This window comes from Podarcis filfolensis (assembly GCF_964270895.1).
Source record: "Podarcis filfolensis genome assembly, chromosome: 11".
Classification (NCBI taxonomy): Eukaryota; Metazoa; Chordata; class Lepidosauria; order Squamata; family Lacertidae; genus Podarcis; species Podarcis filfolensis.
Window position 1 is genome coordinate 35,139,287 of NC_139613.1, and position 72,089 is coordinate 35,211,375.

Here is a 72,089-nt window from a genome sequence, read left to right on the forward strand (position 1 = left end):
ACTGTTATTGTTAGCCGTTACTTTTTCCTGAGTATTTCCTTTATTTTATTTGGCATGCAGAAATTTCAGGATATTAAAGCTCTTCATAAGGAAACAAAAGACCTTATATTGACACTTTTTGTAATCCCCTTAACACCCACCGTGTCTCTTGGAATTCTGGTTAACACACACACCCTCCCACAAAATGACAGTGCTGCTTTTTATTTAAAAAAAACCCCTCTGTTTTAGTATTTACAACTACATTAATATAAAAACTACAAAAGCAAGACCAGCTCTGCAATGAGGCAGAGTAAGGCAGCTGCCTTAGGCAGCAGATGCTGAGGTGCAGGGAGGGGCCAGAGCTGTGAGTGACATGTGGTTTGCCCTGTACCCTCTACACTAGCCTGCTGCCTTCAAGCACAGTGGTAGATACTGTACTTTCACCAATATTGGACTAAGATTCAGCTACCAGTCCAGCTGGCTTCTGTATGTGCCTTGGGGGAGGGTGCCATCTTGTCCTTTGCCTCAGGCAGCAAAATGTCTTGAGCCTGCCCTGTACAAAAGGACTTAAAAATCTTCCAGTTCCATTAAAGCAATTAGAAGACATATAAATAGACATATAACCTTGCTGTGATTTGCATTGGATAAATCACTGCCAGATTAAAGTTGAATCAATACTGAGCAGTATCTCTCCCCAAATAGCCTTATGATATTTGGACAAGGTTATTCTCTGCGTACCACTGTCTCTGATGCGCATTATGTGGTGATGTGAGAAAAGACCTTTACTGTAGCGGCTCCCCATCTGTTAAATGCTCTCCCCTTGGAAGCTCACTTGGTACAAACATTGTGAAATACAGACTTACCTACCTGCCTAATGAGAGTTTTAGTGTAGCACCAACTGTGGAAGACAGCCTGCTGTTATTTTACCTGCCCTTGTTGTGAACTCGGGCATTTAATGTCACCAGTCTCATTGCCGTGGAAAATTCTTCCAACAGAGATTGGAGGAATCTCGCTTCTGACTCTTAGGCATCCGTAGAATAATTTTTCATGCCAACGGGCCTATGTAATCATTTAAACGAATAGCCAGTCATTTTAATTATGGTTGTGTATTGCTTTAAATGGTTTTTATATTACTGTACACTCCTGGTTTTTAATGACCAGGGGGAATATATAAATATTTTGATAAAAATACTCCAGCTTTATGGCTATTTTTATGTTAATTTGTGGGATCTGTATCTTGTACTCCAACCTGGGTTCTGAGAATGAAGGGTGGGGGTTATAAGTATTCTTAATACACAAGCAAATAAAGTATAAATCAAGGCCATTTCTCTCCAGCAGACTTTCTTTGCTTCTTTTATTTTGTCTCCTCAGTCAGTTTTGATCTGTGTTTTCCCGTACATCTGCTGTCTAGTCCAAGAATGCTCCAGGTCCTCCCACCCGTCTTCTGCAGAAGCAGTTCTGCAGAATGTGGCAGGCTGTAGAGGCAAAACGCTCTGCAATGTGAAGTGAAACAGCTGCCTGTAATCACTTGCACAAGCGAAGACTTCGGGGCTTTGGTTTCAGTCCTCATCTGCCTGGAATCTTGCATTTCCTGTGTCCAGATCAAGTGTCAGAGACAATGCAGATGCCGTATTCCTGGTTTCATTGCGCTGGGCCTTCTCTTTCATAAGTGCTCTGCACACTTTTTAAGTTGATAGTGTTTTTGGGAGCCTTTGCTCAAAGTCAAGTTAAGTGTCATCCCTTCAGAAAGAGGTATGTGTATGCACAATGCATGCTTTGGCGCCATTTCTCCAGCCAAAGGGAGGGGGTGATTAATGGAGAAGTTACATTGCTCACCAATAGGGAGGAACAAGCCCCTCGGAATGTCAAGTACATACAGCTGCTTGCAGCAAAGAGAATTTCATTCACCTCATTTCCTTAATGCACCTTGACCGTCACCTAATGAGAACATCCGTCTCTCACAATTCTATTGTATACTTCACTTAGCTGGGCTTGCTTTATTGAACTGTCACTGAACTGAACAGTCAGTCCTTTGCCGGCACAGACACCTTGGCACATAAGACTGCAAGGGGAGACAACAAACACGGGATGTTATGTCCCCAGGCAGTTCTCTCTGAGGACAAGGATTAGCTACATAGATGACAAGAAATCCTCGCTTCCTTTCAAGTCCCATAACAAAAACATGCATGGTTTGGAACATAATGATTTTATACTCCAGAAGTAGGTGAGACAACAGGAGAATGAACATAAACCAAAGATCAGGAATCTACTTTGTCCCATAGTGCGTGGTTTGGGTCACTTGCTTGAGCCACCTGAAGTTGTGTGTGGTGCTGCACAGTTATAGATTGCATAATTTATTTATTTCCTGTATCTCTTAACACGTTGGCGCAGATGGCAATGTTTCTTTTTGGAGCCAAACAGGATGTTTAATCCAAGGTACCCACCTCAGAGAGGGACGCGGGTGGCACTGTGGGTTAAACCACAGAGCCTAGGGCTTGCCGATCAGAAGGTTCGAATCCCTGCGACGGGGTGAGCTCCCATTGCTCGGTCCCTGCTCCTGCCAACCTAGCAGTTCGAAAGCATGTCAAAGTGCAAGTAGATAAATAGGTACCGCTCCGGCAGGAAGGTAAACGGTGTTTCCGTGCGCTACTCTGGTTCACCAGAAGCGGCTTAGTCATGCTGGCCACATGACCCGGAAGCTGTACGCCGGCTCCCTCGGCCAATAAAGCGAGATGAGCGCCGCAACTCCAGAGTCAGCCATGACTGGACCTAATGGTCAAGAGTCCCTTTACCTTTACCCACCTCAGACAGCAGGTGGAGAAAGCAAATTAAAGTGAACTTGCACCTCTTAGCAGGGCTCCCACAAGGGCAGAAGAAGGGAAGTGGCACAGTGGGATGAGAAAACTCTAGGCCATACCATTTAACTGCCACAGGGTACAATTTGAGGCACCTGTGGCTGGTTATAGAGCACCTGGCATGGAGCCTAGTGACAAAGGGTGGAGACCTAGCAGCCACTGGGCCAGCCTGGAGTCAATGATCTCACCTCAGCTAGTGTCAGGAGCCACAGGAGTAGGTCAGTACTAAAAAAACCCCACCAGTGTCAGTGAAGCTAACTGTACAGCCTGTCCATGACAGCAGGGGCATGGGAAGGAGGGGCAGTGGGGGCGGTCCGTCCAGGGTGTCATCCCAGAGGGGGGGTGACAGAATCCCCCTGGGCGGATCGCTGACGCACCAATCGCACCCCGGGTGGATCGCCGCCACGATGATCACCAGGTGCACAGCATGTGTACCACTCCAGGTGCCTGAGCGGCTAGCTCCGCTGCTGCATGACAGCAATGCTGGCTGGACAGAGCGGAGCTGGAAACAGCAGAACTGGAATAACAACAGTGAGTGACCAGCATGAGCCAGGTAGCCTACATGACTACACTTTTGCTACAGCTGAGGTGTGCCAAATGAGGCAGTCAGGCTCCTCCACCTTTGATTCTTGGGTGTAGCTCCATAGCCAGGTCTGTGTACTTCTGCCCAGTATGCAAGCATGCACCAAACAGGCCCAACTTGGGAAGGGAGAGAGGGAGGGTGCTGGGAGCAAACTGGTCAAGTGTTGGGAGTGCTGCCTATCGCCACTCTTCTCCAGCAGCTAAGGTTTCACATGCTCTCAAGGTGACTTCAGAACAGTCTGCTGGATCAAGCCAGTGGCCTTTCTAGTCCAGCATCTTGTTTTCACCATGGCCAACCAGAGGCCTCTGGGAAGCACACAAGCAGGATGTGAGCGCAAGAGCACCCTCCCCTTCTGTGGTTTATAGCAACTAGTATTTGGTTGTCTTCCCCCAATGAGTTGGCATCCCTAGCTTCACACAATAATGGTTACCAACCTTTTGAGGGCTGTGGGCAGGTTTGCATTGGAGATACTGTTGAGGCACCACATGCACACACAACTACCAAGAACAAGCCGCAACATATTCTACAGGCTACAACAAAATGCTTCCTTCAATAATAATTTCAGTGGGGGGGCGGAGGGGACCCTGTGGCCACAGGGAAGGCTTCAGCAGGCACATGTGGACCTGTGGGTGCCATCTTGGTGAGTCCTGCAATGACCTAGAGCAGGGCTTCCCAAACTTAGGTCTCCACCTGTTGTTGGACTACAACTCCCATCATTCCTAGCTAACAGGACCAGTGCTAAGGCATGATGGGAACTGTAGTCCAAAGACAGCTAGAGACACAATTGGGAGTACCCTGGCCTAAAGAAATTAGCTTCCTGATGTGCATCTCACATAGAGTGAGATCAGCCCATCAGGAGCTGTCAGATGGATTCACTTGTCTCAAACAAATGTGTTTATAAGTGCAATGCATCAGTCTTAAGGCACAATCCAACTGAAGTTCAGCATTTTTCAGCCCCATTGTCAATGGTGAAGGTAAGCATATCTCTTCCACTTCAATGAATGAACTTTGGCTAGACAATGTCCCCTTGATATGTATTATACTGGCAGACACTGAATATATAACATATGTACATTCTGAACTATGGATTATATGAACAACACCTGCTAAAAATATTTGGGCATTTGGAGTCCCTGGTCTCACTATAGAAACTGAATTAGATGGGTACAGATTTCTACAAGTCTTATATTGTTACGGTTTCATAAGCGAATTTGCAAATCTTGCTGTAGTGATGATTAATTAGTGGAGGGGAAACCCCAAAATATTCTAGTAACTCCCCTTTTTATCAAACTGGACCTTCAAGATAGCTTACAGAAATATAAAATGTATAACAGTAATTAAAATTAGGAAATGCCTCTAGTTCTGCAGGCTTCATAGGTCCCCAGTGGGGAAAAAAGTATTAAACCTGATTCAGTCTGCAATCCTCAGCATACTTATTAGGAAATAAGTTCCCAATGAACTCAGTGGGACTTGCAACTAAATATACTTCGGATCAGGCTGCCACTCAGCAAGAGAGCATCTCTCAGTATTCAAAGCATCCTTGGGGATCCTATGATAAATGACAGTACAAATGCTTCAAGGATGTGATGTTACTCCTTCGATCCATAGGGATAGCGCTGCAGTTACTGGGTGTAACTTCACTGGAGAATATGCAGCATACGAATGACCCTGGAGAGAAACAGGTGCCACAGAAGGAGTGACAGTAATCTTATGTAGCAATTATTAAGAAGAAGGAGGAAAGATGGGAATGCATAGGAATTTTAAAATCTTCCCTTGTTCAATTGTACATTTCCATACAGACTTAATGAAATTTGCTTCATCTAGCAAATCAACAATTAAATGTGCAGACCAATTCTGTGCATCAGAAGTAAGTTCAATGAGACTTGCTCCCAGGTAAGTGTGCAGTGGATTGCAGCCTAAATGTTTAAAACAAACAGGAAGCCTCTCGCTCTTTTTTCCAAAAAAGTAAGAGCATATAAAATAAAATATACTATTGAATTGTTTTCATGTGATTTTTTGCGCAGTCTGGAAATCATTTGATTTATGAATCATTCTGCATTAACTCGTCTACAACATCTTTACAAACAACTTTCTGATCAATGGAGCTTTGAAATATGTGTAGTATGATAATACTAAATGTTCATTGCTTTCAAATCCAGCTCTCTGTTTACTAAGCGTAAAGACAAGTGCTGACTAAAGTACTTTCGCTGTACACCTCTCCTGTTCCAGTGCAGGGACAATTATCTCCTTCAATTTTTAATGGTCTAATCCTAAACAGACAGTGCTACAAGTGTAGGCAGCGGTCCCATTAATGTGCTGTTAATTTTCGAGCTTACCAGCTAAAATGGACTATAGAGTTACTGAAAATGAGCAGAAGCACATTTCCCCAAGGTAAAATTCACTCTGCAGTTTCTGTATAATGGGATTAAATCTTTTCCCCACAGTTCTGTTTAATGGGTTAAATCAGTTCACTCCTCCATGTTCATCTGGTAAATATATCTTCTCTATGTGCCATGGAAGGCTTAGAGGACTCAACAGTCAGGAAGCTAGCTAGACGAGAACTTTATTGCATGTTCAGACCCAGAAACCTCCCCCCCTAAATAAATTCACACTTGACTCAAATTTTGGTTTGGTTTTTGGCAGAATTTAGGCCACAACTTTATTGATTACAGCAAGTGACTGGTTGCATAGGCTCTGGTTCGACTAGCTCCCTGCCATGCAGGTAGCGCTGACCCAGGGCACCAGCATAGGTCAGCCAAGGGTGAACACCTGAATAAGCGGAAAGCTGGGCACAGGCTAACTCTGCCACCCAAATGTCCCCCTGGACTCAGGCATGGGCACAACCCCCTCTCAGGGGTTGACCAAACCATCAAGTCCCTGGATTCCTTTAACAGAATACCCTTCACATAGGGATGGCGAGAGCGTTCTCCCATCCCTATCACCTGAACCAGAGTCTATCCACAACCTTACAAGTTGTGACAATTTGCTATGCGGCAAATCAGCCAAGTGGAGGAAATTCCTGCCGTGCCCCTGTCCCAACAAAGCAATGCAAGGTCAAGCACAACAAGCCCTAAAAGTAGGGAGAGGTGGGCAGGTGTTCCGAATGCATGCGCCGAAAGAGGAAGCTCTGGGTCACGTGCATGGGCATAAATAGGTCCCTCGAACCATTTAGACTGTGTCCCATTGGCCAGATTGTACCCAGCTTCGAGGAACCTACCAATCAGGTGTTGTGGCTAACCAATTGTACCCACCCACAACACAGGGTGTTGGCTGTCCAGTTCTCACCGCAATACGTGCCCTCTTTAAGGGAGGACCTGATTTGTTGCTCTTAAACAAGGCAGAACAGCAACAGGAAACTCTTGGTGTTACCCAGATACATGTCCAGTGCCACCTAGTGACTGAACTATATAATGACACTATCCACTCAGTGATCGTACAATATGACACTTACTGAGACAAAGTTTAGCCTTACTGAATGAAATTAGGTGTGGTTTCTCTCAAGTTTACACATGTTTTCTCTCTTTTTCAGTTGACATCTGAAACAACAGCACTTCCCAAGAGACTGCCTTCTGTTATAAAAACAGGGGTTATTATTATCTTTACATTTTTGTATTAGAGAATATCTTAATGCAAATATATTATAAGCACTAGAATGAAAGAACACTCACAAAAACCATCAGCTAGATTTTATTTTTTTAAAAGGCAACCACTAAAAGTGTGTACCCCATCCATGATAAAGTTGTTTAATTTTTCTCTCTGGGTTGATAATTATCAAATGCAATTTCTTTTTGCAATGATTAATGGGAAATGGTCAAAACAAAATGCAGAATAATTTTTTTGGAACAGCACAACTCTGTGCCGTATTTTGAATTACACTTGCAAAGGAAGGAAAGCCTTGACTTTTAGTACTAGTCTCCCTAGATTTCCTGTAAAATATTTCCTCCTAACTATGTGACGTAATATTGAGGCTGCACATATTCAGCAAAATTATGGTCTGTTACCATGTCAAATTGCTGCTGGCTTTCTAACGCCACATCCCCAAGTGGAAAGCTCCTTGTAAGTAGAAAACTAGATCATGGGAAAAGTTTCTGACCTAGCTCTTTTCCATTATGCCTTAGGTTTTTTATGTGCAGAGATATGAATTTACTTGGAAAGCATTCAAAAATACAATCTTCCACTTTTTAAAGTCTAAAATCAATGAGGATTAATATTCATTTCTGCCTCCTGCATTTGATACGTGTTGCAAAGCAAAAGCTCTGAATGCTCATCCTCATCTCATCCAGTTCAAAACCTTGAATGTGACCTTTTAAGGACAGCTTTCCCACATGTTCTTATTTTTCCACTTCTGTTTTTAACCCAACTTAATGATGAGATTGGCTGTAATCCAGTACATGCAATTTGCATTGAGCGGCATCCATTAACTCCAAGTTTTACAAAAGAAAGCCAAATTGTTTACTTCAGCTGATTTTATGACAGAAAATATTGTATTATCTACTACAACTGAAATTACCAAGGGTATTAGATCTGAAGTCTCTGGGAAGACTTTCACTGCAGCTCATGAAGCCAAAATTCAATGCTTTGTCTGTGCCTCCCATATATCCCAAGAAGATAACACAGGGATAAAACCCATTTTCACATTAAAATGCAAAGCTTGGCTGCAAATCTGATTATTTAAAGCCTTATTCTATACAAGCTATTAAAGTATATGTTCCACATTGCCAGAGTTTTAAGGTTGCTCCGTGTTCTTCATTAGTCTCTCTAAGTTACACTGTAGATCTTGGACGGCTAATTAAATATTAAAGGTAATATTAATGGAAAAGAACAAAGCATAATGAATATTCCTCAGTTTATTAGAGAAAGTAATGAAGATTGATGTGTCTATTGCAAAGTATTTTGATAAGGGATAAAAAGTTAGACTATATTAAATGACTCTCTTTTGTTTTGCATCATAGGGTCAATAGGATACTGTACTGATTTCTGCTTCTCCTTCCCCCCCACTTTCCTCATTAAGCTCTTTAAGATAAGTGTGGAGAATAGAAGTACCAAAAAAGCAGGGAGAAAATTGGCTGAAGAAAGGAGTTTCCATGTTGTAAGAACAGTGAGATGTGAATCTGACACCTACAACTGGTAGAACTCTTCAAAGCTGCTCCTTTATTTGTGAACATGGCCTTTATGTCTGACCATTGTGGCATTAGTTATAATAACATCCTCCACTCTCCAGTCATCAGCAGATGTCGAACTTGGCCCCGATGTTGTTAATATAATGAAAATATTTTAAAAGTTCTAAAATAACAATTTATGAGGCAACCAAGCCAATTTCTTAAAAATTAGAAACATATCTGATACAGATACAAATCCTTGAAGACCCCTCTCTTAATGAACCCTGTGGCACCAGTTCTATACAGATTATTGTAGTTAGTTTCTAAGTAAGATCTAAGGCTGTTTTCAGATGACCTGTTTACTGAGCATTCATCCTGACTTGTTTGTACAATGTTTATGGGAAGGTTAGAGGACACTAGCAATTTATTAAGCATTTCTTCATATTTCCTTGTGGGGAGGTCAGATTATATTGCCTCAAACAATTGTTATCCCACACTTTACGGTGCATTTTCTCATCACTTTCCTTACCACAAGAAGCCTGGGTTTTTTTGTGTGCAACCTGCATTTATGGGTATGTTACTTAATCCCGAACCAAAATAACAGCACCTTGAAAGCACCCTTTGAAACAAGGTGTAATGTAGAGAACCAGCACAGTCTATTGGTTAGAAAACTAGACTTGGGTTTAGGGGACCTTGGGGATGCCTTAAAATAAGGATACTCTTCATGTCCTTGACTACTCTTTGACAACTTTCATCTATTTCTTATTGCTCAAAGGGAAATACACTCCAGCACTGATGAAGTAGCAACATTGGTAGTGCACTGAGACATTTTGTTTTACTAATTTCCCTACAGGCAAAATAAATAATACATATTAATTTTAATGTAAATAATACATATGAATTGGGGGGTTTTGTCAAAACAAAGAAACAAACAAACCACTTTCCAAAATATATCATTTTTTTATGTTATTTTCACTAATATATTTCACTTTTATGCAGTTTTACAAAATATATGCAATTTTTTAAACTGGTTGGTTAGAGAACTGCATCACAAAATTTGGATAAGTGCAAATTTCAAAGGCTGGCTGTGTTTCAGTTTTCATATTGTTTCAGAAAGTATTAACTGTATTTTGGTAAATTCCACTTTAAATGTAAGCTGAATAGAATTTCTACTCTATCCCTAATTAGGACTAATTGCATTGTCAGCCTTGACTTAAGAGTCTTGATTTGAGACTAACTTGTGTCATTAGTTATTCCATTCATTTCGATGGCACTTAGTCAAGGTTAATCATAGCTGGATCAGCACCTGCGGCTTTAACTGCACTACTGTTTTCAACTCACCTGACCTGCATTGACAGTTAACTTTGTCAATGGGCCTCCTTATCACTGAAGAGGTAAGCCTGAGACTGGGACACACCACTTCACAGTGCAGGTGGATTCTCATATCTACACAAACACAGACACAAACAAACATCCTATACATATGGATCTAGATATCAACAAGCAGAATTGGACCATTGCCTTCTCCGTGAAGGGAGCATAGCCACATACTGAAAAGATCTGTGACATGGGCTGATAGCCATACCCACTCCATGAAAATGATTAGATATGTCACCATTTTGCAGAAGGATTCAAGGGGAGGAGCCCCACAAAGCACATAAAGTTTGGGTTTTTGTTAAGCCTCTGTTTTAAAATTAGATTAAAAGGTATATATTTGGATTACTTTGATAGCATGGCAATTTTATAAATGCAGGAATACATTGGGGCAGCATGCAATCATGGGAGCCCCTACGCCAGGATTCCTCGCTCTCGGCCCTTCAGATGTTTTGAGACTACAGTTCCCATCATCCCTGACCACTGGTCCTGCTAGCTAGGGATCATGGGAGTTGTAGGCAAAAAACATCTGGAGGCCCAAGGTTGAGGAAGCCTGCCCTACGCTTACCTATAGAGGGTCTAGTGGTACAGTCCATTCATAGGTTTAAGATATTTGTGAGAATCAGGCCCTCGTGTCAGGTTTATATGAACGAAAGCCTCAAAAGCACAGTCTGCTAATTGTTATGAGCAGAGACCTAGCACCAGAATGGCATGTGATGCTGCAGACAGACTGAAAACCCATTGTCTGAGGAAGGTTGCATAATTCTCCCCTACCTGTATTTGATTAGACTAAATGCTTTTATTCCAAATTCCATTCACGAAAAGGTCAAGAGGAAACTTTCTCATACATTTCAATAGTCCTGATCTCTGCAGATAATTGATTATCAGTGATAATATTATAGTAGTAAATAGTGTATGATGGGGGGAGGGTGGAAATCCCAGACCTTGGATCTTTGTGAATTGGGTAAAAATATTGATTTTCATTTTGTTCAAAGAGCTTCAGTGAGTGATTTAAGAGCTTAACATCTATATGAGTTTGGCCGTGTCCCCAAAATAATTCATTACATGGTGGTTATTATTCTGCATTTGCAATTAATCAGGTTGGTAAAGTGCTTCATTTGGTGGGTATGTATTGTTAAAATAAATCTGGAAACACTAACCTTGTCACGTTCAGGGGTCGAGTGTGGGAATGAATCTTTAGAACACAGAGGGTAAAATACTTAAAGGCGTAGCCACAAGAGATTTCGGCTGGACAATCAGAATTTATTTTCTAAGCGGATGGTGTACCCAGCCAGCGCCATGGCATGTTTTAAGGTCTCCTTAACCTGTCTGAGCAAATTGTATAAATCACGGCAATAAAATCTTCCCCATTCAAAATGCTAGCGCTGAAGAGCACTGACCAGCTTTTGACCTCCTATTCTGGGCCCCAACTGACCCTAACTTAGAAGTTCAAATGGTCAATAGCAGGTCACTGAGGGCAGTTACAGAGCCATTTTAATTTCAATTTGATTGTAAGGTTAAATCTATGCAATACAGGTACGCTTTCCGGCTTTCTCTAGTCTTTCTGCTCACTGGAGAACATGTGGATCTCATGAAGCAAGCAACAGCTACAGCCTATGTTATGTTTTTCTCCCTCCCTCCACCTTTCCCCTTAAAATAAATGTAAAGGGGAGGGGAAAATCAAACAGGTTGCTTTCCTTCTGGCATAAACCAAGTTGGTCGTTTATCAGTATAATGGATCTATGGACAGCCTTAAACAATTGTCAAACATTCTTTTAAAAGCCATTAATTTTTTCAACTAATATATATCTGTTTTGTGCATTTGTTGAACCCTTCACTTGTCATTGCAAAGGGCCTGTAAAACTAAGCAGAGGCCTGATCAGTTTTCAGTGAGCTCTGAGCCTCAGAGTTCGCCTGGGTCACCCACAAGATTTATGAGACTTAGTACCAATGTCTGATTGGAACTGTTAGGCCTAGAGAAAGCTGACTCTCCCTCCCCTGCACACCGAGTCCAGTAACTCCACTCATACATTCCCAGTGGCTGTCAGAGAGGCAGCAAAATTGATGGCCTGTACAGATACCAAAGTGGACATCAATAAAAGGAGATGGATGTGAACCAGTCGAATGACATACCTCACTGCTGGGGTGGCTGGGGAGAGGGGGGAACAGGTTAAAAAAACACCGGAAAGTTATTTATTTAAGCTTCAAGGACAAGGAGTTTGTCACTACTTGCTTAAGGATTTAATCTTCAAATGCCCTATATGCTGGATTCCATCATTCTCTAGTTAGCATACGTGCACAAAGTCAAATTATTGCAGTGGCTAAGTGTCTTAGCACTTGGCTCAAGCATAGGAAATAATATGTAAAGAAAGAAAAACGGTATCATAGAGTACTACAGAACTCATTAAACACTGACAAAATTGAGGATACCACTGAAATAAAGCTATACAAGCCATTTTGATGAAAGAGGAAATGAGTATCCTTTTTTATAAACAGCCACCAAATTGGATCTAAGGGAACATCACCACTGCAATCTGTAATGAAACCTTACAAATGCAATCCTTTCAATAAATGTGCAGGCTTTATTTGGAGCAGTTTGCCACCTTAAATTAATTTGCTTTGCTCTTCATGTGTCTTTATTTCGTTTATTTTCATGTTATGTCCATGAAGATAAAGGTGAAAGGAAAAACCAAATAAACTCAAGGCAACGTCTTTCTAAAAAGCACCCCCCTATCAAATGCTGTCTTGTACCATATGACACATGGTCAAACAATATAAATTAGTATGTGTGCCACCAAAACTGCTTCGTCTCACAGCATTTGTAAGAATAATAATTGCAATAACAATAATAATTTTAAAGTTTTTAAATTATTTTTATTGAAATCCACACCCTACCAATTGGTAGCATAGGCATGATACACAAAAATAGTTTAAAGTCCTGTTAAGATGGTACTTAACTCCCACAATGTTAAACGAACATGTAAATTAATAAGTGGCCTATATTATAAGGACTGTAGCGAAAAGGGAACCTTTATGCAAGATGGTGGAGCTGCGCAAGTTTAAGGGTTTACAGCTGCATGTGTGCAGAACCTATTTCACATGTTCTCCCAAACACAAGAATTATAGAGTGGTGAACATGGAGTTTCAGGAGGGGCCAGCACACACAGCACAGTGGACTTCTACACAGGATTAGGGTTTTCCTGGGGAAGGTGGAGAAAATGAGGCACTTTTGTGCATATCTGATGAAAATTCTCCTGCAATGCTATTTTAGAAAGGATCATAAAAGTAGATGCCTCTTTTATGCATATCAGATCTTAGGTGATAAAAAATGGAATTAGCATTCCTTTTATCTGCAGTTAAGGAACTGATTGCCAGGATATGGAAATCAGAGTTGCCTCCATCTTTGTGCTCTGCTGCAACCCAACCTCGGGCATTAGATGTCAGTCCTGTTATAGCCAATCAAGTTCTAGCTTTCCAATGAACACATGTCACTCAGGCTGACTTACAAAAGTTTTAATCACAAATTAAAACCACAGTAATAAAGAAAATACAATGGAGGCAGGCAGAACAGATAATAAATAAATAAATTTTAAATAAAAACAGCATCTTCCCAGCAAGGCAAAAGCCTGCTAGAACAAAAAGTCTTTATTAGCCAGTAAAGGGGGGGGGGATAAAGAGGGCACCATCCAAACCTCATAGTGCTTAAAGTTCCATCGTTTGGGTCTAGCCCCAGAAAAAGCCCTGACACGTGTCACAGCCAACCCTGTTTCCACGATAGATAGAGTACAGCAAAGGGCCTCTCAACCAGATCTTAAACAACAGAAGAATGATACCAAGGGGACAGGTTGTTATGTACTGAGTTGAATAGGATCCAAACTGCAGCAGTCTGATTGGTCCTAGAACAATAGGATCCAAAATGCAGCAGTCTGATTGGTCCTAGAACAATAGGATTCAGAATGCAGCAGTCTGATTGGTCCTAGAACAATGCAGCAGTATGATTGGTTGGCAGGAACCACCCAATCATGCTCCAGATAGAAGTGAATCCACAACCTGATTGGCTTACAGTAGAATTCCGGAATTAGCCAATCATGTGCAGCCCATTGTGTAAATAATGTATATAAAGCAGATACTGTGAGGGGACTTTCATTCATTCCTCCTCACCACTATGAGCTGAATAAAGAGCATGAAATCACTTTGCGACTCTGAGTATATTTCACAGGTGGAGAACCCTTCAATTATCCTTGACACAAGAGCTTTAAACATATTTACTAACAACTAAGAAGAAACCTGTGGGATCAGACCAAAGGCCCATCTAGTCCAACACTCTATACTCACAGTAGCTAACCAGATGGCCATGGAAAGCCCACAAGCAGATATTGAGTACCACAGCACTCTTCTAACCTGCAGTTTCTAGCACCTGGTATTCAGAGGCATACAGAGACAGTGGAAGTAGAACACAGCCATCATAGCTAATTGACATTGATAAGCTTATTCTCCATGTCTTTGCCTAACCTTCTTTTGAAGCCATCAAAGTAGGTGGCCATTACTACCTGTTGTGTATTGAGTCAAAGGATTTTATATCTGTATTATTATTGTCTGTATTTGCATTAGGGTAAAGTAACTGCCTTTTGGTTCCAGAGGGTACAGCTACTATTGGTTCATTTAAGCTGCTGTATTTGGATCCTCTGTCTTATTGGTTTCCTCCAAAAGGCAGGACTGTGATTGCCTGATATTGTTCCCTCCAAAATGTATCCTTTCTAGCTAGTTCCCTGTCCCTATAAATGTAGCTCTCCCCTCCTCAGTTCTCAGTCTTGTTTGCTTTAATAAAGAAGTGTTACTACAGAACTGTCTCCAGCGTATTATGTCAAGAGAGCTGAAATCACAAACCCCACGTCACAACAACTGGCGACGAAGGTGGGATCCGGAATGCTGAGGAGTGGTTAAACGCAGCCCTGCCTCAGAGTCCGGATTGTAGCTAAGAACAAGACTCACTGGCTGGCTGAGAAGACGACCCTGGCCACAGGACAATGGAGAGTCCAAGGGTATTGGAGCCCTTCCAGCCATCAGAGCCCCACACGTGGGAAGACTATGTCGAACGCTTCGAGTTCTTCGCAGTGGCTCAAGGGATCACCGATGCCAGCAAAAGAAGGGCCACATTCCTGAGCTACTGTGGGCCTGAGACCTTCAAGCTGGCCAAGGCATTGCTTGCTCCAGCGAAGCTAAGTGAGACACCTCTCAAAGATATTCTTGCCTGCCTGACAAGCCATTTGGCGCCTACTGAGACCAAGATGGCCCGGCGGTTGGAGTTTCATAAGAGGCAGCAGCGTGCTGGGGAGTCTGTATCTGCATTCCTGGATGAACTGCGGAAGCTCGCTCAGCACTGCGACTTCAGAGATCTGGAAAAGACTCTCCTGGATCAGTTTATCGGTGGTCTGAGCAGCAAGAAAGCCAGAAGACGCATCGTGGCTAAAGAAGAGGTTACCCTTGCTTCAGCCTTGAAGGAGGCCACCGCCACAGAGAATTATGAAAGAGAGGAGCTTGAGGCCAGTCGCAAGGCCCCTAAGCCACAGATAGAAGTTGCGCATGCCATGGACGAGCTAGAGGCTACTCTGAGCCAAAGCCCAGTCCGTGGGGTCGAGTCAGTGCGTCAGGCCTGCACAGTGCACAAAGATCACCGAGGCAGGTGCCCTGGTTGTGGCGGCAACCATGAGCGGAAGAGTTGTCGTTTCCGGGATGCTATGTGCCGGACGTGCGGGAAGACAGGTCACATCGCCAGGGTCTGTAGATCGGCGGCGTTGGGAGCGACAGGAGCAACTAGACTGGAGCATCGCAGACCGTCCACGGCAAACCATGTTCTAAAGAACTGCCACTACGTAACGGAGATCAACGGGAGGGTCGTGCAGTTTCCAGCGAAAGGCAAGGCACACGTCAAGGTGAAGATTGAGGGTCAGCTGTGCGACATGGAGGTGGACTCCGGATCTGGATTCACTATCGTGTCGGACCAGACCGCGAGGACATTCTTTCCCAGGGGTAAGTTGCCCCCTCTGGAGCCCTTCCCAGCAACCTTGCAGTCATACTCAGCGGGCCGCATCCATGTCATGGGAATGTGTGCCGTGAGAGTACAGTTCCGGGACAAACAGGCGGTACTCAAACTGGTGATTGCGAAGGGCAGTCGCCCCAGTCTCCTGGGCACTGACTGGTTCCCCGCCCCGGGACTGAGTATATCAGGGCTTAATTCAATCCAAACCTGCCCTGAGATGAGCGAGGCATTATGCAAAGAATTTGCTGGTCTCTTTAATGGAAAACTGGGTTGTTATAAAGGGCCCCCAGTTGACTTCAAATTGGACCCTGGGGTGGCCCCAATCCGACTCAAACCAAGGCGAGTGCCATTTGCACTGCAACCCAAGATCGAAGCAGAGCTAGATAAATTGGTCAAGCAGGGAGTTCTCTCACCCGTGGACTCTGCTAAGTGGGAGACTCCAATCGTCACGCCCCTTAAAGCAAATGGGGAAGTCAGGATCTGTGCAGATTACAAATTTACTATCAATAAGGCACTCAGGGGAAACTCATACCCCATTCCAGTCGTATCACATCTGTTGGCTAAACTGGCTGGGGGCAAGGTGTTCGCCAAAATTGACCTGGCACAAGCTTACCAACAGCTGCCAGTAACCCCACAATCAGCGGAAGCGCAGACTATTGTCACACATAAAGGGGCGTTCAGAGTTAACAGATTACAATTTGGAGTTTGTGTGGCCCCAGGGATTTTTCAAGGGCTCATGGAACACCTGTTAAGAGGTCTGCCGGGGGTCTTGCCATTTTTTGATGACGTTTTGATTGCTGGTAAAGACCCACAGGAACTGGTTGCGCGTGTCCGTGCAGTGTTGCTCAAGTTCAAGGAGGTGGGGTTGCAACTGAAAAAGGAAAAATGCAGTTTTGGGGTGCCAACTGTGGATTTCTTGGGGTTTAAAATTGATGCATCAGGCATCCACCCCACAGATGCTAAGATTAAGGCCATCATCGAGGCACCACGACCACAGAACAAGACGCAGTTGCAGTCATTCCTGGGACTTATTAACTTTTATCATTCGTTCTTACCCCAGAAAGCTTCGGTAGCTGAACCATTACATCGACTGTTGCAGAAAAAGAATGTGTGGCAATGGGGGCAGGGGCAGCAGAAGGCTTTTGACTCCTTGCGAGGAATGCTGAGTAGCAGGAGCGTCCTTGCTCATTATGATGGGGGACAGGGGGCGGGCTGGTGTGGAGGACTCCCTGGTCCTGAATAGAGTAACTGTGCCCCTGAAGGACCAGGTGCGCAGCCTGGGAGTCATTTTGGACTCACAGCTGTCCATGGAGGCGCAGGTCAATTCTGTGTCCAGGGCAGCTGTCTACCAACTCCACCTGGTACGCAGGCTGAGACCCTACCTGCCCGCGGACTGTCTCGCCAGAGTGGTGCATGCTCTGGTTATCTCCCGCTTGGACTACTGCAATGCGCTCTACGTGGGGCTACCTTTGAAGGTGACTCGGAAACTACAACTAATCCAGAATGCGGCAGCTAGACTGGTGACTGGGGGCGGCCGCCGAGACCACATAACACCGGTCTTGAAAGACCTACATTGGCTCCCAGTACGTTTCCGAGCACAATTCAAAGTGCTGGTGTTGACCTTTAAAGCCCTAAACGGCCTCGGCCCAGTATACCTGAAGGAGCGTCTCCACCCCCATCGTTCTGCCCGGATGCTGAGGTCCAGCGCCGAGGGCCTTCTGGCGGTTCCCTCATTGCGAGAAGCAAAGCTACAGGGAACCAGGCAGAGGGCCTTCTCGGTAGTGGCGCCTGCCCTGTGGAACGCCCTCCCATCGGATGTCAAAGCGATAAATAACTACCTGACATTCAGAAGACATCTTAAGGCAGCCCTGTTCAGGGAAGTTTTTAATCTGTGATATTTTAGTGTGTTTTTGGTTTTCTATGGAAGCCGCCCAGAGTGGCTGGGGAAACCCAGCCAGATGGGCGGGGTACAAATAATAAATTATTATTATTATTATTATTATTATTATGAGTCGAAGCCGCTGGTCCTGGCATGTGATGCCTCTCAATACGGCCTGGGGGCGGTGCTGAGTCATAGGGAACCGGATGGGTCGGAAAAGCCCATCTCTTTCTATTCCCGTACGTTGTCGCCCACGGAGCGCAACTATGCTCAAATTGACAAAGAGGCGCTTGCAATTGTGGCAGGAATCAAAAAGCTCCATGATTATGTGTATGGTCGCCATTTCTCCATTGAAATGGACCACAAACCACTGTTAGGGTTGTTCAACCCGAACAAACAAACGCCACAAATTCTCTCCCCCAGAATGTTGCGTTGGTCTATATTCCTGAACGGGTTCCAGTACACCCTGACCCATGTGCCGGGGAAACGGTTGTGCCACGCTGATGCGCTGAGTCGATTGCCTCTTCCTGGCGGGAGCAATGTGGATCCTGCCCCAGCGGAGCACATAATGATGCTGGAAACACTTCCAGGGGCTCCTGTAACGGCTACTGATATAGCTGAGAAAACGAGGAAAGATGCTGTTCTCTCCCGTGTACTCACTTGGGTGGGGAGGGGGTGGCCAGGTGGTCCGCATGAAGACAAATTCAGGCCTTATGCGACAAGGCAGCACGAGTTGTCCATGCAGAAGGGTTGTCTCCTGTGGGGAGATAGGGTGATCATCCCAGCACCACTGAGAAACAGGGTTCTTGAGACGCTTCACATGGGACACCCGGGAATGGTCAGGATGAAGTCGCTAGCCCGATGTTATGTGTGGTGGCCTGGAATGGACCAGAACATAGAACAATGGGTACGAACATGCAAGGCATGCCAAGAGGTGCGGCCAGAAGTGGCCAGAGCACCAGTTCACTGGTGGGAGCAGTCCAGATCTCCCTGGAGCCGGCTGCACTTAGATTTTGCTGGGCCATTCCAGGGGAAGGTCTTTTTGGTTATCGTCGATGCATATTCCAAATGGTTAGAAGTGGCGATGGTCCCTAGCATGGCATCAGCTGCCGTAATCAAGGTGTTGAGGCAGCTGTTTGCAACCCACGGGTTACCTGAGACCATTGTATCAGATAATGGGGCAGCTTTTGTATCCCAAGAATTCAGGGCATTCTTGGCTGATAACTTCATAAGAGGGGTCACATCCGCGCCCTTTCACCCATCCTCCAATGGGCAGGCTGAGCGCATGGTAAGAACAGCCAAAGAATCCATTGCGCGCTTAATGGAGGGTAACTGGTCAGCTCGCATCGCGCGAATGTTATTTTTGCAGCATGCGACGCCGTGTACTGCGACGGGCAAGTCGCCAGCTGAGCTGCTCTTGGGTAGAAGACTGGTAACGGTGCTGGATTATGTCCACCCCGATAAAATGCCAAACCGCAATTCAAGAGCAACCCCCCAGGCTGAGGCTGACACAACAAGGTATCTCGCCCCTGAAGATCTGGTCTGGGTGAGGAACTATTCACGAGGTTCGCGGTGGGTGGCTGGTGTGGTCACCCGGACTAGTGGACCAGTGTCCTACTATGTGACCTTGGAAAATGGGCAAGTTTGGAAGAGACATATAGATCAGCTGAGGCGCCGGGCGCTCAGCAGGGAGGGGTCAGATAATTCATCCCTGGCTAACGACGCAGAGCTGCAAGACCAGAGTGAAAATGGCCCAGAGGTGCAGTCACCAGGGGCTTCAGCAAATGAACCAGGGTCTGCTAGTCCTCAGGAGGACGAGGTACAGGTAGGGGACCCTGCGATGTCTGGGACTCCATCTGTTCCTGACGAAACCCCTATAGCACCCCCCCTACCACAGGTAACATCCAATCCAGAACCGGCAACACCTGTTGTCAGGAGATCAAGTAGAACTTGTAGGACCCCACAGTACCTGAGAGATTACGTCTGCGGTGCTCACTAGGGGGGGAGGGGTGTTGTGTATTGAGTCAAAGGATTTTATATCTGTATTATTATTGTCTGTATTTGCATTAGGGTAAAGTAACTGCCTTTTGGTTCCAGAGGGTACAGCTACTATTGGTTCATTTAAGCTGCTGTATTTGGATCCTCTGTCTTATTGGTTTCCTCCAAAAGGCAGGACTGTGATTGCCTGATATTGTTCCCTCCAAAATGTATCCTTTCTAGCTAGTTCCCTGTCCCTATAAATGTAGCTCTCCCCTCCTCAGTTCTCAGTCTTGTTTGCTTTAATAAAGAAGTGTTACTACAGAACTGTCTCCAGCGTATTATGTCAAGAGAGCTGAAATCACAAACCCCACGTCACAACACTACCTAATGTGGGAGTGACTTATGTCTGGAAACAAATACAGCCACGATTTGTTGCAAGATAGCTATAGTGTGATCCCATAGGTAAGTGCCCACTAATACCAACCACTGATATGCTGCATTCTGGACCAAGTGAAGCTTTGAAGACTCTTCACAAGTAATCCCAAATCAAATGTAATGGAATAGAATAGTCCAGCCTAGTTGTAATGGAGGCATATGTTACCATCTTCATGCAGCAATAGATTATACAGTAAAGAAGGTGCTAAAAGAACTAATTCATTAAAATTCACCTGTTGGAGAGATCCTTCAAGGCACTACTAAACCAGCAATTTTTGTATCTGTTCCAGCTTTCATGAAAGAAAAACAATAAAAAAAACACTTCAGAGTATGCTAGGGAAAGTGATATTGTTGTACAATTCCGATTACTATCTCTGGTTTTTCTTTTTTTAAAAAAAAAAAAAGCCAAAGAAACCAACAAAGGAATGATTTCCAAGACTTCTTCCATTTTTATGCTCAAAGTGTTTATTTGCCCTCTGGGACATTTCCTGCATTCTTATGTATTATGTAAATGAGATCTAAATCTAAAATGTGATCTGTGTACTTGGAAGCATTATGCATTCAACCATGTAAAAAGAAATGGCAGATTCTCCAGATCATGATGTTTACAAAGGACTTTTTTTTGTGTACTTACAGTACTCTGAATTGATAGAGCTTTTCCAGTGAAGAAACAAATGGTCTGAGGCGGTGCAAGTAACAAACATAGAGATAACAGAGTAGAAAATATACCCATGAAATATTAAATATATTCTGTTGATAGAGCTGAGCAATGAAAGCCAAACTACATAAGTACTAATTCACTGACCCAGCTTTGTTTAGGTATCACTCTCAGTAATGAATACACATCCATTTTATCGAGGTATGGTGAGCCAAATTCCATTGTTTGCCTCTGATCAGGGGGTGCCTTACCCACAATTCCTTGCTTTGAGGAAGGAATGTCCTCAAAGTATTTACCCTCTATTCGATATCTCTATTCAAAATTAGAGCTATGTGTGCCACAAGCTTGTCATTCACCCCCTAAATTACCCTCAGATACATCAGAGGACACCATCCCATTTCCAGATTCAGCTGCTAGTCCAGTCAGCTTCTGTACATTGAACAGAAGGGCTGGGGCACTTATTCTTCTTTCTGTCAGGCAGCAATATGTCTTGGGACAGCGCTGAGGCTGAAACAAGAGAGGTTGCAAAAAATCCTACTCATACCACTTCAAATACAGTGGTACCTCAGGTTACATATGCTTCAGGTTACATACACTTCAGGTTACAGACTCCGCTAACCCAGAAATATTACCTCGGGTTAAGAACTTTGCTTCAAGATGAGAACAGAAATCATGCTCCGGTGGTGTGGCGGCAGCAGGAGGCCCCATTAGCTAAAGTGGTGCTTCAGGTTAAGAACAGTTTCAGGTTAAGAACAGACCTCCAGAACAAATTAAGTACTTAACACGAGGTACCACTGTAGAGGCATCTCACTTTCCTAGAAATTATCTTTCAATATGACTTTAGGTTTCTTTTGGATAGCTTGCAGCAGAATCTTTTAATACAGTGGTACTTCGGTTTTCGAACATAATCCATTCTGGAAGACCATCCAAGTTCTGAAATGTTTGAAAACTGAAAACTCAGTACGGAAGCCTCAAAAGGGAAAACTCAATATGGAAGCCACGTTTCATGTTCGACTTCTGAGGCACATTCGAAAACCGAAGCATTTACTTCCAGCTTTATGGCATTCAAAAACCGAAATGTTCATCACCAGAGAGGCTCAAAAACTGAGGTGCCACTGTATACTGTCTCCTTCTCAAAAGTTAACATAGGCAGCCTCCATCCATCTGAGCCCTCTCCACACCCATTTGGCTCCTCCTCATGGTCTTTAATTACTTAGATATGCTTTCAGTTTCGCTTGTATCCTGGCTTTTCAGCAGCTGCAACATTTTCAAAAAGTCCAGATCTTACTGCACATGCCTTTTTATTATGCCCCTGATCTTGACCATCAAGTCACACTTTGTAGCTTCCGGGAAACCTCTTTCCTCACATAATGGAAATGGCCATGCCGTTTGCAACCTTTCTGCATCATAATGGTCCTTTTGGTGATGTCTGGGACACTGTAGAACTATTAAAGAAATCATTTTAATCTATCTTAAATATTTCAAATACATATTCATTTTTATTCATCAGTGCAATTAGACCAGGATAAAAGATTATTAAGCCTGATTTAAGATTAGCTCATCATAGTCATCATGACTTGGGAGCTATATCTATAAGAGAGGCAAAGATTCTCCTCCTTGCTTCTAGATAAAGGCACTATTACATCGATCAGCCAGGCCTGCGAAACACTGATCTCTTTCCAAATATGTGGGAAACCCAACTGTTAATCAGAAATCAGGTAAATGCTCTTCTTCAATAACATAATCAATAGCAAAGCGGGGTTTCGAAAACACCCAATATTTCATTCCCGAGAAAGGGTTTGTAGGAAATATTTGAGGAAAGCACACACAATATGCACATCCATACCCCTGATGAGTTTAAAAATGAGCATATCAAGAGGAGGCATATATCTGCTAATGTATAGCATACAACACAGATATATATTTTAATGCATGTGAAAATATTGCTTGAACAGGGGGCATGGTCATGAGGACCAGATAGAGAGTTCTGGGGGGTTGTACTTGCCCCAAGCCTGAAGTAAACCACCTAAATGTATGAAAGAGCCCCTATTGGGCTTCCATGTGACGGAGAGCCTCACCAGTCACACTGAACATCCTAAGCATATAGTGGTGCCCAGTGCTTTTTTCCTTTAAGAATGTTTGTTGTTGTTTAGTCGTGTCTGACTCTTCGTGACCCCATGGACCAGAGCACGCCAGGCACTCCTGTCTTCCACTGCCTCCCACAGTTTGGTCAAACTCATGCTGGTAGCTTCGAGAACACTATCCAACCATCTCGTCCTCTGTCGTCCCCTTCTCCTTGTGCCCTCCATCTTTCCCAACATCACAGTCTTTTCCAGGGAGTCTTCTCTTCTCCTGAGGTGGCCAAAGTATTGGAGTCTCAGCTTCAGGATCTGTCCTTCCAGTGAGCACTCAGGGCTGATTTCCTTCAGAATGGATAGGTTTGATCTTCTTGCAGTCCATGGGACTCTCAAGAGTCTCCTCCAGCACCATAATTCAAAAGCATCAATTCTTTGGCGATCAGCCTTCTTTATGGTCGAGCTCTCACTTCCATACATCACTACTGGGAAAACCATAGCTTTTACTATACGGACCTTTGTTACCCCTAAAAATGTTTAGGGATACTCTCATTTTTCTACTCATATTGAAATGCTGCCCCTCAGTGAGGCCAAACTTAGATACACAAACTGTTTAGGGGTATGCGTACCCCCAGGAAAAAAGCACTGGTGGTGCCTTATGTTCATACTTCTAGGTCATGGCCAGAGGGGTGCACTAAGATTGGGGGCAGTTCTGGATAGCACAGTTCTGCTCCTGTCCACATCTTCAGACAATGCCTGGAGGGGCTAATTCTGCAATGGTCAGTCACCACTAACATTTCATCAAAAGCAACGTAATGGGGCTTAAACTTTTGGTGAATCATTCCCTTTAGAGTTATGGCTGACCAGGCCTTTCAAAAAATAGTAAGAAATAGAAAGCTGATTAATGATCACCAGTAGAATTTAAATAGATAACAAGCTGGAGAATACCACAAACCATAGCTGTGATCCTAAGCAAACGACAGGGCATGTTTTATGGAAATCACTGAGACTTTCTGAATGAACTACGCTTAGATTTCTTGATTATCAATATTGCAAAGCCCAGTGCCAACGCAGGTTTCAGTGATTTACCTTGGCTACCCAATCTAGCATTTGCAGCTGATACATTAATTTCCAAACATGTGTTAAGGTACAAGTTGCCAAGGATGTGCATTCCATTTATCTTTGCTTTAGTGAGATTGACATGGTGAATTATGAAGTCAAACCCTAGGCTACAAGATGCCTATAAAGATTAAGGCATTTCCTCCTTTCCCTAACAATTAGCAACACTAGGCTGCTAAACAGAGATCAATTGTAATTGGGAAACTGAAAGAAGACAATAAACAAATTACTTGTGTTTTCACTGAAGCCTGTTGGTTTACAAGACCAACTGTTATTTAATCCCAAAGCCTTGTTGTAGGCTGTAAATTACCCATTACAGTTGTCACTGGGCCCTGAAGAAGAGTTAGTTACTCCTAGTTGCGGGGGTGGGGCACCATCTAGTTATTTACTTTAGTTGAAACTGAATACCACAGTACATAAATAACTTCAAAAAGTTTGCTGTTTATGTCTATGTGCTTGAAAAATACAGGTACTGGGAGGGAAAAAATGTAGCACATATTTAGCTGTTTATCCAGGCTGCCCATCAGAAGACTCTGGTTTAAGTTAAAATAAGTACAACTGGGTGAAAAATGTTTAACACTCTTTTCTGATTAAAGAAACAAATAAATAAGAATACTATATATCTATATACATATAGGGGGGTAATTGGGTTGTTGTTTTTATTTTGATTGTAAATTTTGTGGTTTTATATTTTTATTTTTTCAGTGAACCTCCCTGAGGCCTCTGGGTATAGGGCGGTATATAAATTCAATAAATTATTATTATTATTATTATTATTATTATTATTATTATTATTCATGATGTTTCAGGAGTATCTGAATCTGACGTATGGCAAACATTTACATGAGGAGCAACCCATTTCTCTCATAGGGTTGGCCCTATCTTTAGGAATTGTGAGGCATCTATCTTAGATGATTCTGAAGTTAATGAAAGGTCAGCAAATTGTTAGTTTTACAACATTTATGTACTGCTTGATTGTAATAAGACCTCTAAGCCAGGCATCCCCAAACTCAGCCCTCCAGATGTTTTCGGACTACAACTCCCATCATCCCTAGCTAACAGGACCAGTGGTCAGGGATGGTGGGAATTGTAGTCCCAAAACATCTGGAGGGCCGAGTTTGCCTATGCCTGGGTTAGTGAATTTATAAAGGTGAGCAATAACTGATGCTGGCAAAGAGAGTTCTCAAATCTTATCTTCAGAAGGCATTTAATAAATAAACAACCACTATCCAAAAAAACACCCCCCCCAATCATAGTGAAAGCCAACATTCTGCAAAGAGTTGGATTTGTTGAACTTGGAGGCCACCTCAATCCTATCATTAATTGTTTCTTTTATCATATTGTACTAATGAAAATATTTAATTCTGGCACTTATTTCCTATTATCTTTGCCAAGACGTAACATAAAGTTTGACTTTTTAAATAGAAATGCTTATATCTTGCCCCAGTAGTGGCCATGAATTAACTATCTGAGCAGATGCAAAAGCTACAGCAACACCATAAAATCACAGCGTATAACACTAGACTAACAATGTTTTGAGCTACCACAAAGTCAGTTGAATTGACTCAGCTTCTGTGGCTATGGTAGGAAGATAGAAAATTGCCTTACCACCAGACTATTGCAATATAATGCAATCCATAGTTCAATGTAGTCTACATTCTTGGAAGTGGGTTACTGGCAGAGGTATTTCTCAACCCTATCTGTGGTTGCCAGAGATTGGACCTTGGACCTTTTGAACATAAAGCATATCCTCTATTGCTGAGTATTATAGAGCAACCTATATGTTTTGGACTGAAGTTCCAATATGAACAAATGTGGCCACAGATTGATGCAATACACAGCGACAAGCTACGTGTTACAGTCATAGTTGAACACATCTGCATAAAAATTAGTGGTGCTATTCCTTGGGGGGTGGGGGAAATACTCCCCACAACCTCAAGGAAATGTTTGAAGGAGGAGAATTATGAAAGCTTTGTAGATCTTCTACCATAAAAGTGAAATTGTGAAAAGGGAAAAGACATTAAGGTTTTCAGAAGCTTAGCAGGTGGATAATCAAAGCTAGCTACCATCATCAGCAGAACAGAAACAATAGCCAACAATTAGGTTATCTTAGCAATAACAGCCTCTAATTAGGTATTGCTTAGCATTAAGTAACAATCCGAAGACTAGTCTCCCAGAAACCATAGCTAGAACAACAGTATGGTTTAATTGACCACAGCTATGGAGTAATCAGTAGGGTGCAAAATAAATAGCTTAGTATATGGTTTGCTACAAGGTGCTGAAATGTAAAGTGGATCTTATAAGCACTACAGAATTAAAAGGGACCTCTTATGCTTCTCTGACTTTATGACACATATATGGCCTAATCACCAAGACATTACCTCTAACCCATTTTCGACATATGCCATCTCCTGTTTTAAAACAACTCTCATTTATAGCCATGCATTCTCAATTGTACATCCACTCCTAAACAAGAGCCAAAACAGTATTTGAAAATGAACTTCATTTAGGAAATAAGAATAAAATGGACACGTTTCTGTTAAAGTGAGTTTGTTATATTATTAAATATGTAGAATTATCACCACCATGAAAAGGGACAGTGTTTATGGCATGACTTGGGTATATAAATGAATGCTTCCTTAAATAAGTTAAACACACACTGTTTATTTGAATGTTTCATTTTGTTTCTGCTATTAAACAGGAACTAAAAAACCCAACTTCAGTCAATCAGTAAACAGGATCATTACTTCTGTTTCAGATTCCAAATCAAGGGTTTCATTTCATTTTTCTAGCACAATAATGCATACAGATGAGGAAGTCACATTGCAAATAACTTGTATCAGAATGGTATTTACTATGCTTATGGTAAGTAATTGACATTATTGACTTAATTCAGGGATGTAGAAAAACACCAAGACTAAATTGATGAGAAGAATGAAGAAGTGCATCAGAGTGTTAAAAATCTGAAATCAGAGTAAAGCCCATTATTTAGTTTGTAACTTAAATATACATATGCACATATGGGTATAGAAATGTACAAATAATGTGTATGATATTGATTCTAATTTCCCACAGGGCAAACAGAAGAATACTGATGGTTCAAATGGGTATTCTAGGATTCATTATCAATATACTATAATACAAATGTTGGATACGTACTATGGATTTACTGTCCCCATTCAACTTGTTCCATTAGCAGCTAATGGCCATATAAGTTTTTTTATCATTTTATTGCTCAAAGGATCTTTATTATTGAAAATTATATTATACTGTTGTGAATCAGATCACCCAAACTGAAAATGCGACTCAGTCATTGGGTGACTTGCCACACACTTCCTTGTTATTTCTTGCATTACTTCCCAAACTGAAGATTAGCATCACTTTGTGGGTCACAAGTGCCTTGCTGGTCCAGAACAAAGTCAACCAACAGCCTTTTCTGTTGAGTCCTTTTTCAGGGATGCTTTTAGGGGAAATTGTCCCAGGACTTACATATGGAGGGAGCCATGTCAGCAGTGACAAACAGTACATTCAAATGGGCAGGTTGGTGTTCAAATGGGTATACAACTCTTGGGATCTCACAGTCTTATGGGCAAGGAGCATTACACACACACACACACACAAACAACTTGTGAAGAACTGTGTGTGGGGAGCTTCTAAAATAGTATTGACTTCTTAGGGTGGCCATTTTCTCAAAGGTGGTGCCATCTTGGAGAAACACAGCTGATGCTTCTCTTTGAAGTGGCACCATCTTGGAGTCATTCCTTGGCTGACAGAAGAGGAGCAATGAGGAAGCAACAAATGTAGCTACCAATGAATTTACTTTGCTACATGGAGTAGGCGGTCTCACCCTGCCTTGAGATCAATTGGGCTGCCTTTAGGCAAGAACAAATGCTTACAGCCATTTTCATCTTAACTTCAAAACTCCTGGTAGTCATCAGATGGTTGGACTTCTTCTGGGTTTGTTCAGATAGGATTTAATCTGCATTTAGCAACCTAATGTACCGTACTTCCAGGGTCAAGGCTGCATTTCTGACAGAGCCAGCCCTCCCATTACACAGGGAGAGTGCTCAGGCCCTGCTTGCCACTGTTTGGGCCTGGCCACTGTGAAAGCAGCATGATGGCATGATCCAGCAGAGTTATTCTTATGTTCTTAGGCCATTATTAGGTCTCAGGCAGCTGATTTGGGGGGTCATGAAAGGCCAGCAAATTGTCAAGTATTTAATGTATGACAGTGGTACCTCAGGTTAATAACTTAATTCGTTCCAGAGGTCCGTTCTTAACCTGAAACTGTTCTTAACCTGAGACACCACTTTAGCTAATGGGGCCTCCCAGTGCTGCCACACCACCACCGTGCAATTTCTGTTCTCATCCTGAAGCAAAGTTCTTAACCCGAGGTACTATTTCTGGCTTAGCAGAGTCTATAACCTGAAGCGTCTGTAACCTGAAGCGTCTGTAACCTGAGGTACCACTGTATTGTATTTTACTGTCATGACGGGAGAGGGGTACTTGTGGGATCTACTGCCTCAGGTGTTGAAATAACTTGTCTGGCCTCTGGTACTGTGCATCTTAACTTTGTGAGGAGGGCACCATTTGTTAATCCTCCTCAGGCTGGAAAATGTCTTCAGCAAGCTCTTGCTCCAGAGAATGTGAAGTAATAGTTATAAGATGTACTCTGTGCACAAAGTATGGTGACTTTAGAACAAACTCAAATAATCAGGCATGACTAAAGCCCACCAGAAAATGGTCTTCCGATGCCTCAGGGCCTGGTCTCGAGAGCTTTGTGGAAGGCCTGGCCTGAAATTATTCCAGACCCTGGTGAAATATAAAACAAAGACCGGACACCCTAGCATTCCAACAGAAAAGAAAAGTAAAACTCTGAGCATGAAAATGATACATTTTCCTCAGTACACAGCCATCCTTCAAATAACTAAAGGTCAACCTAGGCTTGATGAGAATTGCCTAAATACAAATAGCATGCAGTTCTTTGGTTATGCAAGAAGCAGGTGTGGGGAAGCCCAAACAGCCTCAGGACTATTCAGTTAGAGAGGGAAAGTTTAATTCCATCTCTCCATGCTAAAGTTTGGAAAAAAGATGCCTCTCTCTGAAGCTGCAATTTGCAGCCCAAGGGAAATATCTTTTGGTGCCAATAGGCAATTCCGCCCCCTGCCCCAAGCTAAATTTAGCTCCAAGAGGAAAGCTTTTCTTCACACAGCAGCAAAGGAAGAAAGGGTTAAATTTCCCCTCCATGTCTGTTCTGATCCCATTATTATCACACACACACCCATGATGCAATAAATATTTTTAAAAGTCTGCATGTTTGCTGCAAAAACTCATTTAAGATCACTGAATAAATAGAAAGTTATTTGCACAGGTGCATATACATGTTTAAAGTCTGTACTCCTAAAAAGGGTCATTGTTTTATATATATTGTATTTTACTCAATAATTTAGTAGGAGCATTTGTGAGCCTAATAATATATAGGGAATATTCATATGCAGATAAAGGAGGCATTAAGAATCTTTCACAATGACAAATAACTCATTCAGCTCCTCCTGATAAGGTTAAGAAATGGAGAGTTTGGCTTCCCTGCAGAAATCCTTTCCCCTTTCCCCTTCCTTAGAGAGAGAGGGGTCCACATCCTCTTCCACAATAAAATGTTATTTTTATGGATCCATTATTTTACTTGCATCTCGTTGTCATTGCATATTCATGCCTTCATGACATTATGTCATTGTTATGAATGTATATAAAAATACTATATAAATCATCCTAATGAGATAAACAATCAGTAGGGCCACCTCTTAATCATACCAGTCATCATTTTGTGACCAGGATACATTGCAAACACACAGTGCAGACTACAAAGAATGTTATGCAACAGTATTATTTGACCATGTCACTCCTAACAAACCCAGTCGATAGTGTTCATGTCATGACTCGACTCGAAATAGCTCAGGGGTTACCCCAACGAAGCACCCTCGGATTGGTGCAACTCCTGTGTGTAGGTAAAGCCTATAAAATCCCAAAGAGCCTGGTTGTCGTTAACTAGCTTATTTCACTTCCTTCCATCCTCAGTAGACAGCATTAATTCTGTTTCTAATTAGAATTGCACAATTTAATTCTTCTGCTCTGGGCTATACAGAAGATATGGTTCATGTAACAGCAGCTTGGAGCGTACACACTTCTTGTAATCTGTTTGTAACTCGTGCTGCAGATGCTCTAAGAGGCAGTACTTCTGATGTTACAAACTGCAGTTGGCCGTACACCAGGGATCATTTCCCCAGCATGCTCGAGGATCACTCTGCGAACCGCCCGCTGCGTTTCTCCAGTTGAAACCAATCTCACTGCTGCTGTAAAAGAGCTATGCTTCTGTTAGCAATGATGACTCAGTACATTACTGTGGATTTTCCTCCTTCTGTGAGTCAGGTATCATATACAACAGCCAGTGGAATTTTCTGTTTGTTGTTCCTCTTCCTGTAGCAAACCATTAACTTTAACATATACATATATATATATATATATATATATATATATATGAAAATTATATCGAATTAAGCGTCCATCAAGCCAATTCCTGGGGTGGGGTAGCTTTATTAAATAACCACTGAAGCGATCCAAGAGGAAATGCTTCTTGTGAGCCTGGTCAAAACACACAGAAAATATAATGTGTTCTCTTTGTACTGCATTACTGCAGGCAGAATGTCTTGTAGAAGATAAATGGACCAATCCAAAAGATCCAGATGCACATGGATATCTGACACATGCAGGCTTCCCAGATCATTTCAGTGGAGGAATCATTTATTTATCCAGACAGCAACAGAAGCCAAGTCCTCCAAAGGGTTCACTGTCCATTTGTCTGTCTACAAATCAGAATAGAGTTGTTGAAGTACAAACAACCTCTAATCATATACAAAATGCACATTCTATTTAAATCAATGGTTGATGTGGATTACCGTATATCAATGAATATCTACAAAGCTGCTTTCCTTCTATAACCATTTTCATATGGTGCTTCAAGTCTTATTACACCACAATAGCAACTTTTCCTTCTTCTTGAAAGCTTTATCCTACTACCTGACTTGAGCTATTGCTGATAGGCATAAATGCATGCTAGCGAACAAGCATTTATGAAAGCTTACACATGTTACACTATGCTTGTTTAATAATCAATCACGCAGTGTTCACCCAACATCTTTATATGCTGTCATTTTGATTGAGACAAAGTGCTCCACGCAGACTTGCATTGTACTAGAATAAAGGTGTGCTAATTGCAAGACAAACTTTTATGGTACGTATCTCTTATGATTTATGACAAGAGGCTTTTTTCCTACATACTGAGAAAATGTCAGAATATGATACTGCTATGGTTTGAGGAGTTTGACCTGATTCACTTGCAACGCTAAGCCAAACCATGGCTAAGCATGAATGTGCAATTGTACAGCTATTCATAGCAAAGATCTTGGCCGTTTCACTTCTCTCCTGGTCCTGCTGCACTAATACCTAGTTTTGTTTAGAGGTTTGTTCAAATACAGGCTCATGGTTTGTCTCACTTCAGATAAACCACTAACCATACATGGCATGTGGCCTTCAAGGATGGATGCTGGTGTCTATTCACATCCACACTGGAAGATGGACGAGGTAATACATCTCTCTATACATCAGAGATGGGGAACATACAGCCTTTCAGATGCTGTTGAACTATAGCCCCCATTATCTCTGAATACTGGCTGGAGCTGGAGTCCAAGAATGTCTAGAGGGCAACAGGTTCCCATCCTGCTATATAGACACTGCAGTGATGTGTGTGTGGAGCGTTGCATGTGTGTCAGGGTTCTTCACAGCAAGCAGGGCCTGGATGCTTTGTTCACCCCAATAATACTAAGGTTGTGTGACATTTTACCACCTGAATCTTCTCAGCAGGTAGGAAAGGTAACATGTACACAGTTACAACATACAGAAAAGCTGAGGCAAGGATTTCAGCCCACAGCAAACTCTTAAAGGTATTTAACAGGAAACAACCATTCTAACTATAACTAAGTGTCTCTGTAGGAAGACACACAAAGGGTTTAATTTAGCAACAGTCTGCACCATAAAATATTAGTCAAGTGCTAACATAGCCATTAATACTCTTTTTTAACAGAAGGCAATTTCACAGACTCATTTACCAACTGGAATCTCCCAAGTCTAGTTGGTAATTGTGCTTTTTATTCATCTCTGTAAATTCCATTTAGTGCTTTTTAGCTGTTTCTTAGCATAAATGCATTGAATGTTGTTAAATTGGATTAATAGGTTTTATATGTAATATATATTATGTATTCATTTAACTGGAGGTGTTTCAACTCATATTGCCGCAATCTCTTTTTTAAAATGTCGTTTTATTTTGCAGATTTTATTTTATGGACTTTTTTCCCCTCTGGAAAGACTTGCAGTATATGTTTATGATGTATGCTTTATAAATAGAGATATACTTACCGCAGAAAGTTGGGGTTGTGGTCATCTTTAGCTCAGTTCACATTGTTTTGGCCTGAAGCAAGCCAAAGGAGAAAATCAATTCAGGTGCATTAGAACCTATATGTGAAATCACAAAAATATTGTAGGAGCATTTAAAAGAATTATGTAGCTGCTGTAACTTAAAATAGATACAAAGATAGGGCATTGTGCTCCAGCTCATATTCTCTAGAAATTTTATGTGCAGCATAGTAACATTTTAGTAGATGTGAGCCTAACATTTCTCATTATATGAATTGGACTTTCTCTACAAAAATGAAATGAGTAGACTGCTGTTTCGATGAAATCTGTTCTTAAAGAAATAAAAATAAATTAGATTCAGATTTAGCTGTGACATCAGTCAACAGCTCAGTTGGTTGATCCAAAGAAAGCTGATTGGCTCAATCACAAGTTTTTGTTATTAATATCCTACATTAATTTTACAAATTAAATTTCAAACTGTAACTCATTTATAGAAGATAGCAAATGATGCGGGGAATGAATTTATAAACCAACTTGGGAGGTTAATTTATCCTGAAAGGTAGTTTAGAAATCTGTTAACTAAAGGAGGAAAGGAGGTACATAAACACAAAATAATAATAATAACAGCAACTATTATAATTTAGTGTCAGTAGGGATGGGAGAGAAGCATTATTCAATTTATATTTAAATGTGAATCTCCCCATTCTCTGTCAGAAATAACAGGCCACCCAAAAAATAAGCAAAAAACACTTCTTGTTGTTATTTCTTTATTTATTAAGTTTATGAATCACACTTCCTTCAGAAGGAGCACAGATATGATGTACAATAAAAGATAAAACAACCATGTATAAAAAATAAATAAAACACACACAAATAACCATTACTATCTATAAAATAACAAAACCATTCAAACACAGGAATCATTTGCAGCTGTTTGGCATTAAAATAACAGAATCTCTATCAACTAAACGCAAAAAAAGGGATAACAATCCCAGCTCCAGGTGGGTGGGTGGGTGGGTGATCCAAAGTGAGGGGGCCACCACAGAGAAGTCTGTGCCATATATCCCTGATTCATGTAACCTAGTAGCGGCCATGAACAAAACCCCATACCCACCAAATCTTAGGGAATGAGTTAGCTGGTATTGGAGGAGTTGCTCTTGGATTACATACACACACACACACACACACAGAGAGAGAGAGAGAGAGAGAGAGAGAGAGAGAGAGAGAGTATTACTGGATATAAAGATATTCACCAACATTCTCAAAATATGGCAATCTGGCAGTTTCAACATGCAAAGTGAATATTTGCTTTGTCCCAAGCCAACTAAAATTAGTCCCAATGAAGCCAGTGAGACCAATAATTTGTGACTAAATTTAATACCATTGTTGCCAGTCGAAGTTAGCCTGCAATTCTATGCACACTTACTTGGGAGTAAATTCTAATGAAGTAAATGGAACTTACTCCTCGGTAAAATTGTGCTGCATGTCACAACTAACTTTAGCTGAACTGGAGTATTTACTTTGAATATAAATTTCTTTTTAAAAAAAAGAAAAGGAAAGGAAAAAAAGGCTATACTAAAACAGATAGTTAATCCTTACCACCCAAGCCTGCCCACCTTCTGAGTCTCTTCTTTTCTTCTTTCTGCTATATGGAAACAGTGTTCTTTTCATTCCTTACTGTGGTTTTCAGCCTTGACATTGTAGAGAACAGAGAGATACTGTGCAGTTCTAAGAATTATCACCAGTGTAGCTCCCAGCATGAATTGTCCTGTTCCCCTGTTATTGCCGCACACTAATAAAAGCTGAACAATATTTGCAGGTTTTGTGAGATAGAAAGAGTGATTCATATTTAATCTTACAGTTGTTCACTCTGGAAAAAAAACTTTCAATCTTCCATCTGATTCCAAATGTGTTCTTGTCATTTGCATACGAGGTATATTTTATTCAGATGTTTTTATCTCTGAAATCTATATCATTTGCTCGTTCTTGGGGAGAAGGTTGTCAGTGAACTGTTTATATACTCTGGCTTTGGGTATGGATTTGGCAGGCTTTTCCCTCCGCCCCCAAAAATCCTCACAAACAGCATGGAGGCTGTAGATTTCTGTTCTGAGCACAATAGATCAACAGCTTTATAACAGGCAGCAATTCCTTGATAATTATTGGACCTGCTTTTTTAAGTGTACCATTCTTAATTTAATGTAGAAATATATTAGCTGTGGCCTATTTCTTGCCACTTCCAATATGTGTACAGGTTTTTAATTTCTACACCAGGTTTAAATATTGTTTTAATGTCACTGTAGGAATAATAACATCAAAGAGTGACCACAATCCAGCAAGAAATTAGGTGTTTCTTAAGCCACACTAGTCAGAAGAATGTTGACTGTGCATAACAGATTTAATTGTTTAACTGCTTTAATTGTTCGGCTGTCTTAATGTGATTGTTTTCTCGTGCAAAGAATATATGAATGCTTATATTTTAACTGGTTTTCACTTTGTAAACAGCTTAGAAGCCTCTCTTGACACTAAGCAGCATATAAATTACATTATGAAGACCTTTCTGTTCCAGCAGGCATTTAAAGTAAGTTACATTATGCCTATTTATGGGGTTTATGTTTCTTTACCTGTGGTTTTTGTCTGTTTTGAACATCATGTTAGTTGACGGATGAATTATTCTATTGATTTTTTTGTAAACCAGTTTGTGACCATCTGTGGTAAAAAGCAGGCTATAAAAATTGAAAATATATAAATGTGCATTGGTTTGGGACCAACATATTTAATAATGATGCCACATATCAAAAATTATTCCCACCTCCCAAAACTATAATTATTATTATTGTTATTGTTATTATTATTAATTCCTTAGTGAATTGTCCTTTGTTATTACTGTGTAACAATGTCTAAATAATACTGCCTCAGCTACTATTATCTGTACTACAAAAATCATGATGGCAGGAAAATGAACTATTGTTCCCATAGAGAAATGACAAGCCTGAACTGAGTTTCAAACACCATACAGATCAAACTTGGGGAATAAGAATGGTTCTATTTCCTAGACCAAATTTGATGTGACTGACATAAAATGCTGATAAAGAAAACCAGCTTCCCTGATGAATTCCATTCATAGTGTTTCTTTCTGTAAGAAGAATTGTCCTTGACTTTCAGATATATTCTCTTATGCTTCCAAAAATAGGTGACTCGTAAAGTCCTGATCATCAAAATAAGACTGAAACTGACATGCTTTGTGTCTTTGTTGACTTTTGAACTGTTGGCAGTGGCGCAAAAACCTAGGTGCCATCATTGATTCCAATCACATAGTGACTGGCTGCAGGTGCAGAGGAGGAAATAAGGTTTTCCACTGTGCTGTGGCCATCACTACAAAAGCTTCCTCTGCCTTTAACCAGGTAAAGCAAAAACAGCAGGTAGCCTTATACCCTCCCTCGGCTGTGATCTCAGCTCATACACATACACTCCAATATGTCACAGATAAATATGATAAGTACTTGTAACACTCCTATTCCTATACCAAGGATCAGAGCCTGTTTGTGTACATGCACACAGACACTGTTATACATTGCTAAAGGCTGTTCACCTGAGATTTGTTTACACGGCAATAGACTGCCTTGAGCTAGCCTCTGTATCAGCTGTGTCCATAAACTGATTGTAACAGTTTCCCTTTTTGACCTAAAAGAAAAATAGATACTGTATATGCCTCACTTTTCAAACATCAAGTGGTGTAAAGTTTGTGCAAGTCTGAAAGAATGTTTGATTTCACATCCAAGATTTGATTGCATTTATTTATAGAATCATTACAATCTAAGCAATATTTTCAGCAATATTTACTTTCTGCAAAGTAGCTATGAGAGAGGGGGATGGAAGGAAAGTTGGTGCACTTGTGCCCAACACTAAAACGTTTAAAATAGAAAGTGAGGGTCAAGCTAAATGTGACAATGCAAATGTATGAATGAATCTGAGAACATCTAGAGGACCATGATGTGTTGGGGCAGTGGCACTTACCCAACCTCCCAAAACTGAGTCGTTGCTGCTTACTGGGAGGGAGAGAGGAAAAGGCAGCCCTGTTCAGGGAAGTTTTTAATGTGTGACATTTTAGTGTATTTTTGGTCTCTGTGGAAGCCGCCCAGAGTGGCTGGGGAAACCCAGCCAGATGGGCAGGGTACAAATAATAAATTATTATTATTATTATTATTATTATTATTATTATTATTATTAATGAGACAGTGGTGAATTCAGCACCTGTGGAGCCAATTCAGCACTGCTGCCAGTGTGTTTGCACCTCGCTGACCATCGCTCTCCCTCCAGCAAGAAACAGTGACTGAGCTTTTGGGAGGTCACGTAAGTGCTGCCACCCTACCATGCCATCCACAACAGCTCTCAGGTGCTTTCTGCACTGGGCAGTACTGGGTGACTGCTGGCTCAGCAAATCTCAGAGTTGTAGACAAGAAGGGAAGAGAGGGAATAAAACCTTAGAATAGGAAGAGCACGCCTTCATCAACCTAGTGCCCGCCAGATGTTTTGGACTATAACTCCCATCATCCTGAGTCAGCATAGTCATGTTGGCGGGGATGAATGTGAACTGTAGTCTAAACCACCTGGAGGGCATCAGGTTGGTGAAAGTTGGTATAGATGATTGATTTAAAATATGAGTCAATACATTACAAAATTGTGTTTTCCCCTCTTCTCAGCTCTACTGCATCTACTCACAAATCAGAAAAAAGACTAAAGTCCCTTAGACTCCTTGACTCAAATAATTCCTTAAATTATATCCAAAGAGTTTTATAGCTAACCTGTATCACCTGCGACTGCCACAGGTAAATCTCAGATTGGAATTGCTGTTCCAATCTAAAATGGATCCTTTCTCATATTGCCCTCAGCTGCCTGGTTTATGAATTTTGTGGTGTGTTGGGCTACCATTCAGAGATAAGAAAAGAACAGAGATTAGATATGTTCTGTGTAAATGTTCTTTCTTTCAGGTGGCTGACAAAGGGTGGGGGTGGGGAGAGCAGCCTTTAAACTTGAAGGGACGTCTCAAAAATCTTTCCAGAATTGATATGTGGTATATTTCTCTTTCCTACTCAAGGTGACAGTTTATGTGAGATGTAAAGACAAGTTCAGTCAGGCAATTACCCCTTGTTGATAGTAGATTATTTCCTCTACTAAACTCAAAAATAACTTCTTTGTGTATAAGTTACTGCTGCTCTGGGATACTGCAATTTACACTTCTGTCTTTTTTTATGAGTAAATTTATTTTAATCAGTACAGTTTGGAATAGTTTTTTCCTGTACTTCCATCTCCTTTGCAGTTCTACACCCTCTTAAATGTAACATAGGAGGCAGAAAGGGGTCATGAAGCATAACCAGAGAACATTTTTAATGTCAGAAATCATATCCCACATCCTTTTTCCCATAAAAAGAATGTACCATTTATTTTCTACAGCAGTGGTTCAACTTTATTATTTTCCCAAATATGATGCTCAGAGAATTAATAGGCACTGTAACCAGCAGCTGGGAATAGTGTCAAAAAAGACTCATATCCAAAGGAAGTAAGTTATGCTTTAGTACCATTGAACTCAGTGCAAGTTAGTCATGACTATAATTCATGCCACCTTTCAATAAGCCAGGACTGTGTAGGATTGCAGCCTTTAGTATGGCTAGTCAGGCTTTCATCCGACTGATATCCATAAGGAATAGGGTGTGCTATTTTACAGGTGAAACTTCGTTTTTGCAAATTTCTTCAGTGAGGGCTATACTATTATTTTTGTGATCAGACAACATTTAGCTTGGTTTGATTAAAAAGCACATAAACTCCTCTCAGAAAACCAAAGAAGTTTTCTGAGAGCATCATCTGAAATGATGTCAGATATGACATCATTTATACTCAGGCATATATAATATAACCCCTAGCACTTGGTGGTTATTTTTAATTATTTTAATGCAATTTGACATACATTTTTCACACACAAAAATTAATAAGAAAAGTTTAACATTATTGGAAATTCCACAAAAATATATAAAAAGGTCAATATTTTTACATAGTTGTTTACCAAGTGAAACTAAATTATATTAATTTAAACAAAATATAAATTGAATTCTCAAGTCATCTTACAACTTTTTAGCACCCCTCATTTTTGGAATTTGAAAGCTGGGAAATTCAACATGTCCTAATGGTGGACTGAAGAGAACCAGTAGGATATATCTCTGGATGTAAATTGCATAGCAAGGCTTTAAAAACAATTGGACAGTTTCATGAAGGAGAAGGCTATCAATGGCCACTATCTGTGATTGCTATTCTCAGCCTCCACAGCTGGAGTGCTTATAAATACCAGCTGTTGGAAACCTCAGGAGGTTTTGTACTTGAATCCTGGTCGCTGACTTCCCACAGGCACCTTAAGTTCTTCCGTTCTTATTCACTGCAGTCTCCTGTGAAGTTCCCAATGCAAAGTCTAACTAACAGAATGTTGGATTAGACCTTTAGTATTGTAGCACCTAGTGAGAGCTGGACCATAAAGAAGGCTGATCGCTGAAGAATTGATGCTTTTGAATTATGGTGCTGGAGGAGACTCTTGAGAGTCCCATGGACTGCAAGAAGATCAAACCTATCCATTCTTAAGGAAATCAGCCCTGAGTGCTCACTGGAAGGACAGATCCTGAAGCTGAGGCTCCAATACTTTGGCCACCTCATGAGAAGAGAAGACTCCCTGGAAAAGACCCTGATGTTGGGAAAGATGGCGGGCACAAGGAGAAGGGGACGACAGAGGACGAGATGGTTGGACAGTGTTCTCGAAGCTACCAACATGAGTTTGACCAAACTGCAGGAGGCAGTGGAAGACAGGAGTGCCTGGCGTGCTCTGGTCCATGGGGTCACAAAGAGTCGGACACGACTAAACGACTAAACAACAACAACAATTGTAGCACCTACCCTTTGGAATTAGCTTCCATTAAATATTAGAAGTCTCTGCTGTTGTTGGTGCTTCCTGAAGACCTTCCTCTCCCAAAGAAGTCTTTTAAGTAGAGATCTTTCCTTGTATGCATCTGTATCAGGATAGCTTTTAGGTATTTGTTTTATCGTTAGTGTATTTGCTGCCTTGGGCTTCTTTGAGAGAAAGGGTGGGATATAAATGTTATTATTATAATAATACACTTGGTGGTTTGCCTTGATTCACTCTCAATGTATGATCCGTGGTTGAATTATACGTGCTGCTGGATTACACCTGGTGCTGAGTTTTGGAGCATCAATTGAGCATTCGCAAACTGCTGCTTGTGGCTGTCACAAGTGGAAACCAGTTGCACACATGGAGTTTCCCTGATTTACCACAAAGGCATTCTCATTGCAAAGCCAATTGGACACACAGTTCTGGGGCATGTACAGAGTTCCAGAGAAATCAGACTGCTCTGTAACATCCTCATGAGTGCAAAGACCAGAAGTTTCAAGCCATCGTTTCTAGCAAACCATAGTTTGCAGACAAATTGAGATTACAAACCACGATCAAACACCTGTGGAGGTTTGATCAAACCATATTTTGCTGTGTTTAGATGACATAGCAAATATGTTTTGTCACAAACCATGGTTGCAAAATTTAATCTCTGCATACTAGAGCACAGGAGAGGAAGAAGCAGCTCCTGGATAGCATTATATCTAAATGCTTCTTTTCTTCTCCAATGTCAGGATGTTTGTCCCCCTGCAAGTGCAACTGGGCAGTAATCTGATTGAATTTATCCTTTTCAGAACAGGAATAAATGTTTTCCATGGAACCACCTAGGTCAGTATGCAATTACAGTCTCATTGATAAAATATTAACTTAAAAAACTATTCAAGTAACCAGTTAAAAGTATTCATAATTTAAAGCAAGCAGCTCGTGCTTAAATATTAAGATGCAAGGGAGTAACCCACATTAAAATTAATGGGTGTTATGCGGATGCCATATGTTTACTTTTGGCTTGGGATGGGAATTATGTGTGCTCTATACACACCATGAAGTGGTAAGTGTTGGCATATGCTGACTTCTTAATCACTGCTACTCTATAGCTGCTGATCGCTTTGCCCTTCTTTCATATGTGATTTATATTTACTTTCATTAGGCTCGCTTAGAACATTAATCACTTTTATGTTATTTCCTGTTAAACTTATTGCACAAAACATATAAAGGAAGGTCAGTAATGAAATAGTAATGGTACTATTTGTCCCAAATCACGTGTAGCCTTCTTAACTGTGCATATGTTATACAGTGGTACCTTGGTTCTCAAACGCCTTGGTACTCAAACACCTTGGTTTTCAAACGCCAAAAACCTGGAAGTAAGTGTTCCAGTTTCCAAACGTTTTTAGGAAACCGAACATCTGATGCGGTTGTCGGCTATTGTTTCCAAGGTGCCTGCACCAATCAGAAGCTGCCCCTTGGTTTTCGAACATTTCAGAAGTCAAACGAACTTCTGGAACAGATTAAGTTTGGCGCTTTTGTTTTTCCTATTTATTTTGCGTTTTTGTGGCTTTTTTGGTTAATTTGTTTTTGTGACTGTGTGGAACCCAGTTCAGCTACTGATTGATTGTGTGACTGCGGAAATTGATCACCCATCCAAACAATGACTATCATCAGTGCAGGTAAGAAAATATATATATATTTTATCATCTACAGTACTGTCTTATTTATTTTATAGTACAGTACATTGATTATTGCTTTCATTTTATGGATCAGCAGTCTCATTAGATAGTGAAATTCATGTTAAATTGCTGTTTTAGGGGTTGTTTTTAAAAGTCTGGAACGGATTAATCCATTTTGCATTACTTTCTGTGGGAAAGCGCGCCTTGGTTTTGGAATGCTTTGGTTTTGGTTTTATTTAGAGTAGACCCACTAAAATTAACGTCAATTGGTCACGATCATTTAGCTGAATGGGTCTACTCTGAGTAAAACTTAGTTGGCTGCAATCCTTCGCTTTAACTCTGTGCTTAGGTTTGTTCTTTGCAATTGACCACATAGAACATGCCTACAGTGATAACCTCACACCTCTCAGGCAGCAGAATTTGGGATCTTCCAATTGTCAACCCCAAAGCAAAATGGTGATTATGAACAGGATCTGGCAGCTTCAAGCCTGGACTTCAGTCTCTCTTCCTTTTCTGACAGCCCTCTGGCAAAAGCAAGCTGCTGATCAGGGATTGAGATGCTACAGACAGGAAAAAGCATTCAGTTTAGGAAAGCTAGTGTAGATGTGCATTATTAATTCTGAGCTCACAGTTTAGATTCCTTTGGCACAGAATTTAATGGTTTTTAATGCACTTTCTTCTTAAGCACTACTATTAATCACTGAGGTTCACTAAACTGCTTGTTTGCGTTTCAACAAGATGTTGGGAAATCTTTCTTTTTTTCCCCCTACAGGAAGCGTCCTACATTTTTTTCATGCTAAGCACTGTTAAGCTCATACACATGCCCTCCAGCCCCCCCCCGACTCATAATCTTTCACCCTATTCAGTTAATTAAAAAAAAAACACATAATGCCCATTGCTAAACCAGCTCAGCCAGATGCTGCACTGGCTGAGGTCCTTGGGTAGTGGGCCATGGTGAAGATGGTTGGAGCTCTTGGGCCTACTGCTGGTGGCAAGGTGAATGTTGACTCCAGGTAGCCTACACAGGCATTGTTGATGAGGAACCTATCCACATTGCCCTCAATAACCAGGAGGTCCATTCCCACTTGAGAACTCTGAAATGAGCCTGTCCCTCACTCTTCTTTGTGGCAATATAGGGGATATGTAGATGTGTTTATTTTGTGGCAAGGAAACACAGCAGTTCCAATATGTTTCCAGGACTGCCTTCTCTTTATTATTGAGCTGGCATTTGGGAATGCAACAGGCTGTGTTTCCAGGTCCCAATAAGTGTCTTCTATTTAAAAGATTGAGTCTTTTACTCCTTTCCAGAATAACCTTCAATTTGCAGCCCACTAGCGCTCAGGGTTGTTGGCAGTTTATGGGTGCTGATATTTCTGTTACACCTTCAGTGTGGTTTTGGTTTTGGGTTTCCAAGCTTCCTATGGCTGTTTGGATGTTGTTCTGGGTTTTTTATGGCATTATACTTTATGTTTGATGTGTTGTAAGTCACTTAGAGACCTTAAGATAACACGTGACTATTACAAGTAAAACTGGTGGTAATTAATTCAATGCACATACTACAGTTGCCGTTGTAACAGAAAACATGGGGAAGGGGGTCTGGAGTGGGGCACTCAAAGGAGGTACAAGGAAGTGGAGGGAAATCTTAAAGATTTTCCCAGGATTCTACCAGGGTCCTGCTTTCTTCATCACCTTCCTTGTTTTTCCAAACTTACTTTTCCTTTTTATCAGAAATGAGCTTCAAAGAGGAGGCCCCAATGTGTTTAATGCCTACCTCTTTCTTTTCCTTGCTACAAGTTTTAACCTACAGTTCTATCACAGCTGTGCTGACTCCTACAACTGCTGCTAGAGATATGACAAATACATTGTGACATTTCCAGTGCAAACCACATTATTGTCCTCTGAGTACTAATTTTAACAGCAAAAGCAAAGGTAATGTTTCTGTGGAATAGCTAAACAAAATCATTATACCACATTACCAGCTTGCATCAGGGGCTTCTGCGGTATCGTTTGCAGCAACCCAAAACTGCAAAGCTGCTATCTTTATAAGAACAATTTCTCTGCCGTGTGATTTGTGACACCAGACAAGGAGCCATTCCATGCACTGCATCACCACCAATAGCAGTTCAGAATCAATGTGGGTGTTAATGACATTGTGAGTAGAAAAATACAGGGGCCGAGATCCAAATCCCACAGCAGCCTTCCTACACTTAGCGCCAGCTCTGCAAATGGCATATTCTTGGACTGATTCCAAGGAGCTCACAAGATGAACTTTCCTTGACTTTGTGCTATGCTACCACCCAGTCCCCATGAATCCCTCCCTCAGACAGAGTCCCCTAGATGTGTATTTTTCTGCAGAAGTGTCAGCCAGTGTGTTCTGCCTACACTAAAGACTACAATTGTTTAACACTTTGTCTGACAGTTAGCGAGGGTTGTATCAACACACCAGGGTGCGTCTTTTATAATTTAGTTTGAATGGATTTTTGACCCATGAATCAATGAGCCCTTTAGAGGCTGAGTAATATTTGCTTCCTGAAAGACTGTACAATAGCAACAAGGTCACAGTTTACTGTCAATTTTTAAATAACAAACTTACACTTGGGGCACTTAACATATTTTGACAAGGTGACCCACAATTATCCATTAGCATTGTATTTGTCTAAGCCCCTCTGCATTGAGATGCAAGGACTATGAAATAGTTCATTGATGTCCCACTTGGGGGTGGGGAATAAGGCAAGTGGGACTTTTCCAAGGTCTTTCACAGCCAGAATACATCTAGCTATTGCTGTATTGATTAAACATTTGGGTAGTTAATCAACACAGCTAAGCCCTTTTAACCTGCCATGTGCTGTATTCAAAAAGAAAAGTCTATTAAAAGGAGCCATGAAGATGCAATTTTTATTTCTAATAAAGCACAGAAATAAAATATATTTGCCAACACTAAGATAATCAAAAAGACATTGGGTTAAAACATGTCCCTGGTGGGAATACTGTCTTTATGTAGCCCTGCTTATTTGTTTATACCAACATTTACGTTTTTACTGCATCCTAAACTATATTTCTACAGTGTAGTGACAGAAATGTTTGTGATTCAGTGTGGTCCAGTGAAAATGCATTCAAATCTTTCACATCAAGCATCCTTATGAATACAGCCACCAGAATTCATGGCCCATTTGGAGTGAGTGTTAAGGACCCTTTCTTGCGCAGGGGTGGGGGAGTCCTGCCATGTTTGTGAAAATCATTCCTAGGGGAAAGAGGTCAAGTCAGTTGAGATGTTACTTCCCCCATATGGCTGTGTCTTGGGGACATTCTGTGTGGAGGGTTTTAGAGTATCAGAACTGGCGCCAACAGGGCAGCTGTGGTGTGACTGGCTCACCTCTCTGGGGTCTGTAAGAGCTCAGCATCTTCATATGGGGCAGCCAGAGAAATGGCGGCGGCACACTCCTGCACCTTTTTTTTTTAAGCAGCTAAGGATTCTAAAAGAGTTTTATGGCAAGGGGGGAGGAACTGTTAGCAAAGTGTTCCTGAATGTGTATTAATCATCAGAGTGATATAAATTGAAGTAATTGTTGGTGTTACCAGAGTACTCAACTGAAAAGGAGGTCTAGTAGTAAAATTATATGGATTGTTCCAGAGATTACATAGATGAGTTTGTGTGTGTGTGAATGTGAAACTGGATCACAGCTAGCTCAAAAAAAAAGCATCCCTTTCTGTCTCCTTGATTGACACTTGGTGCTTCCTCTCCCAACCACATTCCACAGCTTAGGACAGTGGAAACTGGGAGAAGTAGTCAGTGTGCCAGCCACTAGATTTCCATGGACATTTGCCTGTCCCTAATAGAAGCAACTATAAACTAGGCTGCTTACTGGAATCCATTGTCTCCCAGCTTCAAGAGACCTCACTAGACCTGAAAAGAGCCATCTGCTTGCATAGGAGTATTATGACCTACATACCATGAATTAGACATTCTCTGCAGTCTCTTTTTCCCTGTCGCTGGATGTTCCCATACATTCATGTGGCTTTCAGACCTTCATGTGTCATTATGAGAACTGTATTTTCTATACTCAGTTCAGTAGCATTCGGGCATTTTGCAACAGGGCCTTTCTTAATACTCTTCTCTTTCGGTGTCTTCAGAGGGATAGGAGAGGTGGCATTCCACACCTGGTAGAAAACAAAGTGTGGCTAGACACCAGGGACCTTTCAGAATCAATTGTATCTTACCATCCATTCTTGCAAGTCCCACCTAAAACCCACAGCAAATCCTACCTATGTCACATGGACCCCTCCAAAATCCAACTTAAATTGTGCTAGAGGTATTTGAAGCAAGTTAGCCATTTTGTTGATGGCAGCCTAAACAATATGAGCCTGACTATTTCAGATTACCACCTGCAAATGGGCTGTTTGAATTTCAACAGTCCCATTGAGAGCTGTTCTCTCAAGCTCTCCACACACTCCTCAGATACTTACACTGAGTTTACAACCTTGTGCAACCCTTAATCAAGCAACTATCACAATTTTTAAAAAATCAAATGGAAATAGATATTCCCCCCACAACCCCACAAAAAAGCACAAGTCTCCTTTGCCCATTGTAAAATATAGCTAACAGTGAAATTCTAACCATGTCTACTCAGAAGTAAATCCTGTTGAATTCAGTTGGGCTTCTTCCCATGTAAGCGGGGCTAGGATTGCGCTTTTGAGTACTTTATGGGGGTTTTTAAGGTTTGTGCATGCAGGCACTTTGCTCTTCTCTGCCCTCTTTCAAAACTCAGCATTGGTGCCCCAGTTCTAGGAAATCTATGTTTGTAGATCAATTTAGGCAGCTTGTTCAAAATAATCTTCTCAACAATATGTTATTTGTGTTTGCCTTCCCTTGTCTTTGGTAAATTGCCTCAACATTTCACCATACTGAAATTAATACCTTAAAAACAAGGCAGTTAATTCACAAGGAACCTCCACTCTATTGACGATCCTAGAGGATATTATTTATTCTTGTGCTGAAAATGTACCGTATGGCTGGTACCCAAGCATTCGTCTGGGGAGATAATGTCTAAACGTAACTTTTATTAGCTGTGAGAACGCAGAGCAACATAATAATGTTCCTGAACATTTGAAAATCTTTTTTGCTTTATTGCTTTTAACACATCTTTAATATTTTACATTCATCTTATTAGAGTCAGAAGTCTTGAGATGCTGGTGCTCTTTTTGCACAGTTTTAGAGTTCAATGCACAGGGACAATTCTGAGGGGAGATTTCACACATTTATGGAAAATAAGGCATTTTTTGCAGTAAAGTTGCAAAGTGTGAAAGAATTCTTGTTTTATCTGCCTTACTTATCCTGTTTATGAGTTATTTTGCCTGGAAGTAAATTGACAAGTTGTCAATGAACAATAGACAGTGCTTCAGCTAGGCTTTTCACAGGTTTGAATGCCTTTGGGCAAAAAGGGCTAAATCTGTAGCTTGCAATCTAGCATATGGAGGAGGGGGGAAAGTGGCAATGGGGTGAGAAACATTTACTGAGAAATTTCTGTGGCTGCTGATCTCTAACAATCCATTTGGCCTGGGGTTTAGGAATTCATGTAAAAATGCTCTTGCCTCAGATTCTGGGAAAGGGTTTTCAGTGTACACATAATGACCCTGTTTTTTTTGTACCTGGAACACCAGTGGTGTGCTTCTCAACCTAAATTTTTAATAATAAGGCTCAATTTAATTTAAAACAAAAACAAAAAACAAACCATGCCACAAGTGTACGTTTTTGTTCCCCACCTCAATATCGGCTCTATAATTGCCCTAATTAGTACACTATTGATATCTCTCTCTCTCTTTCTCTCTGCCCTCATTATTAGCACACCCTCTTGAGGTGTCAAACGTATTGTACACTTTCTAGAGTCATTAAGTGAATTTCATAGGCACGTTAACATAGCAAGAGGGAAATCGTCCAAGTCTCCTTTCCTGTGATGTCTTATTTTGTCAGGAGAATCTGCTCTGCAAGGCTGGAAAAGGTGATACCAAAAGCTTTGAGGATTTCCAGAGCCTTTTAAACAACATGGTTTGGATATGAATGCTGGAAAGCAGGATGCACAAATGTGAGGAGATTCTAAAACACGAAGCCTGTACAAAAAGAAGCCTGTTCCAAGGGATAGAGAATATGAGCAGAAACTTGGTAATTTATTCATGGGGAAAAGAGATCTTTTTAGATATTTATGTACTGTTGAATTTTTATTCTTCATTAAAAAGATTGCTAGTCAAGAGCAAGTTTACTCTGCCTTATATTTTTGCTACCCAGTGTGTGCATATAGCTTTGCTGTGGAGCACTTAAATAAGATACCAGGATTGTCAAGAACCATTTGTGCAGTTTAGTGCATTATAGTGTGAAGTAGCGCACTTTCTACTAAATAAATAACTGAGGAAAAGGGCACTAGATTAGCTTGGTTACCACAATTAATTAACACACTGTAACACACTATTATTTCTTGTAGCCATTTCCTTACATCAGGCAAAAGGGGATAATCAGCTCCTTTCATTCACTAAAGTTTAACAAAAAAAAAATGAGTGATAGAAATTATAAATACAATCCATCATGTAATGTTTTCATGCCCATGAATAAAGCAGTCCCCATCACAACTAACGTACACCCTATTAATTTTGATGTGTCTTAAGCGTGACTAAGGCTGCAATCCTAGCCCCACTTACTTGGGAGTAAATCTCATTGAATTCAATAGTATTTATTTCTGAATGGACACGGTTAGGTTTGCGTTACAGCTTCCTGAAGTCATCGTGTAGTCAAATCTGATTGCATGGTTATGTGATTTCATCATGTTGCCTATATGATTCTTGACTGGATGGTACCAAAGACGCAGATCAGGCATAGAAGAAATTACAAACACGTGCAGAACAGCATAAAAAACGGAAAGAGCGGCTTCATAAAATCCCCCATCCCACCAAAGAGAACCTCCCATGCTTCCCTCGGATACACATGGGTAAAAATTCAGCATAGCCCTATTAGTTTCATCTGTTGATTGTCCAGAATTTCAGAACTGCAATTGGTTGATCTCAGGGATCTAGTAAAAAAACCATGGTAGATACCACAAGCATGAAGTCTGCCCACTCCTGCCCTAAAACATTGTGGCTTTGTTTTTCAGTTTTCAACTTTTCTTCATAGTAGTTGCACAACTACAACTTATTTGTGAATAATATTTAAAACCAATTACTTTGTACTCCAGGCACTATGTGCCTACAAATGGGGGAGGAGAGGAACAGCAAGGTTAGCAAAGCTATGATAATCTCCTTGAACTGGAAATAACCATGCTCATGAAGCATTGCGGTATCCCTAATTGCAACGAACAGTCTCTCACTTTTTCTCCTTTTCTGTGTGGCATTTGACAACTACTCAAATATAACAGAAAGACCTGCCTTGTTACAGTTGTTTTCTTATGCCTTAGCTAAGTTTTCCTTAATTATTTCTCCAATTCTGTCAAGCAGTGTTATTGCCCCACTAGTTTAAAGGTTAAACAAAGCACCAAATCTGTCAAAGTGAGTGAAACCAACTGGTGAAGAGCTATCAGAAAGTAATCAGTGCTAATAGGTACATAATGGCCAACAGTGAGCTGTTTGCACTCAGATGCATCACTGCAGACAGAATGTAGCCTTCACCAAAGAGCTAGAGAAAACATGGTGTATCTACCTGGCACTGTGTGTTTGGAAAACATATTTTAACACTAAAGAGAGGAAGGGAGCGCCCGCGCTTGAAACCAGCTTCTGAAACAGTTATGGTGTTATGCTTAACTCGTCGTACCCAAATTTATCAATCTAATTCATTTGTTACACTCCTTATTTGCCGAGGCTTAAAATGGGGAAAATATGCATAAGAAGCTGTGCTGGTTAGAAAAGGAAACAAAAGAGGTATGGTTTTTATGGCTCTTTTGATCCCTTCTGCAAGTGGCCCAATAGCTGAACATGGAGACTGTACTAAAAATACTACTGTAAGTTGAATTTTACAGCAAAATCACCTGGCTGTAATGCTGTGTTGCTTAGAGCTAATCTTGGAGGCCCATTAAGAGCTTATCCTGCAAGCTACTCTTTATCTAAAGCAAGGTGCTGAGTGGCACTAAGTTCTGAAGTTAATCGCTTCTAAGGGACCTGATGACTTTATATGACAGGGCCCTTAGTTACTCTATGGTTTAATACTGTTACTGGCCACCCCAATCTCTGCCAAGCAGTGCATGAAATTCCAAGGTGTCTTCTCAACTAGGGGAAAATGAGGCATGGCAGAGTCTGCAGTGTCTTTGAAATATGATTCATTTACACATATTTACACTGGAAGCTTTCAATAAAGAGAGATTTCATAGCATCCACACCTCAGGAGGAACCCATCCTTCACAGCAGACCAGCATCGGATATCCAGATATCCCTGCGCCTCTCTTCCAGCCTGACTTCCCAGGAGTAAAAAGGTAAAGGTAAAGGACCCCTGACAGTTATGTCCAGTCACGAACAACTCTAGGGTTGCGGCGTTGATCTCACTTTACTGGCCGAGGGAGCCGACGTTTGTCCACAGACAATTTTTCCAGGTCATGTGGCCAGCATGACTAAGCCACTTCTGGTGAAACCATAGCAGCGCATGGAAACACCATTTACCTTCCTGTCGCAGCAGTACCTATTTATCTACTTGCATTTTGACGTGCTTTTGAACTGCTAGGTGGGCAGGAGCTGGGACCGAACAACGGGAGCTCACCCCATTGCGAGGATTCGAACCGCCAACCTTCCGATCGGCAAGCCCAAGGCTCAGTGGTTTAGACCACAGTGCCACCTGAGTCTGCCTTCCCAAGAGTAGGTCACACTGAATTCAGCAGGACTTACTTCATGGTTAGATTTTCATGCATCCCACAATTTGTCAAGTGCTGCTTAGGGAATGTGCTGCTCAGCTGCACTGCAATGGAATGACTTTTGCTTGGCATCTGCAGAATCGTAGCAACTTGTGGGCATTCTGTGGCCTTATAACATATGTCATAAAACGTGCCATTCAGATTTAGGTTCCCTCTCTTTTGATATGTGGCATGTTTTGCCTTTCATAAAACCTGTCTAGCACCTAAGGCAAAATAAGGATGAGCTCTCTATTTTTCTTCAATAGATGGAAAAGCAGCAGAGAATAGGAATGAGTATATTGCCTAAGGTTAGAAAATTACAGGAACCACTTTTTTTTTGTTAATTAAAGCTACCCCAAAGCAACTGCAATTTGTGCTATCAGCCATTCAACACAACATCGCTCCACATTTTTGGCTAAATTCCAGGTAGTAACATTTTTTTATGGGGATTACCCATTTACAGCTGATTTTACAGCAGTATCCAGAGTCCCACAACAGAGTCAACACAAAGAGTGAGATGTCTGAGGCTGTCAGACCATTACTGCTCTCTAGCTCACAATTGGCTATGTCTGGTCTAATTTTAGCAGCTCTCCAGGGTTTCAACTTTACCTGGAGATGCCAGAAACTGAACCCAGGGTCTTTGGGAAGCATGTGTTCTACTATTAAGATAGGGGTTTCAGGTTTATTAGGGATTGAGATATTCTAAATGTAGAATGTGTGAAAATCTCTGTGTTCATTTACTCCCCCCACCTAAATAAACAAATAAGGAGACAATTGTGGGGGTGTGCTCTGGAGTCTCTCCAAACCTTCAGAGCAGATGGGGGGGCATGCAGGAGGCCCATGGGGGAAGGAGAAGGAAGGAAAGTTCCATTGTGCGACCAGAAGTTGTTCTGCTCATACAATGACTTCACTGAATTAAACCCTTTGACCTTCATTTCAATAATCCTGTGGTACCATATTTATCCATAATATTCTTAATGGTATCTTATCATAATCTGTAATGACAACATTCATAGTGCATTTTCCAGTGCAGAAATTCTTAACGTCAGGGCACTAATAATCTAACTAGAATGACTGAAATTTGTGCTACATGGTCTCGGAGACTTTTGAAACTCTGCTCTCTCCATGTCAGGGAGGTGCATTCCTTTCAAAATCTGGCCAATTCACAAAGGTCCCAGGGCTACAGACACACAATGCTATGTATTCATTGCCTGTGGACAATGGACCACAGCAGATATTTTAGCTTGCAGCCCTTCAGCAAATGATAGGAAGCTAGTGGGATGCCACAGCTAATTGAAACCATTGGGTAATTTAGGGGAACAGAACACAATAACTCAAAGCGGTATCTGATTTAGAAGATGTCTGTCCTCTACTTGCAAAGTATATCACAGTCACCTTACAAATCACAAGAATCCGCTTTTTGAAACATATTTCTTACATACATCATAGCACTTAAAACAGTACAGATGTCACTTGGGGCACTGGAGCATGCCAGGCCACTGGGGTTAGTACTGACTCAGAGGAAAGAGCAAATCAACAGCATAACTTTCGTGTAGCACCTGGCTTTCCCTTGGCCATGTTTTGAACAGGCTTGACCTTGTTTAGTTTGTGAGATCTGATGAGGTCAAAGCCCAGGGTGGAATGAATGTTTCCAGAGAAATCATTCACAAGTGAAGCAAAGAGAATTTAATAACAGTTGCAAAACTAGAATTATCCATGAGAAAATTGAGAGGCAGACCAAGGAAGCAAGGACGATAACACAGGGAGAAATGGAATGTCAATTAAAAATAGTGGAGGCCAATTTTGGGAAAGTACTCCCCCCCCCTTTTTTTAATTCCAGCATTTTTTTCAGTAAACAAAAGCAACCACTGTTTCCTACTTTTAAGCAGACTGTTGTTGTTTTATGTATGCATATGCAACACTAATAGTTTTGGGTGTTATTTAGGCCTTATTAGTAGCTTTTTTGTGGTTCTGTGAGTTAGACGTTGGCCTCCACAAGTCACTGGTAAACTGAGGCCTGTTTTGCATGTAACATTTTCAACCATCATTTAAAATTAACCATGGTTTAACATGAATGAGCAGCATGCTGGTTCACACTAGTCAAAACTCCCTGATTCACTCCTCCCCTGCTTCCGACTTTGTGAGGGTGGGAAGCAGAGAATGGCTTCTCTCCAAGCAAACCATTTGCAGGAGCCAAAGTCATTGTTTGTCTGGGAAAGCCAACCTCTCATCTGATGCAAACGTGCATCAGTATGCTACTTGTTGATTTTAAACCACAGTCAATGGTTGGCACCTCCCATACATTTTGAAATCAGATACAAATACCCAAAGGCAATGAGTTGTGAAGGTCACCTGCATATGTAAGATGGATGGAAGCCACAACTGTACACAGATTAGACCCATTTCTGGTGTCTGCAAAGAGGACTAATTTGCATCCTTATCAGGGTGTTGCCACCACTGTGCAACACTTTGTATTTTTCTAAAATTACAAATTCCTTATTAATAATATCCATTTTCTCTTCACTGTAGACCTGTTCACACATTAAACAGAGGTACAAGCTATCTCAACACATCTAGATGTATTTGTGCGAAAGAATAGTCACATGTTAATTTGTAACACTCAACTGTTGTGTACACAGATTGTACACTCAGTCAATGTAATGTGCCAACATCTCTATTCTCTAGCACGTATGGAAATTCTGGTGTTCTAGACTGATTTAAATGTGTATGTCTGGTAGTTAGCCATCTAAAAATGTATTGTGAATATGTTCCATTAAGATGCTATTGTGAATAATGCTTTTAAAAAAAAGCTTATATGAAATGTGATTCTTGAGGTTGCAGACCTCATAATGCCTTTTAACCTAAGATGTCAACTTGAAGTTCTCATAATTTAAAGAAAGTGAGGAAACATTTAAATTTGCTTTAAACTCAAAGCATCTGAAATTGTTTGCAACAACAACAAAAGTTAATGGAGAAAGAACTTTCTGTGTTTTTCATTAAACCATCTGATTTTCCTGCCTGTTTTTGATTCCCCACACACCCAAAGACATTTATTTATGTTTTCTAATATTGAGTAATGCTGTTGCAGGAATTCTTTCTTAATCACAGAATGTGTCATTTGCCCTTGAGCACATTCTATGTGCTCTAAAAATAGAACAGGGCATATTCCACAGGTCATGTAGCATGGCCATTTTGTGACTGGTTGTTATAAATAAGGGCTCTGGGGTCAAACCTGTCTTCTCTTTGAAGAGGTTAGAAGGTTTTACCCTGAAAGCAACACCAGCCCCAAGCCTCAATAACCACTTCCCGAAAGGATTTTGTGGGCAAGACGGAGATAAATGGCACATCAAATGTCATCTTATATAAACCCATTTGGAAAAGAAAAGAAAAGATCAGGAAATAGGATCCCTTTTGCAGGGGAAGAAATACAATTTTTCAGATGGTCTCTTTTAGGGAATATTTCAAAAGCTGTTTTGCTGTCTTTCTATATAAAAAGTCTGCGTCAATGGTCGAATTGTATTTAGAGGAAGCAAATCACTTAGTTCTTTTTTTAAAAAAAAAGTATACAAAGTGATCTGGACAGAGGGTTGCTTTTGTCTTTTCTGTTCTAGTGTTCAACTGTGTGCCAAAGTGTTTAACAATCACAATACATGCTCATCAGCATGCAAGAGCATAAAGCAACTTGTCCTTTTGCTCAGCTGTTGGAACCCAGTTTTGCTCTCCCCTTCCATGCTAGAGGCCAACTCCAAGTGTTACAAAGGGGACTCAGGCAGTCTGAGGACCTGTTCTCCCGAGGCTTGCAAACAGGTTCACCTCATGAAGTTTCCTCTGGCTTTCACTGCTGGCCAAGGGGTAAATTTCCCAGCTCAGGTGTGGATCTTCTGGAAGTGAGCTGTGGAGTGATATGGTTCAATCCCCGAGAACATCTCTGTACATGTCAAAACCACACATCCCTCAAAACACAGGATCATAGCACCTGTGGAGATGGTGTGTTGCTAAAAAAGAAGTTAGATTTTCTGCAGTAAGGAACAAGACAGAGAACTTACTGGGATGTCAGGAGATGATTGCAAATATATGATGATGCCATCTGGAACTCTTGTAAAATATGAATGAATATATAACCACCCTATGTGGAGGAAGCCTGAGCAACCAGAGAAGCAGTAATGCTTTTTAATTGAATGTTTTAAATAAGAGGCATGTCCATTGGTTTCTTTTCCTGTGAGACTGGAGTTGTCAACAGGTCACTTTTCTAGGTCATTTTTTCTTTTCCTTTTTTAATAAATACAGGGAAGTGCCAAAATATAAACAGATTCTTCTGGTCTTTTCTTTCTGCTCTGGCAGCTATGTAACCCAAGACAAATAAGCTTAAAAGAAACTGAGTAGCACATCCCCACAGACAGTAACAGGCAAGTGCAGTCGAGTCCCCGAGTGAAGTTGGTAGCTGTAACTACCTGTACTTGAAATTGCTCTGCACAAATTAAGATCTGTGATATGCAGAGATTAAGTGGGCATAAATTACTTGTAAAAATTTTTGTTTTATATGGTGGTCTTTAAGAAATATGCCCTGACCTCCATGCACATATCCCTTGCTTGAAGCAGAATTCTGCATACAAATGAGTGCTGCAGATAATTCTCCAGCCTGATCCTGCAGTCAGAGCCGCACATACATTGCCTAGTAAACAAAGCTGGAATCCTGTCAATCAACAACTTGGGTGAGGAAGTAAAGGGCCCTGCTAAACATTCCTCACCAAACCCCTGACCAGTGATAACCCATCTTCTTTGACAGGCTACACCTGTATTAAGAAAATAGAAAGAGCTCTTCTGGTTCAGGCCAAAGGACTATCTAGTCCAGGAGTGCCCAAACTTTTTTCAAAGAGGGCCAGATTTGATGAAGTGAACATGTGTGAGGGCTGACCAAAGTTGTTGAGCTTTTTCTTTACAATTTTACCACAAAGTTGTTGAGCTTTTTCAAGAATTGATGTTTACCCCAAAGTTGTTGAGCTTTTCTTAGGATTGAAATAAATCCACAGATATATGGCTAAACCTCATCTCAAGGGTGGGGGACCCTGTAGCCCTCCAGAGGCTGGTTGGTTGGTTGGTTGGTTGGTTTTACTCTAACTCCCATCAGCCCTAGCCAGCATGGCCAATGGCCAGAGATGGTGTGAGTTACAGTCCAGCAATATATGAATGACCAGAGGCTCCCCATCCCTGCCTTGTGTGCTCTTGAATGTTGAAAAATGGTCTAGCAAATGAAGTTTCTGACCTGCAGCTGCATAGTGGAATCAGGATCACTAATCGATTTTTATTGCTTAATCAAACTGAGCAGAGCAGAAGTATAAATGGGAGGGAGGGAATTCTTTCTGTGAATACTGAATAGTTTTATTCTCTCTTTTTTAAGAAGAAGAAAAAAAAAAGCTTGGACAGTACAGCAGCTGCTCATAAAAGCTATGGAGGCACTTTATAACAGGCACTTAGACACAGTTGACCTAAGGTAAATATTTTAATCTTTTATACACAGAGTTGAAGTTCAACCAAATTGTAACCTGCTATGTTTTTCCATGGCACCGTATTCTGTTATCCTTTTCGTGGCATATTATTTAGTAAATCCTTGTATTGCAAAGATGTTGAGGTAAAGAAAGTTGATTTTTGACATGAATAGTCAACCTCTCATCCTGACATCTTGATACTTATCTAGGAAATCAATACGAGCCTTAAAAGAAGGGACTGTGATGTTGCTTATTATTACAAAGTACAACCATTCATTTATCCTCTCACTTGTTAAGTGGGTACGTGGCAAAAGTCCAGACCTCGAGGCGAGTCATATTCTTACAAGGCTAGGTTAAAGCAAGGCAACATAAAATAAAGTAAATGGGAAATTATGCAGATTCTGAGGGAACATATGAACATAAGAATCAAGGCTCAGAATAGCCCTCTTCCACATAATCAAGGTGCAGCGGGGCTGGCTGCTGGCCCTAACCCTGAAGCTACGCAGTTTTCTCACCTTGCCCTCAAAGTCCATGTGTTCGGCTTGTATATCTGCAGCAGATAAACCCATGCTTATAGAGGCACCCATACATACACTCCCATGTGTTTAATTGATGTAAAAAAGAAAAGGCAGCAGGAAGTCTGCTGGTGAGACCTCAGTATTTTTTCTATACAGCAATGATTAAAGGTAAAGGTAAGGTAAAGGACCCCTGGACGGTTAAGTCCAGTCAAAGGCAACTATGGGCTTGTGGCGTTCATCTTGCTTCAGGCCGAGGAAGCCGGTGTTTGTCCACAGACAGCTTTCCGGGTCATGTGGCCAGCATGACTAAACCGCTTCTGGAGCAACTGAACATCGTGAAGGAAACCTGAGTGCATGGAAATGCTGTTTACCTTCCTGCTGCAGCATACCTATTTATCTACTTGCACTGGCATGCTTTCGAACTGCTAGGTTGGCAGGAGCTGAGACAGAGCATCTGTGACCCTGCAGATACTGTTGGAACTTCCATCATTCCAGATCATTGCCCATGCTGGCTTGGGCTGATGGTAACTGAAGGGCAACAGTTTCCTCACCTCTACTGTACAATACCAGTTTTATGTCAGCTTCATCCACTGGTTGAACAGCTTTAAAGCCCTAAGTAGTTTAGGTTGAGGACATCTGAAATCATGTCTCAGCACACGTCCTACCAACCACATGCCATTATCATCAAGGGAGGCCCTGTTATGCATCCTTCTGCTTTATGAGGTGTGGGGAACAGGGGTGTTTGATGCAGACTTTTTATAGAATTGTCTAGGCTATGGAATTCACTGGACCAAAGCGATCATCCTCACTTTGTGTGTTCAGGCATCAGGTTTACATGTACTGTCTGGGAGGAGGACATGATTTATACAACTAGGATACAAAACCTGTTTATGATCCATGAATCATCACATATTGACCCAGGATTAGACTTATTTTTTATTTAAACAGGTTTTCCCAACCATGCAACCTTCATTTTGAACTTATTATTCTGGTGTTTTGTTGTAGATATATGATATTTATTATTTTACATTGTTCACTGCTTTGCTCACCGTGTGTTTTATGATCAGCGGTATACAAATGTAAGTAAATAAAGAAATACACTGATGTCTGAATCAGGTCTACCTGTCTCTGTCTCAGGGATACGTCAAAAGCATACCTGTCTCTGTCTCTGTCTCAGGGATACGTCAAAAGCATACACAATTACACATTGTAGCCAGTTCTGGGTTTACCTATAGGACACATGTCTTCGCAGTTATGTTGGTCACAGACAGGACCAAAGTATATGTAACAGGTAGCAGCAGATAACATGCTGGGATGGTTGATGATGATTATTATTTTATTTATTTTTATTTATTGAATTTACTGTATATACTGCCCTATACCTAGAGGTCTCAGGGTGGTTCACAGAAAAGATCAACATAAAAACCACAATATATATACAGTGGACGCTCGGGTTGTGAATGTGATCTGTGCGGGAGGCGCGTTTGCAACCCACAGCGCCATGTCTGTGGATGTATGGGTCACGATTTGGCACTTCTGTGCATGCGCAAAGTGCGATTTAGCGCTTCTGCACATGCGCAAGCGCCAAAACCTGGAAGTAACCCGTTTTGGTACTTCTGGGTTCGGCGCGGTGCGCCACCTGAAATCACGCAACCCGAAGCATCTGTAACCCAAGGTATGACTGTATAATCAAAATAAAAACAACAACCCAATAAAAGCCCCCCGCCCCCAAAAGAGCCATGTTTTAAAAGGGCATAGGACATCAATCAGATCAACTTGGTTAAAAAGGAGCCTGGATGAACTCACCTGACCTCCTGACGGATGAGTCACTTGTGGGGGGAGGGGAGATTGACACAGTGCAAACACACTGGCAGTGCCAATGCAGAATCTCCTGCTGGTGCACTTGCACTGTACAGATATCCCTGCCACCTCACCCTCTCCTTCCCAGCAAGCAGTAGTGACCCAGCTGTCAGGAGGTCAGCAGCCACCACCCCATTATGCCATCATCATTCCCTCCCTGTCCCATTCTCATATAAAGCAGTGTATATGTGTGAGTGTGGGTGTCTTACTTTAAAAGAAAAAGAAGCGTCTAGTCAAAGGGCGCTGGACCCTCTCTCCTCCTGCACTCTTTTAACTATGAAAGAAAGCTCTGCAACCACTTTATGTGCATGCAGGGTCAAAAGAAACACCTCTCCACCACCATCACTTTTCCATTTTAAGGTGTTCACTTTAATATACGCTGTTGGAAGAAATAATGTAAATACAGTGTTTTAAAATCCCTGAGAATTCCCCCCCCCCCATTATTATTAACTGCAAACTTTATTGTATCATCCACTGTTTTTACATTTCTTTTATTGCACAAGGCCATGAACTTAGCCTCTCTTTCAGTAAGCTGGAAAAAGAAACGAAAGTCATCTCCATTGTGAACTTATCCTGACAAACAATGTCAGGCCCTCAGCCTCAATATATCAGTGTCACTCACTCGGCACTCACCCAGCAAGTAAGCTGCTGTTGGATTTAGCCTTCAAAAGCTCCTCATTGTTTGACAAGTTAGAAAAGGTGGCGATACTGCAAGTAATTGGAGGCCCACAACTCCCTCCCTGGAGGTGGTCCTGTCCTTAAACTAAACCCTGGCCATCTCTAAGTAAAGCACCTTAATTGGCAGTGTGGTTACTATGACTGTTCCTTCCACTCCTCCAAAGGCAGATGTTGAAGAGAAGGCATGAGTGGAAAGGAAATTGGGACAATATGGTGCAGAGATTAAATGCTGTTATCTCAAATCATGCTGGGGTATTTTGTTTCAAGCCGCCTTTGAGTTTAGGCTCACCTCTCTCATTTTTCGTTCTCTTTCCAGGCACTCTAGCTATTAATTAACATGCATGCACCAGCTGCGTTCCAGAGGAGCTAATAGCACACCCACAAGAAATAGTTGTGTCACAGTCAGGGTTTTTAACCTTCATTACTGCACAAGCTTGTCTTCTGCATATTAAGGGTGACTTATAATTTCAGCTTTAGAAGCCAAGGTACAAGGACCCCAGCACCCAATACTCTGAGTTACTGCCGCAGCTAAATAGCTCAACAGATCAGCTGGCAAAGCTAATGAGTGCTGGATGGGCAAAAAAAAGCATGTGCTTTCTTCTATCAGGAGGCTTTGACTCAACAGTGAATGCAATGATCAAATGGATAAATTGCCATAGCTTGGGTTCCTGCCATTTCAAACAGACAAGCATCTCCTGCTAATCAATTGGAAAGCCTTTGAATGCTGTGGACACCTACCTGTTGCAGTGATGGGACATTTGTCTCTGGCACCAGGTTTTTAGAGGAGCCACCTGTTGAGAGAGAAATGGTAGGAGGAGGTAGTAGAAGAAGAAGAAGAAGAGTTTGGATTTGATATCCCGCCTTTCACTCCCTTTAAGGAGTCTCAAAGCGGCTAACATTCTCCTTTCCCTTCCTCCCCCACAACAAACACTCTGTGAGGTGAGTGGGGCTGAGAGACTTCAAAGAAGTGTGACTGGCCCAAGGTCACCCAGCAGCTGCATGTGGAGGAGCGGAGACGCGAACCCTGTTCCCCAGATTACGAGACTACCGCTCTTAACCACTACACCACACTGGCTCACAGTTCTCAAAGATGGGGGGGGTTAAGAAATCAATGGGCAGTGAGATGTGTTCTGGGATGGACAGGCAGCAGGAAGAAGGGGGAAAATCATATGTCTCAGAGTCAGAGGAAAAGGCAGCATTAACCCTGACACAATTCTCTATACCCAACTAAATTCCTGTGACCAGTCCTGTACCTGTACATGCATGCTTAACCATGGTAACATCTCCAAACATCTGGAATTCAGAATACCATTATAGACCTGAGTTCAAGGATTCAGAAAGGAGAAGAGCAGTGCTAACCAGGACTCACGGATGAGTGGGGAAGGGCACTTTACAGGACCAGTCTTGATGGCCATCCCAGCATGACAGAATGGTGAGACTAAATTGTACACCAATTGAAGATTATTGAGGAAAACTTGCAAAATCTTGAAAGATCTTATGAGCTGATTTCCGGCAGCCAGTCAAAGGCATTGTCAAAACAAAACAAGCTGCTTTCTGAACAGTGAGCTGCTGGCACAAGTCCTCTCGGGCTTTGAGGTGCAAGGAGATAGACTACGAAATCTATAGATCAGGACATTGCATTTTGGGTAAGTTAAGCTGGTGGGTGGCCATTGAGGATGGAAGTTGAGTTTGGCTCCCATTTAAATGTGGCGCTGCTGCCCTTCCCTCCTAAGAGGCAGTCCAGGGGACCAGCAAGGAGGGCAGGGAGTGGTGGTGTTGCTGCTGCCATGGCAGATGAAAAAAAATACTGTGCAGATGATGAAGTGGAGATCCACTGACACCACTGTGCCAGGGCTTTCTGAAGTCTGGTCCGAGCTCCATAGTTTCTGCAGGCATTTTTTGGACAGAGGCAAGGTGGGCCAACAGGATGTGGCAGCAGGGAAGGGCAAGCCTCATAATAGCAAGGGAAACTGTGAACTCAGAAGCAGCAGAAGCTAGTGGAAAATGAGAAGATTTACAGGCTCAAGAACATACGTTAGGTCTCTTGACTCCAGAGCATGAGGAAGAACTGACACTAGGGACACTAGGGAATCATGATCAGGGCCGGTTCTACCATTAGGTTAAGTGAAGCGGCCAACTCTGACACTGCTTTCGGGTGTCATGATTTATTACTTCTTAAATTTATTGTTGTTGTAAAGTTACTCGCAAAGAGAGGCACTTGTGAGACATTCTGCCTCAAGAGCCAAGTAACTCAATAATCTGCCCCTTTAGTTTGGTGCAGGGAGATACCATTTGCTGTTCCACTTTTGCTTCAAACAGCAATGTATTGAGCTGTGTGTACACTACCAGCTTAAAATGCATCTTGGTCATTCTTTTTCTCAATTTGGCTCAAAGCTGGTTTGGGGAAAACACATCAAAATGCAGTATTTCATAAGGAACTACGGAATAGATACAAATTATGGATAGTGTCATGTGTACACTGCTTCCCAAACCAGCAGTGGGGGTTCACTGGATACAAAGTAAACAGGAACATGCACACAGCCTTAGCCTTAGTGTGTTCATGAATATGATCCTCTGCATGCTTCTCTGGAAATAAAATCTCCTTATTTTAGGTTGCAATGTGTCTATTACACAAGTGAACTGAGAATGCTTGATGGGGACTTGTTCAAGGACTCCAGCAAGACTATTGAAGAGACATAATTTGAACTTGGACCCTGGTCAAGTTATCCTGGTCGATATATTTCATATACATTGGGACCTCGGGTTAAGAACTTAATTCGTTCCGGAGGTTCGTTCTTAACCTGAAACTGTTCTTAACCTGAAGCACCACTTTGGCTAATGGGGCCTCCTGTTGCTGTCGTGCCGCCGGAGCATGATTTCTGTTCTCATCCTGAAGCAAAGTTCTTAACCCGAGGTAATATTTCTGGCTAAGCGGAGTCTGTAACCTGAAGTGTATGTAACCTGAAGCGTATGTAACCCGAGGTACCACTGTATTGATTACATTTCCCCATAAATGCAATAATAATAATAATGCAATGATCTGCTAATGTATTGTATTGTTAATAGTTGGTTTAGGATTTACCAAGTCAATACCAGAGCCTATTTTCACACTGTCTTTGTCATAAATATCAATATCAAACAAAAGAGTGTACAGTTGGTGTATTGCAAGGACCAGCCATAGTAACACATATGGAAATACAATGTGCAGGCCTTGGAAGCATAATAAATGGGTGTTTTTTAAAAAAAGAAAGAGGTCATTGCACTTCTTCAAGCAACTGGCTCATGCTGACTTTTCAAAAAATTGCTTTGCATTTGAGCTACCCAAAAATTGATGGTGTCACAATTACCATAGAAGTGCATTAGGGTAATAGAAATCTTCCCACAATACTGAATATATGCATATATAACTCAGAAAATTATATATATATATCCAGAAATCTTTTCATGAAAAAGGCCTGCAAAAGAATGGGTTTCAATTTCTCATATTCTAAATATTACCGTTATTTGGTTATTTGGTTAAATTCATTTATTTTTTGTATTTATAACCCACTTTTCTTTCATCATGGAAACCAAGGCAGTATATATGTGGTTCTCAGGTCCCATCCAGGACTTAACCAGAACCAGCTAACCCTGCTTCACTTTGGCAAGGCCGTGGCTCAGGCTATATCCTGGGACTATAATAGGAACATCTAAGAGCATTTCCAGGGAATGACTGGCATGAGAGCTGATGCCTGAGGGGGAAAATTGGACCCCCTTCAGTGCCACCCAGCTCTTTTTGAAGAAGAAAAAAATATGCTTGAAGTTTTAATTATTTAATTAATTAATTATGGAGTTCCAATTTAAGGTGCAGTTTGTCCTTTTAAAGATATGAGATACTTATCTATATTTATACTAGGGTAGCATCAAAGCAGTGTATGGGAGTCCACATTTAAGTCACCACTATTCTGAATTTCCATTTCCCTCATACTCAGCCCTCCAATATGGAGACAACGATCATGATTATACTGATGTTGTTGTAAATATTATTATATTTATTTATATCCTGCCTTCTTCCCTGATGGGACTCAATGAAGCTTACAGATAAAAGCAAGGACTGCTAAAAATGTAGAAAGAACAATAATGTAAAAACAATTAAAATGTGCAGGTGCTGGGAGCATGGCTGCTGGGTGCCAATGCTGGAGTCTCAACTAACTGATATGATTTCAATGGGACTTGGTAGTCACTAACTTTTGTTAGATAATTTTTTGGGTAAATAGGATGCAATCAGTGCCTATCTGTGTTGGAATGAACAAATATGGGCCTTTCAACTTGTGAATGTCAGAGGCATGGCCAGCAGGCACAATCCTCTCTCTGGCTCTGTCCTGATCCACACATCATATTAAACTAGTTTTAAAAATAAATAAATGATGGTTTAATGTGAATGCAGAGTGTGATGGTACACACTACCAAAATATTTTCAGTCCACTGCTAGCCTGCCCCTGTTGTAGTTGCACAACCGGGAAACAAACCAGAGCCAGGAATGTCAAGACATCTGAACCTGGAGTTGTGATGTGTTCCTCTCCTAACAAACCACAAACAGCAATCCAGGTTTATTACTGGCTTGCTGCTTATAGTTTGTTTGAGGGAAACAAACCATGAGCCCAGGGTCAAACATCATGGCAAGCCAGGCACTGACCTTTTCCCCAATGGCCCAGTAGTAGCAAGAGTGAGAGAGGAATGGAGCAAAAACTTTTTAAGCATTGTGTGTTCATAAGAAACCATAGTTTGTTTTCTAACTATGGTTTAATGTGACATGTGAACTGGACCTCTCTTCCCTCCCCTCTATATATATCACACATACACACACCTTGTTCATATGTGTATGCTACAAACATAAGCACAGATGTGACAACAGACAGAATTCCTTGTTGTTATTTGTAAGTTTCTGGCGGATCCTTCTCTGCTGTAGTGAATTAACATTAAAATATTAGAAGCCCGGGACGCGGGTGGCGCTGTGGGTTAAACCACAGAGACTAGGACTTGCCAATCAGAAGGTCGGCGGTTCAAATCCCCGTGACGGGGTGAGCTCCCGTTGCTTGGTCCCTGCTCCTGCCAACCTAGCAGTTTGAAAGCACATCAAAGTGCAAGTAGATAAAAGTGCAAGTAGGTACCGCTCCGGCGGGAAGGTAAACGGTGTTTCCATGCGCTGCTCTGGTTCGCCAGAAGCGGCTTAGTCATGCTGGCCACATGACCCGGAAGCTGTACACCGGCTCCCTCAGCCAGTAAAGCGAGATGAGCGCCGCAACCCCAGAGTCGGTCACGACTGGACCTAATGGTCAGGGGTCCCTTTACCTTTATTAGAAGCCCAGTCCCATTAACTGACATTGCAAATGTTATGCATGGTCTTTCCTGTATCAATGCAATGCTATAACCTGCAACAGAAGTGGACTCTGGACGGAGTGCTGGTGCCAGAATATCAGAGCATATCCCTATGTCCACCTGATCAATGTACCAGTGCTGTATAAGAGATGTCCTTGGGCATTTGAGGAGTGGAGAAGCATCCAAAATCTGTTCCCATCTGTGTAGAGGGGAAAGAGGACACAGAGCCTGATGCAACTACAGCCTTAGGGAAAATAAGAGAAAAATATGGCATTTTATATATGGCATTTAATTTTTAAGATAAAGGTGCCCTCCATCAAGTGTGATGTCTTATTTTATTGTATTCAAGGACAACTAGATAGGGCCTTGCAAGCTCAACAGATTTGGCACTGAGAGGGTGGATAGCGTTCTGGGTTCAGTCAGCCTTCAGTGTAGCTATATCCCTTGTGGCTTAATTTACTTCCTCCTCATAAGGCTATAATAATATCTACCCAACAAATATGCTCTTCTTTGCTCTGAATATTAATATTGGTTCTTGGTACTACCCCTTGGAAAGCATGATGGTGCCTAGGACCCAATTAAAACACACGTTCCTCAGAATATCATGCAGTGTGTGATTTTTGCCCTTATTACTTAGTCCTTTCCCTAGAGGAAGATCATACAAGATTTTAGAAATTAACTGCCTGTCGAATGAATCCCTTCCAGTCTATATTACTGGCTTTGTAATTCAGCACTAGAATAGTTGAGCCTATGAAACATTCGTGAATAACCAAAAGTAAATATTTAATTGAATGGCAGTAAGTTGCAGCGCAACTAGTGTGTAGTATAATGAAGGCAGGCAGCCTGGCAGATAGACAGACAATTTCTTCCATGATCTTTTATTACCATAATCAGCACTAGAGACTTCCCTGCCACAACTCCAAAACTTACCTAGGTAAGTTCAAGACTTTCTTTTTAAGTCACCTACCCCCCTGTTTCATTAAAAATACCTGTTCCTGCAGGAAAACCCCTTCGTATTCCAGACTTAGTAAACTAATCATAAAGACCAGAAGGGTTTTAGGAGCAGTGTTCACCATTATGGACCAGAAGTGGCTCTTTTGTATTGTTACAGAGGTTGTGCACCTCCCACAATCTCTGCCAAGTGGTAGGAAGATTCCAGGGAGTACCTGGTGCTTACCCTAAAGGAAAAGAGAGAGAGAGATTATATTGAGATTTACCCAGTAAAAAGGCATTGGGTTGGATCAATACTCTAGAACTGGGGGGGGGACGACGACTCCAAAGTGGGATAAAACAAAGGGTACTCGGGTAAAGGGGTCCAAGGGTGGAGTTCTGTCCAAAAGCCTGGATGGAGGTCTGATGGGCCATATCTGAATGGCATCCTGGTGGGATTTCCTCATTAGATTTGCATAAATAGATGGTATCCAATCAGGTTGGCTGATTCAGGATACATATCTAATGCCTATGCCAAATTCTGACTTACATCTGTAAAATAATAACAATAGCAATAACAATAATAATTTATTATTTATATCCCACGCATCTGGCTGAGTTTCCCCAGGCATTCTGGGTGGCTCCCAATCAAGTGTTAAAAACAATACAGCATTAAATATTAAAAACTTCCCTAAACAGGGCTGCCTTCAATCAATAAAGTTGTGGCCATTTTGATCCCAAGCTGGTGCCATGTCTTTCTTACTGCATACGCACTATCAATCCCCTCCCTCAGTAATCACCGGCCCGCTGCTCTGTGGCCTACAATGAGACTTACCCAATTTATGAAAGATCACTATGATCTTACTTCTGACTTCATTGGTTCAACTTGTAGAATACAGTGAGCTTTAACAAAATATTTTCAGCTAGCTGAAATGCAACCTTTAGAAATGCAAACAATATTGCAAAGAAGTAGTACAGTGGTACCTTGGGTTAAGAACTTAATTCATTCTGGAGGTCCGTTCTTAACCTGAAACTGTTCTTAACCTGAGGTACCACTTTAGCTAATGGGGCCTCCTGCTGCCGCCACGCCACCAGGGCACGATTTCTGTTCTCATCATGAAGCAAAGTTCTAAACCTGAGGTACTATTTCTAGGTTAGTGGAGTCCGTAACCTGAAGCGTCTGTAACCCGAGGTACCACTGTAGTATGTATGCTAGCACAATGTAGAAAGCCCATGAAAGGAAAAAAGTATCCAGCCTCTGCTTAATTATCTTCCTCATTATCTGACTTCCTCTGTGCAACCTGCCATGAACATACTTGAAAGCCTCGTTATCACCTAATTCACTTGCCAAAACAAGGAAGGCCTGTCACTTACCCTTGTGCTCCAGCATATTATAACATCATCCCTGTCATGAAAAAAAAAAGAAAGATCTGGAGCTGCACTCCCATGTTCCCTCTCCAATCCACCACTGGGAACACATTCCCTATATGCTCAGGCGCACTCTCTTATTTAGCAGTAGATCACATGGTCCATTGAGTTAAACCCCGATGAACCCTGGCAAAAATTCAGCTTGCATCTGTCACAGTAAGCCTTTGAATTTTGGTTAAGCACTGTTTTCCCTCACAGCCTCTTCCTCCCCAAATCCTATTAACACATTGTCTTTGCTTCTGAAAACAGTTTGAAACTAATGCACAATGCTAATAACAGTAAGAGAACATAATAGATACTAATGTTTCACAGAGGCGTTGAGCAAGAGGACTATTAGGCTCAAGTATGAATGAAAATGATGCAGTCATGTTTAATAAGTTGTTTTAAGCAGTATCTTATTAATTTTCTGAGGAGCAGGTACAGACTATAGTGCATTTATAAAATAATTAGAAATCTACTCTAATTGTTTTTTTAATTAACAACAAAACTTTAAAAATACTTATATCCATCTCCCTATCTCCTTCTGTATTAATTTTTAGATGGGCCCAGGAGATTTTCAACTCTAAACTCCAGAGCAGAAAGGAATACGGTGGGTGCATTATTCTAATTTTACAGTGTCAGAGAGAATCCTCATATGTGTTAATTTCACTGTTTGTTCAACCTGTTGATAAGTTCTAGCAATCTTACTGTCTTTTTTTGTGATGCAATAACTCAACTGTAAACCAAAAGTGACTCTTGATTAACTGTTATTGTCTTTTTTAACTTACACTTTTCTCACACTGCCCACAGATCTACTTGGGGGTAGAGATTTAGTGGAGGTGAACTATTTGAACTTGGATTTCTCTTAAGATAATGAGCGGTTTATTTGACTGCTGTAAGTATACTCTGGTGTTCCCCACTCTATAAGCCGCAGGTGGCTAACATTTGGCATTCAATATGTTGCGGGACTGTAACTCCTATCACCAGTGGTGTAGCGTCGGTTGTCAGCACCCGGGGCAAGGCAAGTAATTTGCGCCCCCTAACCCGTGGATTTGCGCCCCCTAACCCGTGGATTTGCGCCCCCTAACGCATGGATTTGCCCTAACCCCAGATGTTGCGCCCGGTGCGGCCCGCCCCCCCTGCACCCCCCACGCTACGCCACTGCCTATCACCTCTGACAAGTGGCCATGCAGATTGGGGCTGATGGAAGTTGGAGTCCAGTAACATCTGGAGAGCAACAGGTTTAAGTACATGGTGGAGAACCTCTTTCCTTGAACCTAGAAACTACTACTGGAATTTCTTCTCACACTGAACAAGGTGTTTAGCCTGTTGTAGACAGGTTTGCACTTCTGCTGTGTGCAACATCAGGCTGAGTACAATCCTGTCCAAATCAGGCAAAAAATTATGGACAGTGGGAGAAGAAATTCCAGTATTATGAATCTGATCCTCTGGGGCACAAATAGGAAATCTGTGGCACTGCAGATCAGCATGGCCAATGGTCAGGAAGATGGGCATTCATTGGAAGGTGACAGGTTCATCCCCATTTTGCAGGGTTACTGTCAATATCATGTCAAGGTAATGCATGTGAAGCTGTTTGAAAGTGCTATATACATGTTGAATGTGGTGGTGGAATTTTGGAGGAGCCTATGGCCCTGCTGGGACAGCCAGTTTTCAGTTCCCCATCCCTGGTGTAGTGGTCAATGTGTTGCATGACATACGGGAAGAACTGGTTTCAAACTGCCACTCTTCCATGAATCTCACAGAATGACCTTGAGTGAATCACCATCTTTCAGCTTTATCCACCTCATAAAGTTGTTGTGGTGAGAACAAAATGGGAGGAAGAATGATGCATACTGCCTTAGGTACTCTGAAGGAAGTGTGGAATCAAAATGTTATAAATAAAAACAACTTAGTCCATATCTCCAGTAGCAGTTTGAGACATAAATGCTGATGTTAAAATAACAACAACTCCCTGAAATACTCACACACATATTAGACAAGTTGTCATGGAATTTTCTATGCCATACTCAGAATTCCCTGCTAATGTTTGGAATGAAAACAGTGCTTTATTCACAATATGGAATGTATTGTGTCACTCCAGACAGTAGCAGCTTCCTTTTTTATCATTACCCTCACACGAGTGCTATTAGATCATGAAAGTAAGGTTGCCTCAAACCTTGCTTATGCTAATGTTTTTATTTACACTTTATTCGACATTTTCTGCTCTGGCAATTTATTCTGCATCTTTCTTTCCAATATTGCTTTCTTCTAGGGTCAGATTCCCATGTTGGAGCTCTTGTTAAATTAAGAGGTGTGTGGCTCTTAGAATTTTGCCTCTCTTATGTTAATAAAAGATAAGCATGTGAAAACATGTTAGCTCAGCGGGGAAAGGGATGTGCGATATGATGCCAGCTCTAAAGAGAAATTACTGGTGTGAGGATGGCCTATGTGAAAAGTCTTGTGGTGATGCTGATTGAAAGTGAAAATTAGTCGCCTTTTCAAGAACACACGCTATCGGTCCAGCCGTGTGTTCTGTAAAGCAGGTAAAAGTATAATCAAGGGTTGCCACACTTCTGGAATTAAAAGAAATATTTCCACTGACAGCAAACCGGAATGTCTAAAGGGGGACAAAAGATTACCTGCCGCGTTTGCTATGCAGGTGTCCTTCATTACTGTCTCAAGTGAAGAAAGTCATTTCAGCACAGCTTTGGCAAATAATTAGTTCACTGTTCTTCCACTAATCTGGAACACAATATTGTCAGACAAAGAACTTCTGGTACATATTTTTAGTTTGAATGAAATTTGCAGTTTGGGAACTAACATGTTCTGAAATTATGTACCTTTTAAATGTGGAGGGAGAGGTGACCTGGTTTTTTTATTTAAACTGAGCTTTTAAAAAAAGAAATCCTTCCCCACACCCATTCAAAGTCTTTAAGTAGGATAGATTTCAGTTACCTGGTTAATTCTTTCCTGTAAGTTCATTGCCATCACTTATGGGTTAAATCAAGACAAAGGATTTTTATCACATTACTTGTGTTAATTCGCTTACCAATGCCAAGATATCTGTGCTATCTGCAATAGTTTCTTGCAAATGGTTCCCTGTCCCAACTACAGGTGTTAATACAATCATCTCAGCAATGCCGACTAAATTATCACCAGTGATCTATTGTAAAAGGTTAAAAGGTATGTCTGCTTAGCCTACATTTACGCTCTGATTCATTTACTGTAGTTTATGCATCTCATTGCCATTCAGCTCCCACCTTATAGTTTTCTCCATTATATACTTGCCAACTTGATTTCTCTTGGTGTATTTGACAAAGTGGATTTGAGTTCACTAAAGCTTGTGCCAAAATACACATCATAATGCCTTTAAATCATGTATACAAAGAGGGGGGAAATATTAATTTCAGTTAAATTAGACCCTCGTGTTCATTTATTTTTGTTTTATCAGATTTGGAGCTACAGGGCTTTGTTTTGTTTTGCTTTTTTAAATTCCTGTTTCAGCCTTCCTCCAGCTGGGAAGGTGTGAAGGGCTTTTAAAAAGTGGTCTACAAAAGCTACTCCTCTCTCCCTGGAGACCAATTACATATGAGAGGTTGCCTGATCATTTACTGGTTTTGCCAGCAGCTCATTGTACAGTTGTCATTTTGCCACCTGATCAGTCTCCTTTCCTTGCCTGTGTTTGAAACAGGGTGTTTGAAATAGGGTGCTCCCAATCTTGGATCCATGTCAGGGCTCATGTAATGCTTTGGGCAGCACTAGGGAATAGATTAGCATTCTGATGTTGCTATAAAGCCACATGGTCATCATTATAAGGATCCCATTAAAGATAAAGGGACCTGCTGCAGAAATACAGAGGCAGATAATGTAGCTCATGTAATTGAGTGATGGTATTAAGTGCTTTAATTGATAAAAGCCTTCAGTGGTTACTGCCATTTTTTAATAGTTAATAGGTTATCATGTTTCCTAATTGCATTATCATTCGTTCATTTTCTGTATGTCCTTCACAACTGTGAAATGTTGAAAGAAGGGGGAAAATTAAACTATGTATTTTGTTCTGAACTGACTAGGCTCTTAAATGAGTATCTGGGACAGATGTGGTCTTGGTCTAAAAGAAGAGGGAAAGTTGCCTTCTGGAACAATCCGCAGAATTTGTAGGGTGTGAAAAATGGCTAATTAACAAATTAGTGGACATCAGACTAAATGGGCTGAGATTACAATCTCTGCCAGAAAGGCACATATTTCTCTGCTCCAGAATTTCTGAACAAAGGGCATTTCAGAGCTCAGGGAGAGCAAATCTTGGCAGCCCAGCCTACAGTAAAAATCACATTTTATTTTTCATACATGTATTGTTTGTTTGATCCATACATTTTGCTTTAAAAAATAAAAAGGAACATCTCTGTGGGAATAACCCCAGGATTTTAGTTACAGGATTCATAGACATTCGTGATTCTATGCTTTCATGATTTGTTTCCAAATACAGTGGTACCTCAGTTTAAGAACAACCCTGTTTACGAACTATTCGGTTTACGAACTCCGCAAAACTGGAAGTAGTGTCTTGGTTTGCAAACTTTACCTCAGTTTACGAACAGAAGCTGAATGATGGAAGGGCATCAACGGGAGGCCTCATTAGGGAAAGCACGACTCAGTTTAAGAACGGACTTCCGGAACGGATTAAGTTCATAAACTGAGGTACCACTGTACATATTGTGCAATGTGTATCCTAACTGCAGCAAATGTATATAATACTATTATTATTATTATTATTATTATTATTATTATTATTATTATTATTACTATACCCAGGGCTTTTTTTTTCAGGAGGAATTCACCGGAACTCAGTTCCGGCACCTCTCAGGTGGGCGCCACTGGCATTCTAAGAGATCGAGGGAAGTGTTCATGGTGAATTCCAACGCCTCTTTTTCTAGAAAAATAGCACTGATTGCACCTAACAGAAATCTGCAATCTTCTGAGGGTGCCATGTCCATTTAGCACAGCATTAACCATACTTGTAATTCTCTATGATAAATTAACAGGTTGTAAAGGGATCTGCCACTAGACAAAACAGATGTAAACAGATGCATTTTTAATGCCTGATATTAATTACAGAATTTGCTACCACTACAGACTCACCAGAGGTTGGGTGAGAGCAGCTTTCGTGAGTGTTAGAAAGCTTATTTGTATCATCTGGCCTGTGGGATTTAGGATTATACAGTGGTACCTCAGGTTAAGTACTTAATTCGTTCTGGAGGTCCATTCTTAACCTGAAACTGTTCTTAACCTGAAGCACCACTTTAGCTAATGGGGCCTCCTGCTGCCGCCACACCACCAGAGCATGATTTCTGTTCTCATCCTGAAGCAAAGTTCTTAACCTGAAGCACTATTTATGGGTTAGCGGAGTCTGTAACCTGAAGCGTATGTAACCTGAAGCGTATGTAACCTGAGGTACCACTGTACTAGGAATGGGTGGAACAACTTCAGGGAGTTTCATTTACTTGTATTCTGCTTTGTAGAATGTGTGCGGTTCTGTTGCTGTTGTTGATAAGTTGCTCAAACTTTCAGGAGGGAGCAGGCTATGCATCAAATGGAAGAAATATTAAACTAAAATATGTATCTATGTGAATACCACAATTGCACATCATCGTTCCAGCCCACCTGCCTAAGCCATTAAAATAACGTTGTAAAGCTATTATGACACCCTGTTTTGTGAAGCTGAAATGACACAGGCAGTACATTCTGTTCTAAGCACTTATGTGCTGGTACAGAAAATCTTTCTAAGAAAAGAAAATGGCACTAAAATCAATAGGTGATGTTTACATATAAATGACATCATGACGGAGGTGTA

The 72,089-nt window shown here is 41.4% G+C and overlaps 1 long non-coding RNA gene across 2 annotated transcripts; it reads right to left on the reverse strand.

The window, feature by feature from the left end:
- Window positions 1–26,738: 26,738 nt before the first annotated feature.
- Window positions 26,739–34,189, reverse strand: LOC310745087. 2 transcript variants are annotated; one of them, XR_014539916.1, is made up of 4 exons: window positions 34,142–34,189; window positions 33,657–33,698; window positions 32,546–32,641; window positions 26,739–30,936 (listed from the first exon to the last, which is right to left on the reverse strand). It is a non-coding gene; the product is annotated as an uncharacterized lncRNA (long non-coding RNA). The 2 variants fall into 2 exon arrangements; XR_014539917.1 differs by lacking the exon at window positions 33,657–33,698 and having other exon boundaries at window positions 34,142–34,185.
- Between the last annotated feature and the right edge of the window lie 37,900 nt (window positions 34,190–72,089).